We start from the raw sequence: 72,089 nt of genomic DNA, 5'->3' as shown, positions 1-72,089 counted from the left end.
TAATTTCTTCAAAATTAAAACCAATCAAAATAAAAACGTCTGCGAATTGGCGGACGTAACATATTGTATATATATTTTTTTCTTATTTTTTAGTCTTTTATTCTTGTTATATATTTTTTGTGTTCATGAGAAGTTTTAATTAAATTAATAATAAAAAAGCATTTTAAATTCCTTTATTTTTTAAAAATAACATATTAAATAATTAAAAACGGTTTAAAAATTATATATAACAATTAAAAAATATAAGATAAAAAAAATCCGCGGGGATCAAACTTGGGATCGCAAGCGTATCAGTCAACGTCTTAATGCTCTACACCACGTCGCTTGCTCGAGAATCGTTCTTCTGTAACGGTACTATAGGATGCTGGAAATATTTAATCGTCATTTTCTCGAGAATGTTTAAGTTGTGCAACAAATCGGTTTACTACAATAAAGGTGTGAGTAAATACTACACATAAAATTTTATTGAAATTGGCAAGATCATTGTGGAGTTCTCCCCTTGTAAGAATCGACTATGAATAGTGTCCACAAACATGGGTCTAAAAACGCTTAGAACGGTGTTCATAATCGATCATTGCGACGATACACCTCGTCATTAGTTGCACAAACTGCGTGCAACTCGGGGATTTCGCTTAGCCCGGCCAAGCGTTCGGCATCCAATCCTATCCCGAATTCTCTTCCATGACAAGACTTTTCCTTGACTGGGCGCTTCTAACCCTCCGTCGTACGGCTTGCGAGCGCTCTCGTAGGCAACCGGGTACTCCTGGTACGAATCGCCTTCTGGATATTTTCGGAAGGGATACCTATTTTTTGTCCTAGCTGGGTGCTCCTACCTATCTCCGTACAGTTTACGGGCGTTCCCGTGAGCAACTGGGTGCACCTATGGCCGCCTACGATCTGCCACTGTATGCGCAGCCGTACTGAAGTGTGACGCTGCTGTAGGCTATGCCGATAACGGCGCCGTATTACCTTACCAACCGACAAGGCCGTCAGACGAGTGAATTACGCCGAGCAACACACGTATAAGAGGCGTGCATTAGAGACCGTTAGAAACGGCTCAACCATTGTAAAGTATAGACACGAAATATAATAATCAATAGTTATTATCCTCTCGGTGCTCATTACATCCCCTCCGATTAGCGGGTGTTGTGGGGCATCCCGACGGAGCGGTCAAGTTATATCAACTTCCCACAACTGGTGACCCCGATTGCCACATGCCGCGAGCATACAGCCCCCCCCCCGGGACTGTCCCGATTGCGCACATAAACTATCGGACACAAGAGCATTTCCCAATCGGACACGGATCCTATTGCACACGGATCCGATCGGACACGGACTCGATTGGACACGGACCTGATCGGACACGGACCTGTTTGGACACAAACCCGATCGGACACAGTAATGATCGGACACACATCGTTTCAATCGGACACGGAACCGATTGCGCACATACTCGATTGTCCACAGACCCGATTGCACACGGACCCGATTACCCACAGACCCAATTGCACACGGACTCGATTGCACACAGACCCGATTGCGCACCGACCCGATCGCCCACCGATCCTATTGCTCACCGACCCGATTGCGCACGACCCGATTGCCCACCGACTCGATTGCGCACCGACCCGATTGCGCACGAACCCGATTGCGCACGGACCCGATTGCACACGGATCCGATTCTACACGAAAAAAAATATTTTAAGAACAGAAATATCGTCTGACGAAAATACAGTAAAGAAATAATATAAATATAAAATTTTGTGGTGTATGTACTTTAAGTATCCAAGATGATTTATGTGACGCTTTAGTGCGAATATCAGCTGTTTTGTTAATAAACGAAATATTTTTATCTCTTACAACAAAAGTAAGTTCAGAATGAATCGCAATGAAGCTTTGCACACATCATCCTGAATATTTAAAGTATATAAATGTTTACACAGAAAAATTGAAACCTTTATATGTTTTTAAACAACTTAATTTGTAATAACAAAGCAAAATAAATCGTAAAAAAGTATTATTAAAAAAAAATATTCGTCGTTTTTTACATAATGCAATATAATTTATTTAAAATATAAACGGATTAATTCATTCATTTTATCATGAAATACATGTTTCAAACAATAATTGTTCGAAACTACACATTGCATTGACGGGAAAGCCATTACAACAATGACTTAATGACAGTTCTGTTCGAGCGGCATACATTTTTCCTGAATAATGTGACATACGCCTTCGAGGATGAAAAAAAGATCACAATAGCTTTTATTATGTTTATTCGACCTAATTAGCTTTATTTTGTGATCATGTTCATTTGCAATTCATCAATCAAAATAGTTAGAAGATATGAAGAGTAGCATTTATATGTTGCAATGTATGTTATATTATTTACATCATTTACATGAAAGCAACAAATCGAATATAAATCAAATGTTTTCGTAAAATTCACATTTCTATTATGTGGTTCTAACATTTATTTCTTTAATAAAACCAAGGGACGTAACCTCATAACCTTACACCTCAAACTCCATGAAAAAGAGCGAGAGTGAATTATACATGAACATTAGGTGAAAGCTCTCAATGTTAATAACATTGTTATATTGCTTCTATCTAATGTTTATGTATAATTCACTCTCGCTCTTTTTCATGTAGTTTGACAGGTGTAAGGTTATGAAGTTATGTCCCTTGGTTTAATTAATGAAATAAATGTTAGAACCATATAAAAGAAATGTGAATTTAATGAAAACGTTTGATTCATATTCAATTTGTTGCTTTCATGATCCAGGTGTAAATGATGAAAATAAGATAACATACATTGCAACATATGAATGCTACTTTTCATATCTTCTAACTATTTTGATTGATGAATTGTAAATGAACATGATCACAAAATATAGCTAATTGGATTGAATAAACATAATAAAAGCTATTTTGATCTTTCTTTCATCCTCGAAGGCGTATGTCACATTATTCAAGAAAAATGTATATCGCTCGGACAGATCTGTCGTTAAGTCATTGTTGTAATGGCTTTCCTGTCAATGCAATGTGTAGTTTCAAGCAATTTACGTTCGAAACAGGTCTCATAATAAAATAAATGTATTCTAATGCCGGTATGATAGTTTTAAAAGCTGAATGTTAGAGGTCATAACCTCATAACTTTACACCTGTCAAACTGCATGAAAATGAATTATACATAAACATTAAGTGAAAGTTTTCAATGTTAATAACATTGTTATATTGCTTCTATCTAATGTTTATGTAGATATGACTCTGTAATTGTAATGATCATAACTTTGACTCTGTAGTTTGTAATCACGTGGGTTATACACACATATAATATGTCCGATTTATAAATATCTATCTTTATAAAAACCATTTACAATTTGATACATATTTCCAAAGAGTCCTTTACTCTTTTCATTAAAGAGAAGAAAGAGAATAGGCATTTATAAGCAGGATATCCTACACAAATATGCGAAATGCGATTCTTTTATTACTTGCATCTGTAATTAAAAAAAATACAATTCACTAGTACTTTCCATCGGTTTATTTTTATAAGATTGCAAATACATGAATTAAAGTTAATTTTAAAGGCAAGTTACAAAGTAATTACATCCTCTACATAGACTTATTTAGATTATATTTCATAAAATAGCTCAAAACAGCAGTATTACTGTTTACGATGATGTAGTACACTGTATGTGTTATAACATGTCAGTGATCAACGCTTTGCATTGTAATATTAATTGTATTATTTGTGCAATTTCACCTGTTTAATGTTTAATTTACTTTTAACTCTGACAATATTTTCATTTCTAATTTTTTGTATTGCACTTATATCACTTATAAAAATCTTTCTTAATCAATCAACAAAGCATATAAAGTACATTTTTATTGTACATTTCTATTGTATATACTTTAATTTTCAAAAAATATATACGTATGAATTTTTATAACAAGAAAATAAAAGAAAAAACTGAAAGGAGCATTTTTTGCTGTTATGTTATTTCTAATATCACACGTACAAACGATACACGTATGTGATCACAAAATTACTTGTCTTTGAACATAAGCGTCCAACGTAAATTCCTTTCACTCTAGTTCATATTTTAATATACATCGAGAAATTTGTGGGGCATGCGTCGATGTCTATGCGAGGTACGTGATGCAAAAAAATGATTCGATTAAAAATAGGTCTAAAACTTATAAGGTATATAATACAAGTTACGAAATTTACGGTTTTGCTCAAAATTTTCAATTAAGTTGAGAGGCTGTTGTCGGTTTTTCCAATTTGCAATTTCTTGGTCGGATAGTTGTCGTATTTTTATTTGAGGCTCTGATATATATTTATTAGTAGAGCTCTTTTGTCCTTTCTTTGTCGTTTTTCTCTTTTTTTCCTTCAGAACGTCTACTTCTTGATGATGTATCTATGTTCCGCTCTACAGGATGATATGGTATTGATTCTTCAGAAGCATTCATTCTACCTTTATATATGTATCCGTAATCATCTTCTGGGACTGCAAATACGTTTTCTGTAATATTGTGAAAATGTTATAATTCAAATTACTTTAAAATGTAACTATTGATTAAGTATATATTTTCAAATAAAACTTTGTTATAATATTTACCATCTGGGATTTCTGATAAGGTTTCTGTCATTTTTGGCGAGTCTGTATTTTCGGGCGTAAACATCTCATTGGAAGTAGTAACTTCAAGGCCAATATTTCCAGATGAAAAATGTGTTGTAATAGTTTGCTCATGTTGATCATGTTCATCTATGTTATTATTAGTACTGTTTTGATCTTCATGAAGTTCTGGTGATTAGAAATTGAATTTCAAGAGAATGAATATATTTTACTAATTATGTAGTTTACAAAATACCTCTACTTATTTACTTTACAGATAACTTTGATCATAACGTATGTCGAGATCATGAGCGCAACCTCACTCCCTCCCACACACATTCTTAACGGATTCGCGTAGAAATGACAAACGTGAAATCACATGGACTCCGGAGGCCGAAACTGCATTCGTCAGGTCCAAACAGGACCTAGCAGCATTATTAATTCACCCATCCGACACCGCCGAAACGCGCATTGTTACAGACGCGTCAGACACCGCGATAGGAGCCGTCCTCGAGCAAAAGCTATCCAATTCGTGGAAGCCTCTCGCGTTTTTCTCACGCAAGTTCACCTCAGTTCAACGGAAATACAGCGCATATGACCGCGAACTAACTGCAGTCTGCAAGACGATCAAATTTTTCAGACACTTTCTGGAAGACCGGTCATTCAAAATTTTAACAGTCCATAAACCTTTAATTTATGTATTCAATCAACGAGCGGACAAGGCCTCGCCTAGACAAATTAGGCAACTATCCTTCATCGCTCAATTTACTACAAATATAGGATATCTACCGGGCGTTGACAACGCGGTAGCAGATAGTTTGTCACGCGTAGAAGCTTTACAACTTCCCGTTGACATTGAACTAGTCGATTTAGCCAAACAACAATCACAAGATGACGAACTGAAACATTTGCTCAATTCTAAAAACTGTTCTCTTAAGTTTAAGAAGTTTATTTGGGGACCACCTCACACGGAATTGTATTGCGAAATGTCGGGTGAAACCATCCGTCCGTACATCCCGACTTCGCTCAGAAAACGAGTCTTTGACATGTTTCACAACCTTGCACATCCAAATACGAAAGTCACTGACCGCGTAATTCGCCAGCGTTATATTTGGCCCAATTTACATCGCGACGTTGCGGAGTGGGCTCGAGCGTGTATTCATTGCCAACAATGTAAAACTACACGGCATGTTAAACAAATCCCTGCGCATTTTACCACTCCTGACTCGCATTTTGATCACGTGCACATGGATATTATAGGCCCTCTACCTATTTGTCAAAACTATAAATATTGTTTAACTATTATAGATCGTTTTTCGCGCTGGCCGGAAGCCATTCCCCTCCGCGAAATTTCCGCAAAAACAGTGGCACAAGCGTTCTTTGATAACTGGATCGCGCGATTCGGCGCACCACGAATTCTCACGACAGATCAGGGCGCTCAATTCGAGTCGCAACTCTTTTCCGCACTATTATCTCTCGCAGGTTGTGAACGAATCCGTACTACGGCATACCACCCCGCCGCGAATGGCTTAATTGAAAGGTGACACCGCACGTTAAAAGCAGCCATAATGTGCCACGACAATCCAGACTGGGTTAGCGTACTTTCGACAGTTTTACTCGGGTTACGCACCCATGTACGCCTAGACACCGGCGCATCGCCTGCGGAATTCATTTACGGCACAACCTTGCGCGTGCCAGGTGAATTTTTCTTACACGACGATTTCACTCCTGACCCGCAAATCTTCGTCGAAGATTTCCGTCAATACATGCGTCAATTAAAACCCGTCCCGGCGACACACCACAATAAAAGACGCCCATTTTATTTTAAAGATTTATATTCATGTTCTCATGTGTTCTTGCGTTGCGAGGCGGTTAAAAAACCGCCTCGGTTAAAAAACCCCGCGAACGACCGTATACCGGTCCATTTAAAGTCCTCAAAAGAGACTCCGACCAAGTCTTTACACTCGAAATCCACGGCAAACCTCAAGCTGTTTCCGTCGAAAGACTCAAGCCTGCACACTTCTTACGTGATAGTATCAACGTACCTATTTTAGACGACACTCCGCAGCCTACCCTTTTGAGTAAAACGTCGCCGAAGACTTACTCGGATCCACAGAAACAAGTAACTTTTAAATTAACATAAGCGTTATGCACCGCAAATTTTATTTTTGTTCTCGAATATTTTTAGTTCACGCGACTAAAGTATTGTAAGCACTCAGCCCCTTTAGCGCATCTAATATAATCATATCAAATATTACAAGCGTACAATTATCGTAAGCGCGTCTAATATAAGCTTAGTTATAAGTATATTGTAAACACTGCACCTCATCTACCTTGGTAAATAGAGGTCGTACACATTTTTTTATGTACATAGCGTTGTCACTCAGGGGGGAGTACTGTAGGCTATGCCGATAACGGCGCTGTATTACCTTACCAACCGACAAGGCCGTCAGGCGAGTGAATTACGCCGAGCAACACACGTACAAGAGGCGTGCATTAGAGACCGTTAGAAACGGCTCAACCATTGTAAACTACAGACACGAAATATAATAATCATTAGTTATTATCCTTTCGGTGCTCATTACATCCCCTCCGATTAGCGGGTGTTGTGAGGCATCCTGACGGAGCGGTCAAGTTATATCAACTTCCCACACTGCCAACTGAGCAACCGACCTCTCTACCCAGTAAACACAGTTACATAACAGCAACGTTGACACAATAAACCTGAAAGTAACACGCAATATAACGTGTTTGTTACATGTAATGTCCCAAAAAACATTTTGCGGGTGAACGTCCAGCGAATCACGCGCAAAAGGGATTCCTACAACACAAGCAAAACCTTATCCAATTGCGTTGTCATAGCGCTAGCAAAACACTAGCACACTTTGTACGCAATTTCAATAAGCGATATGCACGCAAAACGCTAGCACACTGCGCGCGATTTCAATAAGCGATATGCATGCAAAACGCTAGCACACTTTGCGCGCGATCTTAATAAGCGATACCCTGCCAAAAATGTGCTATTAAAACCAATTTAAAATAAGGTAAATTTGAAATAAGGTAAATTCGAATCGTTCGGGGTTTCTGCACCGAAAATACGGTATCAAGACCGATTGAAAAATAAGATCCGAACTCAGATAGATTTATTAAAACAGAATACACTAATGTAAACGTAGTAAATGTTTAGTTTACAAAAAAGAATATTTCTTGTATCCTTTTCGTTAAAAAAGATTTCAAAAAAAATTAAATTTGAATTAAACATTTAATTTATGTACAAGATTAAATAACAATACAGATCAAGAGGCGCGGTCGCGTCTCGTGTCAATTTAAAAAAAAGATAAAAAACGCAAAGCAAGAAAGACCCGCGCCTCTTTTACGCGAGTCAGCGATTTCAAGCATTAACGAGTTATCAGATCTCAGTAACGGCTGAACCGATCAAGTCTGAGTAGTCTCAATCGATAGCTTGGTGACGAATTGCATAATAAAAGTGTTTTTATTTTTTCTCTCCGTGTCCTACGAGCGGAGATATCGCGACGCAAAGTCCAATACATGTTTTACATGTGTAAGATACGTCATTATCGTCGCCAAGCGAATCTTGTCCAGTACCTCTTTTCGACACGAGTAACGAGTGGCGCTCATTTATAGCCGTTCTATCACGTGATATAACATGGCCGTACCCATAAGCATCATGGCCGTCTACCACTATATATGTGTACATACATGTAGTGGTAAGTTAAGGTGACAGTTTTCCTAACCTGTTATTTTTAGATTCGCGAATCAGGCACGTCGCGTCGCGAAAAACGCGGTGCATTAGGTATACGGTCGTTAGTGCCGGGTGATTGTACGTCCTCGTGATCCCTCGACGAGGACAGCACACTTCAAGGACGCTTTCGAAAACAGCACGAGGTGTCAATAGTAGAAGTGGTGATAGTGACAGTGGACGACTGGAAATGACGTGCAGTAACGACGACGACGACGACGACGGCGACGGCGACGGCGACGAGGCGCGGTAACGACGACGACGACGGCGACGATGACGGCGACGACGCGCGGTAACGACGACGACGACGACGGCGACGACGCGCGGTAACAATGACGACGACAACGGCGACGACAACGACGCGCGATACGACGACGACGGCGACGGCGACGGCGATGACGGCGACGATGGCGACGACGACGACGACGACGACGACGACGATGGCGACAATGCAACAACGCGCGATAACGACGACGACGACGACGGCACGGCGACGGCGATGACGCGCGGTAACGACTACGTCGCCGTCGCCGTCGCCGTCGTTGTCGTCGCCGTCGCCGTCGTCGTTACCGCGCGTTGTTGTTGTCGTCGTCGTCGTCGCCGTCGTCGTCGTCGTCGTTACTGCGCGTCGTCGTCTTTGCCGTCGCCATCGTCGTCGTCGTCGCCATCGTCGTCGCCGTCGTCGTCGTCGTTACCGCGCGTCGTCGTCGTCGTTACCGCGTGTCGTCGTCGTCGTTACCGCGCGTCGTCGCCGTCGCCGTCGTCGTCGTTATCGCGCGTCGTTGTCGTCGTCATTGTTACCGCGCGTCGTCGCCGTCGTCGTCGTCGTCGTTACCGCGCGTCGTCGCCGTCGTCGTCGCCGTCATCGTCGCCGTCGTCGTCGTCGTTACCGCGCGTCATCGCCGTCGTCGTCGTCGTCGTTACTGCACGTCATTTCCAGTCGTCCACTGTCACTATCACCACTTCTACTATTGACACCTCGTGCTGTTTTCGAAAGCGTCCTTGAAGTGTGCTGTCCTCGTCGAGGGATCACGAGGACGTACAATCACCCGGCACTAACGACCGTATACCTAATGCACCGCGTTTTTCGCGACGCGACGTGCCTGATTCGCGAATCTAAAAATAACAGGTTAGGAAAACTGTCACCTTAACTTACCACTACATGTATGTACACCTATATAGTGGTAGACGGCCATGACGCTTATGGGTACGGCCATGTTATATCACGTGATAGAACGGCTATAAATGAGCGCCACTCGTTACTCGTGTCGAAAAGAGGTACTGGACAAGATTCGCTTGACGACGATAATGACGTATCTTACACATGTAAAACATGTATTGGACTTTGCGTCGCGATATCTCCGCTCGTAGGACACGGAGAGAAAAAATGAAAACACTTTTATTATGCAATTCATCACCAAGCTATCGATTGAGACTACTCAGACCTTGATCGGTTCAGCCGTTACTGACGGTTCTCGTTATTCTTCACGAGAGAAATAGAGCAGGGAAGATATAGAGCAAGATTTCTCATTGCCTTGTCAGCATTAAGAAAGATATGCAATCATCCAGACTTATTTTTATATATTAGAGAACAAGTAAGCTCATAAACTTACATAGCATTTAATTTATAAGATTTATAAATGTTATTTTTTCCTATTTAAGGATTCTGATGAAAATATCAATTTGTCCAAAGAAACTTTAGAGAACCACTTGGTTATCACTTTTGAAAATCTGGCAGAAACAAGGACACATGGTGCTACTTTCTACTCAGGGAAGACAGGCTGACCTGGAAATTTAATATAAGAGATAATATTGATAATTGCTACCTTTATGAAACAGACATTTGTAGAATAGATACAAAATAATAAGACTATAGTAATATGTGTAAAAATGTAAAAAATGGAAATTGAATAATTTTAATTCTTAACTCAATTTTTAATCAATTACCTTCAATTACCATAGTTGACATCCAATTCTCTCATAGTTTCGTAAAACTTTTCCTTGGAAAAGTCGCCATTGCTTGGCAAACTCTTGATATGTGCGTATTTTTCCATGTATTATTGTCTACTAAAATAGTATGATTTGCCATCGCAGTTGTCTGATACCCATAATTTCACCGAACGTTCTAAAAACAACATGAAATAATATAATATAATTAATATAATTAATAATATAATTGGTAATTGTTAAGAATACCCACTGCACCTCCGATTTTGACGAAATTAGGCTCATTCGACGCGTTTTCACTCAAAATGAAAGAATCTGGCAAGAAAAAGTGTCGCTCTGGCCCGCGAATCGAGATATCAAGTGTTAAAGTTGGCGATTGCACAGGTTAAGATACCTGTCATCTCGGCGTTATGTAGCAAACTGAGCATGCGCTTTGGGCACGTTTGCATGCTCCATAGGCACACACATACAAAAAGTGCGCGAATTTGAAACATAAATACAGAGCAATATAAGTGATTCAGTGATAAATGAATAAATTAATTAAGTTATCGTGCGGAAAGTAAATGCTTAAAAAGGGGAGGGGCTTCGCCCCTCCCCCGCCACCCTTTTTTTAACCCAACCCAACCTGAATCTTAGTTTTAAATAAAAAATTGTTTTGCATGAAAGTTGAAACTACCGATGTCTGTTTTACAGTGAAATTAACTTTTATCTTAATTTGCATGATACAAAGCACTTTCCACGTGAAGCGAGGTCCATCCCCATCCCACTTTCTCCACCCCCAGCGTACCCTCCCCCACAGATGTCTGCTTTGCAGCCAAATTAATTGTTATTTTAATTTACATGATACAGGGAGCTTTTTACGCGGAGCGAGGTCCACCCCCACCCCACCCTTTCCACCCTACCACCCCCCCGCGCGGGGTTTATGTTTCAAATTCGCGCACTTTTTGTATGTGTGTGCCCATGGAGCATGCAAACGTGCCCAAAGCGCATGCTCAGTTTGCTACATAACGCCGAGATGACAGGTATTTTAACCTGTGCAATCGCCAACTTTAACACTTGATATCTCGATTCGCGGGCCAGAGCGACACTTTTTGTTGCCAGATTCTTTCATTTTGAGTGAAAACGCGTCGAATGAGCCTAATTTCGTCAAAATCGGAGGTGCAGTGGGTATTCTTAACAATTACCATATAATTTTATCGTTTCCTAAAAGTTTTCTTTTAATTTTAAATTGCAAAATATTTTTTTTTTTTTTTTTTAATAAACTGCAACATATACTACACTATATATTTATACTATATATTATCTATTTAGATCTGTATTTTTAATTGAACATTTAAATTTATAATTCTAACTCAAAAATTCATGATAAACAAAAATTAGCAATGTTTACCTCGGGTGATTTTGGGTTACTTAACCCCATTTATGTCAAACGTGGTCGTAAGCGGCCGGATCGGCCGTAAGGCCGTTACGTTAATCATGGGCTGTGAGTATTGAGAAAGGTGATGACTTCTCAGTTTGGGAAATTTCCCCATGGACAGAATCAAATTCCGTGGGTGTACACCTCGCGACACCTACAACACCGCGATCGCCGTGTTTGGTTTTCCGAGTCCAGGTTCTTGACAGGGTGTTGCGCTTCCAGCCCTACCGGCAACGATCCCGTCGCTTCCGCCGTTGCACACGGGAAATCGTCCCGCCCGCGAAATATGCGGAATCGGACTAGCCCGCGAACCGTACAGTGGGTCACGCCGACCCCGTCTCGAACATAACGTCACGCGGATCATAGACCGCGCCCGCGATCACACTACCACGCTTGTATATACGCTGTAAAATAGTTTGTACATAATTATCCGTCCCGTCGCTCCGCGATTACGATAACGAACTGGCGCCTAGCAGCGCATGTTTCTGTATAACGCTAGACATTACTAAAAATATATGTACTCTTATTAAAGATCTACGCACGTAATATTTCATCCGTATTGACCGCCTTCCCTTCTCTCGCAACCAACCATTTTCGCGGCCTCGCACCGAGATTCGACGAGCTGATCCGTGCGCGGAAAGTCGGTAAATTACAAATTAATGAAATATAAATGTTAAATAAACGTTAAATAAATATTAAATTAATATTTTCTCAAAATCAATATTTAAAGTATTTAATGTTATATAAATATTTAATAAAAGTTTAATAAATATTATTGTTAAAAATAGGAAATGAGCTCAAGAGCCACGCAGGGTGCCAATAAATAAATCCAGCATAAATCCAAAAGAAAGCAAACGTTTCGACCTTTAATGACGGTTTTCTTCAGTACTGAACGCAACACTGCAGTCAAAATGACATGAGAAAAAAGAAAATTTCTCTGATACTTCTCGATGTAAGAGATTGTGAAATATCTTCTCATATGTTTATTCTCAACACAGAAGTCATTCTTATAAAAAAAGTGTTTAAGTCTGAAATGAATCATGGCAAAAATAAAGTTTAAAGAATAATTATTATCCAATAAAATATTGACTAAAATTATGAGGTTCTTCCGATGAAATTGCGGATGATAATAAAACTAACTTGTCAACTATACCAAAAATAACATCCTTTTTATGGCACAACGGATGATGCGAGAAAAAATTTAGGTATCTTCCCAAGAAAGTGGGTTTGCGACATTCTTATGTGGGACACACAAAATGCCAATTAAAAACAAGAGTCAGTAAACATAAAGCGGATATTAGAAAAGCCAGTTCTCCAATTATTTCGTTACATCGTATTGGAGAGAACCACGAATTTGATTGGGAAAATGTGGAAATTTTAGATAAAGAGCCACCTTATGTGAAAAGATCTATATCTGAAATGTTACACATTAAAAAACAATTGCATGGACAAGAAGAGTGATACCGAACTCCTCTCAGATGCGTATCTTCTGATTCTCGATCGTATTTCCCCTCCTTAAGTGCTTCATCCCTCCTTCTTCTATTCCTTTCGATCGGTCCGCCGAGTTCGGTCCTCATTATTTGTATCTAAACTTCCCAAGATGTAACATCCTATCTTACAAGATTAAACATGTCAATAGTCAAAACGGAAGTCGGAAGTTAGTCACACCGCAGGGGCAAAACTGAAATGGTATTAGTAGTAGCTCGTAAAACTTTAAACCGACATAACTTGTATAAGTCGTAAAATAATTTTGATATATTATACATTATTGTACTTATTAGCAAAAACGCTACAACTTTTGTCGTATAGAAATATTCACTTTACCATGCAAAAGTTACGCATGTCTCTCTGTTCTTTAACATAGATAATTTTTTTAATTAACCACTGTGCTCACAATAAAGTTCAGATCAAGTCATTTAACTTGATATAACACTTATTGGGTCTATCTCTGTTAGTTTACGAGATAAAGGGGGTGGCCACTTAATACGGGGACATCCTGTATATAAGTCTGTGGTTCGTGCTCTTATTGTCAATATTAATTCGTGCGTGTTCAGAAATATTACAGGGCTCATAGCACATTTATATTCTTGTTTATTGTAATTATAACCTGGCATTCATAAAGAAAGGCATTATTGTGTTACGTTTCGAAGGTCGAATCAATTTCAACTAATCAACAGCACAATCATTACCAGTATCATTGAAATCTGACATCCGACGAGCCATTCCGAGATTGATACCCGTTTGGACATGTAATATTGGACACGTAACGATTGGACACAGCACGATTGGCTATCGCATGATTGAAAACGCATATTGTATGATTGGACACCGTACGATTGGAAATGCATACTGCACGTTTGGACACTGTACGATTGAAAACCGCACTAGCATGCGCGCGCGCATACACACCCACACACGCACATATACGGATGCAAGGTGGGCTTACGCCATAGAACCATCTCCTTTCACACCCACTCTGTCTCAGTTGGTCTCCTATCAACCAATCGTGCGGTGTCCAATCGTTACGTGTTCAAACAGGACCCCCAATCTGGTCCTATCCCGCCTCCCGAATCGATCCCCATTACAAATACGGAATAAATTGTGAATGTTACATTGTTACCAATATTTGCATATATGTTAAAAAGTAATGAATTCCCGCACGCTAAGGGAAATAATGTGCGCAAAAATAAGACGCAATAATTATGGCGGTGGTATCTATAAAATAAAAAAAACAAAAATAAAAAATTCTCTAAAGCGCCGGGCACACATACCGTTAACACATAAAAAGAATAAATAAAGTTTAAATATTAAATAGAAAAAAATGATTTTTACAATAAATACGCCGTTTCTATATTTTTTCCATTTTTCCACAAAAAATTCGCGAAGTTAAGACTCGTTTTGACCTATCTAGGCCTATTTATTGCCTTAAAACAACGTACATTAAAAATAATACAATATGATACAGTAAAATAAAATAGTATACAGTAATAATACAATAAAATTTAAAAAAAATCGATTTTTATATAGTCCTTCAAAGAATCAGTTTTCCTGTGTATATTTATATATATTTATGAATACATAATTAACCATACATCATAATCTAAACTTATGTATTGAATTAATTTACAAAGATTTATTTGTCGGTATCTGTAAATTTGGATTCGATGGATTCAATGGATTCAAAGCGCGAGCTAGATGTCTTGATTTAGCAATCGATCCTCCTGACGATGCAGAGTCCCTGTCAAATTTTCTTTTTCTTCTTCCGATTCCTATGATTTTCTTCAAGGTGGATGGTACTATATATTCTGGTACATCTTTCAGATGCGGTTGCAGTTTCACAATATGCAATGTCTTGTCTTGACGTAATGACTTCAAATCACGTGGATTATCCTCAAAATAACTTTTTAGCTTCTCGCAACTCATGACTTCCTGTTTAATTTCTTTCAATCGCGCTTCTCGGACAGCAATTCTTGTAACGGCTTTCCAAGCGTCTTTCGCACGATATCTAAAATTATAACAATTTTTGAAAATCAAATCAGCACTGAAAGTAATATAATAAATTAAAAATGAAACAATGATTATATTATTTTTCATAAAATTGTTAGAAAAGTATTACACAATTTTTGAATAATAAAAGAATTTACAAAAATTTATTCAGATTATTTTACATTGTAATTGAAAATAATATAAAAAAATTAGCTGAGAGCATTTTTTATATATCTGGAGACTTTTTTTATATACCTTTTATATAATCTATTAAAAATAATTTTTATAAGAAATAGAAAGTGCCCTAACAAAAAAGTGTAAGATGAGTTTTTTAAATTCATTGATTATCTTAAATCGTATAAAGCTATAGAGCAAAGTTGTATTTACGCATAATACGATTGATGAATCAATGAATCAAAACACCTATAACAATAAAAATTAACAAAATTTGTTTATTTATTTACGGAATTATTAGGTATAAAACCGCAATAAAACTTTGCCTTTTGAATACTTAACCTTTAAATATATTCAATTCAGAAAATTACGTTAACACATTTCTCGTCTGGTTAAACCCATTCAAATTTGAGAAACTATAACTTTGATTCCACTCAATATTTTTCAATAATCTTTTTTTAAATAAAAATTCAGAATCTCAGAAATGTGACTGCATAGTCGGTATTACTAAAAAATGATTTATTATGTAGTTATAAATAAAAAAATTTTGCATTAAGCAAAAATAAAAAATTGTCCAAAAATTCACTTCTTTAAAAAATATCTTTGCGACAAAAAACTTTCAATAACTTTACAATACATTATTTTAAAGCTAAAGAGTCATACTTAAAAAAAATTATGTTATTGTCATTTCTTTTAAAAAGTATAATTATGTAACAAGCAGAATGAAGTATTTTTGATTAACTCAAGGTGCCTGAAATTAATGCATTTTATGATATATTTCAGATCCGGCGCAGAAGTTCCTTACTGAGCATTATACATACATATAGTATTCTAATTTTAGACAGAGTATATGCGAGTAACATGCGCGAACAAATTTGTTTGAATGTGTTTTGTTCAGTTTTATAATATAAGATTACTTACAAAAAAATTACACTCATACATTATAGAGGTCCCATTGACCCCTACAAACTTTACTATGCTGTTATAACTGTAGTTGACAAAAAAAGTTGAAAAACCATATCAATTAAAAAAGGAGATTTCAAATATTTTTGGCCTTGGCACCTTCTATCTCATTCCGTCTTCACACAGCAAGCGTTTAAAATTTTATAGGGAATATGTCAGACACTCTAATGTGTTCAAGGGTTATACACGTATATAAAAAATACTTATACAATGAAATTGAGGTATTTTTGTCATTACTTTTTAAATAATTAAATCTAATAATAAAATAAATTATTAAAATGTGTGATTAAGTCAAACACTTTCTTCTCAACAAAATTAAAGAATCAAAATTAAAATCAATTAAATTAGTGATAAAAAAAGGAATTCGAAATCAGATATGTATATTTGCAAAAAATGATTGAGCGATGTTTAAATAAAACATTTTAAAATCTAGTCTTTCGAATGCTTCTAGGCACAATACTCTGCAAAAATTTACAAATGACAATAATTAAAACAGAACCTTGCAAAATTGAAAAACTTTAACTTTGATGAGCGTGCATATAAAGAAATTTTTTTTCTAAATTTTTGTAATTATATCATAAAATTAAATTTTCTCTTTTCAAAAAATAAAATGCTATTTTAATTACGCAACGATTTTTTTTTAATGAGTTATAATGATTTAAGAAGATATTTTAAATTAACAGGTAAAAAAATTGTATTTTTTTTAAATCAGTTTTCCAACTTTTGCACTATTAAGAATGGGATTGTAAAACAATTTAATGAAACTTGGACGGTTCATCTTTTACAGAATCGTTTTACAGAACGCAGCCAAAAAACGATGTATGCGCAATTTCACGCAGCGTAGCGACGTATGTGCCCAAGGTTTTCATTAATCTCTGGAGGAGCGGCAAGTTTTTGGACGTTTTTTCGCGTTCAATCATCAATCATATATAATTTTGTAGATAATAATGGCAGCATGAAAAAGAGATAGGTTTAGATCTGCAAACTCTCGCTGAAAGTAGTTCTGACCTCCTAATAGTGTCATTTTATTCGTTCGACGGATTATCATAAGAACTATCCAATACGACAAATATTACGTTCTGCTACAATATAGATATGATATCGTACTCTATTAACATGCCTGGACTGTATTCAAGCTTTAGGAAATATTGGATGTATATGGGATGTCCCATTTTAACTTTTGCATCAAACTATCTCGTACATGAATTTTTATAAATTATAACTTTTATTGCAAATATATTTTTTGTGTTCATGAGAAATTTTAATTAAATTAATAGTAAAGAGCATTTTTTAATTCCTTGATTTAAAAAAAAACATTTTATATTAAATAATTAAAAACTATTAAAAAATTATATAAAAATTATATAAAATTATAAAACAAAAATTATATAAAACAATTTAAAAATAAGATTTAAATAAAAAACAAAATCTCATCCGCGGGTATCGAACCTGGGATTCCAAGCGTAGCAGTCCTAACGCCGCACGCTACGCAGTTGATTTGATAATTGTTCTTCTGTAACGGTACTATAGGTGCTAAATATTTAAACGTCATTTTCTTGAAAATGCCTAATTTTTATAACTTACGGCTTTACTACAGTAAAGATTTAAGTAAATACTACACACCAATAAAATTTTATTAAAATCGGTGATCCACTACTGGTGGGTTTCTCTTGTAAGATAAACAAAATTATTTTATCTATTTAAAACAGTATCTTTGAAAACGACTGTATTATATTTCAAATATATGTAATTTGTTGAAATAAACACAAGCTTTCTTTATTACTTTATTATTGTTAATTACAAAACAATATATTATAAAAATCGCTGTATCATTTAATAGAAGATATTTTTCAATTTATATTCACATTTACAAAGTTTTACTTTTAACTTTTATTTTAAAAAATATTGCCCGAAAACAAAGTGTTAGTTTGATGGATTTTCTTCTAATAAAATTATAAAAATCAGATTATACGTACCGAAATCCTTCTACTTCCTCCAATTTAAACTGATAAGTTTTAAACAGATTTTCACAATTGTAAGTGTGCTTTAATTCCTGTTCCACTTCTTCCATCAACGGCCTTTCTCTAATGGCTACAAAACTAAGAGCAGTTCCTTGATTCTTTCCACGAGCAGTGCGTCCCGCTCTGTGTACGTAAGAGTTTAAATCCAAGGGGAAGTCAAAGTTGATCACATTGGATACAAACTGAAAGTCGATACCGCGTGCTACACCCGATTCCTTGTCTTTCTTACGTTTACTTTTTTTCATTTTTATCATATGCGGCTGCAAGAAATAAATGTATAAATAAAAGGATAAAAAAAGAGTATGAGTCAGTGTTGGGCAAAATTTAATCAATTTATTGATTAATAATTATAATAAAAATTTAATTCTTAATTATAATAAAAATACTTAATAAAATTTAGTTCTTGATTATAATAAAGGATTAAAATTCTTTAGTTGCCTACACATAAATCTAAGACATTAATCAAATAAATTTTTTTAGTCAACCAAATGATTTGATTATAATACATTATTGTACAATAAGAACCAAAAAGCTTGCAACACATTTTTTCGGTGAGTTTCGGAATGCAGTCTGATCACCGAGCGATTGATTCTTATTTATGGATTTAACTAGATACATCCCAAACGTGATAACTCAATCTAAAAATCATTGTACAGATTAAATTGCTTGTTAATTGCTATTAAGTTGCCTTTTATTTAATACAACGTGTTGTAATTGTTATACTTCCGTGGAGCCCGAGGAGGGGTTCAGTAATAGGCACAGCGTATTGATTCTTATCAAAATCTCGAATGTATTTTCTCGCCTTCTGTACACCCATGGAATTTGATTCTGTCTATGGGGAAATTTTCTAAACTGAGAAGTCACCACTTTCTACATACTCGCAGTTTATGATTAATGTAACGACTAGAGCTTATTGGTCGTTACGTTAATCATGAACTGTAAGTATGTAGAAAGATAGCGATTTCTTAGTTTGGAAAATTTCATTTCCCCATGGATAGAATCAAATTCCATGGGTGTACATGTGCGATTCTTCGCGACACGCGTAACGGAAGTCGTCCCACCGCGGAGACAAAGCCGCCCGTAGCGCTTTAGCGAGCTTCGGTCAAGCCTCTAGCGTTCCTATTCCTATTTACTAACGGCGCGCAATACCGAATATCCTAACACAACAAAAATTTTAATCAATTTAGTATCAATATGCTGAGTCTTATTGTCGAGCAAATGTAGAAAAATTATTGAAGTCAATCTGTGATAGTGCCGTAAGTTGTGTTTAGAACTTGTCATTACTATATTTTAAAAATTATTTATAGCAATCTGTAAGCAACATGACATCAACATGTAAGCAACAATTCTCATTTATAACTTATAATAAGTATAATGCTGATAAGTTGTTGGAAACTTGCCGGTATTATATTTTAAAACCTATTACTGGCAAGAACGTAATGATAAGAGGATATCCCCTTCTGTTGTTTTGCTAACAACTAATGAGAATATTTATGACAAGTTATCGACAACTTGCAATTATTTGGTTATCTGGGATTCATCTGCTCTATGAGCAAGATTAAGTTCAAAAATTCATTGAAACAAAAGTGTTGCAAGCTTTTTGCTTCTCATTGTACACACAATAATTTATAGATTAAAAATTCTAAATAATTTTTAATTAATTTATTAAAAACAATTATAACTACTATAATTAAAAAATCAATTGTTAATTTTAATCAGCAAGTAGACAATTTTTTTCTGCATATATCAACAAATACATGCAGAAGAGATCGCCTATGTGCTGACAAGGATACGAGGTGTGTTCAAAAAGTATCGCGAATTTTGAATTTTCGCGGGTTACGTATATTCGAATTTCGATCTTTTTGTGGCGTTATGTTGGTACTCATGTCTCTCACTTATGCCGACAAGCTCGGCCATTTTGAATGTTCACTTAATTGTTGACAGCTGCTTTGCTTGCACGTGTTTTGGATCGTCTTCGATTTTTACCTATTCAAAAAAATGGATCAAAGAACCTGTATCAAATTTTGTGTGAAAAACGAAATTAAGTGCGCGGATGCATTCCGAATGTTGACTGTGGCATACGGAGAAGCTACCTTGGACCGAAGCAACGTTTATCGGTGGTACAAAATGTTCTCAGAAGGCCGAGAAGATGTGAACGACGAAGAGCGTGCCGGACGCCCGAGCACTTCAACAACAGACGAAAAAATTAATGAAGTGGAGAAAATGGTATTGGCCAATCGTCGAATCACCGTTAGAGAAGTTGCTGAGGACCTAAACATATCGATTGGCTCGTGCCATTCGATTTTTATCAATGATTTGGGCATGAGACGGGTCGCCGCGAAATTCGTACCAAAATTGCTCAATTGCGACCAAAAACAGCATCGCATGAACATTGCTAATGAGATGTTGGACTCTGTCCGCGACGACCCAAATTTGCTCCAGAGGGTCATAACTGGTGACGAATCGTGGGTTTATGGTTATGACGTGGAAACCAAAGCTCAATCATCTCAATGGAAGCTGCCGCACGAACCAAGACCGAAAAAAGCGCGCCAAGTTCGGTCGAATGTGAAAGTTTTGCTGACAGTTTTCTTCGATTGCAGGGGCGTGGTGCATCATGAGTTCTTGCCACAGGGTAGAACGGTCAATAAGGAATATTACCTGCAAGTTATGCGCAATTTGCGCGAAGCAATCCGCCAGAAACGCCCGGATTTGTGGAAGAACAAAAATTGGCTTTTGCACCACGATAACGCCCCTGCTCACACATCGTTGCTTGTGCGCGACTTTTTGGCCAAAAACAACACACTAATGATGCCGCAGCCACCGTATTCCCCAGATCTGGCCCCCTGTGACTTTTTCTTGTTCCCTAAACTGAAGAGGCCCATGAAAGGACGACGTTACGCTACGCTTGACGAGATAAAGACGGCATCGAAGGAGGAGCTGAACAAGATAAAAAAAAATGATTTTTTGAAGTGCTTCGAAGATTGGAAAAACCGTTGGCACAAGTGTATAATATCTCATGGGGATTACTTTGAAGGGGACAAAATAGATATTCATGAATAAATAAATAATTTTTGAAAAAACACAAAATTCGCGATACTTTTTGAACACACCTCGTATAGCACGCGAAGAAGTTTTAGTCACTGATTTATAGCACTTATTGATACTTGAATAATATTAATGTAATATGTAAAACACTTTATCGACTAATATCTATTGGAACATATTTTTGATATACAAAATATTTTTAAGTTTGTGATTGTTTATAAAAATTATAAATATAATTTTTAAAACATGACCATTAATGATTACAGAGGTCTACAAAATTTAGGGAAGGATCTTATATTTTGATCTTTAAAGAATATTTCTGTAGGACTTCGATACGCTGAAAACGATTACAATGTCTGTTTTTTTCCATCACTCTCTATTTTTTAAATAATCACAAAAACAGTTTTTTTTTCAAATTTGATAACTTATTTTTGGCTAAAGAAAAAATGATAGCGAGGGTAGCTTTACAGCATTTTACACAGAAATGTTCCCACAATACTGAATATATTTTTTCGTAATTTATAAAAATGTTTTATGCAAATTGCAAACAAAAACTTTAATAAACTTTTTAACAAATGATCGAAAATTAATTTTTCAAGAAAAGATTTAAACTAGAAACATACAGCTATAAGCCTAAATGGTCAAATATGTTTTAAGATTTTTTCTTTCAAGTTATTTGAATTTATATTTCAAAATTTATCATTTTGTTATCATCTTTTCATGATTTTATCAAAGTTTTTTGTTTGCGGTTTGCAAAATATTTTTATAAATTGCAAAAAAATATTTTCAGTATTGTGGAAACATTTCTGTGTAAAATGCTGTAAAGCTGATCTCGCATTCATTCATTCACTTTTTCTTTAGAAAAAAATCATGAAAAAAACTAACAATTAATCGAAAAGGCCAGTAAGACGAGCAAAAAGGTCTAGATGTTCGTATAACTTATAATACATATTTATTAGTATATCGAGAACACAAACGTTTCGACTCTACGGAGTCTTCTTCAGTGTGTGTGTATTCTTATATTACAGACGCAGAGCGCAAACAAATCTTCAAAACAGCCTTTTAAATACAATAGTCCGGGATTTAAAGCCCATGGTCCGAAATTTCTATTCTTGCTTCGTCGATTTCCAGTCCGCGAAACAAATCGTATCAACAATTCGGTCTACATATTGCTTCTTGTTGTACGACTCGTGCAATTTAATCGATTTCCGACCAATGATACTTTAAAAAATATAACAAAATAAAATAATAAAACTCACTAATAGCTGTTTTTTACAAGTTCTGTGTCAGTTGAATCACATATTTAGTGTAAATAGTTAAACTTACGGTTCGTCGTTAAAGTCGTTGTAAGGCATGTTCAACGCTGATCGCTTATAATGTTAACGCGTAACGATCGATCTGTATTGATCGGCGTGACAAGGGAGACTGAACATTTCTGATGTTGCGAAGCGTGCGCAACCCGCGTATGAGTCAGATGTTTCTCTGTTTACAATTCTATTTCCTATACTTTCTTTGTTACATATCGATCAGTTTATTCAAAATAGTATTGTAACCGTCGTCTAACAGTTCCGTATCCGTTTTTTGATTAAGACCATTTTTTTGTTCGTTAATGTGTATCATCTCGAAAATTAAGCGTTTATGATAATTTGGTTCAAAATCAAGGATTTTTACATTTTCCCAATCAATCGAATGACTTTGTTGGAATCTGTGTTCGCTAATAACGGATATTTTCGCTATTTCGCGGACTGGAAATCGACGAAGCAAGAATAGAAATTTCGAACCATGGGCTTTAAATCCCGGACTACTGTATTTAAAAGGCTGTTTTGAAGATTTGTTTGCGCTCTGCGTCTGTAATGTAAGAATACACACACACTGAAGAAGACTCCGTAGAGTCGAAATGTTTGTGTTCTCGATATACTAATAAATATGTATTATAAGTTATACGAACATCTATACCTTTTTGCTCGTCTTATTGGCCTTTTCGATTAATTGTTAAATTGCATACGAGCTTACCAGAATAGTTGTTATGAAGAAACTAAATTCGAAAAAAAAAAACTGTTTCTGCGATTATTTAAAAAATAAAGGGTGATTTAAAAAAATGGACAACGTAGTCATTTTCAGCGCTTTGAAATCTTATAAAATCATCCTCCAAAGTTCAAAGCACAAAACTCTCCCTAAATTTTGTAGACCTGTGTTATTAATAATTATTGCTTTTTTAATTAATAGTATTTGAGTAACTTCAATAATCAATCAAGACTGTTTTGGCTCTACAATATCAGATTAAAATTATGGAAATGTAAAACTGCAAATATATTTCTTTTTTTCCTAATCAAATACAATGAATTTCGTCGTAAATACCCGAATTTTAACCATGAAATCACCTACAAAACAAAACAAATGAAAAATTTGCCTTATAATAGCTTATGTAACAAAAGGAATATAAAATTTATTGTGCGATTTATAATCGCATTTCATTTCTTTCAAAAAAAAAATAACAATTAATTTTCATTACATGTCAAAAATGCAAAAAACCTTGTTTTTTAACGTAATAAAACTATTTAAAATAAAACTATTAGATTTAATCATTCCAATAATAATAATTATTAATTCTATTAATGAGTAGTATAGTAAAAATCAATATTAAAAGGAACCTAAAGATGTCCTGTTTTATCAATAAAACGCAATAATTTTGAGACAAATTTTCGTACGTATTTTCACAGAATTTGAAATCCTTTTCCAGAATTAAAATATATGCGGTAATTCATGTCTATAGTATACAGGGTGATCCATAATGGTTGAAACAACTATATGGTTTGTCCATAATGAGATTGGCTGTCGCGCAACGCTCCAGTCGCTAGCAGCGCATTTCCTGCAGGCGGAATTTGTGATGGGGGATCTAAACTAAGCAACGCACCAGGCAGCAGCCGCGTCCGAGCTTTCACGTAGTGAGGATCACGCGTGATGCAAAAGCTGTTTTTGAATTTTTGTCATGGCAGAAAAATGGAGCGCTGCAGCAGCGCTACGCGATTAAATTTTGCTTTCACCTGGACAAAACCGCTTCCGATTGCCTTGGTTAATGTGGCTTACAAAGACAATTGCTTTGGTCAATGTGGCTTACAAAGACAATGCCTTGTCAAGGGCTCAGGTTTTCCCGATGGTTCAGTGAGTTCAAGAACGGACGGGAGACCGTTGAAGACATGGAGCGCTCTGGACGCCTTTCAACGAGTGGTTTGGACGAAAATGTACCTATACTTTGGTCACATTCTTGAACTCACTGAACCATCGGAAAACCTGAGCTCTTAACAAGGCATCGTCTTTGTAAGCCACATTGGCCAAAGCAATTGTGTTTGTAAGCCACATTAACCAAGGCAATCGGAAGTAGTTTTGCCTAGGAGGAAGCAAAATTTAATCGCGTAGCGCTGCTGCAGCAAATGCTCCATTTTTCTGCCGTAACAAAAATTTAAAAATAACTTTTGCGCCACGCATGATTTTCACTACATCAAAGCTCGGATGCGGCTGCCGCCTGGTGCGTTGCTTAGTATAGACCCCTCCCCCCTCCCCCATCACAAATCCCGCCTGCAGGAAACGCGCTGCTGGCGACTGAAGCGTCGCGCAACGGCTAGTCTCATTACTTTACGGACAAACCATGTATGTACCATGAGTGATGAGTTACCGACTGCACTTCATGTAATTTATATGGAGTAAAGGCAGTATGTCATCTCTCATGGTAAAAGTTGTTCCAACCATTATGGATCCCTGTAGATTGTATGCCAAAAACGGAAAAATTTTTTAACTCGAATCTTTTTTACCATTTCTTAAAACAATATAGCGATTAAAGCTGTCGGGTCGAGATAATATTTATTTAATGTAAAAACCTTACAGTCTGTATTTTTTTTAATGGAAGTCTTCAAACATGTAGATTACATGAAAAAATAAAACGTCGAGTTCTTAGAATTAGACATACATAGATATCGAATTTAATACAAAAATTTATCTGATATGTGCGTGCTATATTGACGTAGTAGCATATAGTAATGTATTTATGTCTCGTAAATTGTATGCATATAATTGTAAATAGTATTAGGTGCGCAACTAAGTTTCCGCTGTTTGTCAATAGATGGCTCCAGCAGTAAGTGCTGGTCGATTTAGACATATCCAAAACGTCATGAACCAAGCTTAGACATATGGTAAACAAACCGCGTTGACACGTTAGTAATTTTGTTTTGGCGTCATATACTTTTGAATGTGTAAAAATGTCTGATTTTGTACCAAATAATCGTTATTTGCGGGAAGTGTTGATTTTCTTATTCCATTCGAAGAAAACGGCTACAGCGCATCAAGAGCTTCAAAAAGTTTATGGAGATGCTGCTCTAAGTGAAACAACGTGCCGTGATTGGTTCCGTTGCTTCAAAGACGGTGATTTCGATGTTGATTACCGTCCGCGTGAAAGAAGGTCAAAAACATTCGAAGACGTTGAATTGGAGGCATTGCTCGATGAGAATTCGTGCCAAACGCAAAAACAGCTTGCTTCAGCATTAGGAATTACCCGCCAAGCCATTTCCAAGTGATTGCATGCGTTGGGAATGATTCAAAAGCAAGGTACTTGGGTTCCTTATGATTTGAAGCCAAGGGACGTTGAACGTCGTTTATTCACCTGTGAACAACTGCTCCAACGGCAAAAAAAGTTTTCTTCATCGCATTGTGACGGGTGATAAAAAAATGGATTCATTACAGCAACCCAAAGAAAAGAAAGTTATGGGGACTGCCTGGCCATGCTTCTACGTCGTCGGCTTGGCCGAATATCCACGCTGCGAAGGTTATGCTGTGTATTTGGTAGGACCAGGTCGGTGTTATTCATTATGAGCTGTTGAAACCAAACGAAACCATCACTAGAGAACCATCGACTTCAATTGATGCAACTGAGCCGAGCCCTGCGCGAAAAACGACCACAATATGAGCAGAGGCACGACAAAGTGATTCTACTGCATAACAACGTTCGGCCTCATGTTGCCAAATCCGTTAAAACCTACGTGGAAACACTCAAATGGGAAGTCCTACCCCCACCCGCCATATTCCCCAAACATTGCGCCGTCCGATTATTACTTGTTCCGTTCGAGAGCACATGGTCTGGCTGATCAGCAGTTCTGCTCATAAAGACATCAAAAAATGGTTTGATTCTGATAGCCTCAAAAAACGAACACTTTTATCGTAACGGTATTCGAGCTCTGCCAGAAAGATGGTCAAATTTGTAGCTAGCGATGAGCAATACTTTGAATAATTCATTTGTAACCATTTTTTCCAAATAAAGTTGCATTTTCATTATTAAAAAAAAAAAAAAAAAAAAACAGCGAGAACTTAGTTGCGCACCTAATATGTATGTTAGTCATTGTTCAATCGGTAAAACTGATGACTTTAGCATCCCCTTAACTGTAAAAATCACTTAACAAGTGACAAATTGATGTGCGTTGTGTAAATACTGACAAGAGTGTGCAAATTCTAAGCAATTAGTCTTATCTAAAAAAGTCCATGTTAAATCGATAGTCGAAGTTTATTGTTGATGCTTTTCCGTAATGCTGATTGGCTCTCACGCTGTGCTTACTGCGTGATCTACTGTCATCGTAGAGATCGCGTTTTGAAAGTTATCAAAAATTATGTATCGAGTAAATTTGTAATTTATAATATCAAAAGCTGTGTATCACGTGCTTGTTTTGCTAGTTATTATTATTGGTGACCAATTATAATTCAAAAGTTATTGCGATCTCTACATTCTCATATGAAAATTTTTATTCTACCTCTACAATAGTTAGAATATTATATAGTGGCTGCCAGACGCAGTGTATCATTAATTATTACCCCTTGCCGTACTTTGACGAGTCTGACTCGTGATACAAATTTTGTACCAAACGTGAATATCACTCTGGCCTATTTAGCGGGCGTCGTTTCCTACCGCTTGGGCCTGAATTTCGTCGCGCTAAATGGTACGACAAGGGATTAATCAATTATTTCAGTTAAACTTTATCGATTAATTGTACAAAATCGTTCGACAATTAATTTCATTAATTGATTATATTGTTACGTCCGAAAGAGAGCTCGCGCACACGTATTCGCAAAACTTAATTAGCACTCGCGCACTCTCATACGCGGCTTACGCGCTTGTCAAGAAAAAGTGTAAACTCTTTTAAAAAGTAAGCATTTTATTAGCGCAATAAGTAACAGAAAATCATAACAAAACAAAATAACAGTTGACAATAACGCTTGTCAATAAAGTATTAATTTTCTCCAACGCCAGGTGTTTGCAAGCCCGACCATCCATACCGATTGTAACAATATTGATCATGATTATATTTATTTTGAATTTTTAATTGACTATTTTAGTAATCAAAGAAATAAATTGAAAAATGCCCAAGACTGACTTCATTGTAATACTCATATTTCTACCTCTTCTAACACTTTTTCATCTGATGCTATTATAATGTCGTAAGTGCCAGTGTTAAAATAGGAAACCGCTCTACATCTCGAGGTTGCTGGAAGCTCGGAATTTAAAACACAAGTTGGAATACCAAACTGCTCTAGGAACAATTTCAGCTTGTAACATCTGTCTACAGTGTGTACAAAAATTATAGACTTTCCCCTAATTGAAAACAAAAAACACAATATATCTGCAATAATTAATGAATAGTACATTGTTACTCCGAAGCCGAGCTTTGCCGTTCTCGACTGAAAACAGCATCCGAAGTTGAGAACGCGCTCGACTCTACGGTGCATATGGTATTTTATGCAAAGAAAGTACGCTTTTTCGCGTCACACCGCAAAAGAGTATTGCAACATTTCCAACTATGTTGCATGGCAAGGGGGGGGGGGGCAGAGGCCCCCAGCAGGGGTCCAGGAGGCGGAACCCTCAGGCCAGGAATGCAGGAGGCAAAGCCCTCTGTTGGGGGTTCAGGGGGCAAAGCCCCCTGGTTAGGGGGGCGAAGCCCCTCCCAATTCAAACAAAACTATTTCTAATAAAATCACTATTTCTGATTAAACCACTATTTCTGATGTTACTGAACTCTGAAACGGTACACTCTACCGCACGCCAACACTCCGGTCCGAACACCCAACCATCGTGCGTAAGCCGAGCACGTGCGTGCGCCCGGCTAACCTCTCCGCGATCACGCGCTACCACACACGCTACGCGCCGCGTTCGCGAAACGTTTCCACTCCTTTACTTACGACTATTACTCAACTCTTTGAAATATACGCACAACACATTTTGCGTTGTCGCCGTCGTTTTATGCTACTTTTTATACTCGGTAAACGCCGAGTACGCCGTGTCGTATTTGTTGCGTGAGACTTTTGGCAAAGTGTCGACGCGTGCACTGTTGGCCAATTCAGCAAGCTCCGGCGGCCTGCACTGCACCAATTCCTCTTTTTCTTCGTTCTCCATTCTTCAACTGCTTGAAAACGCACAAGACGTTACTGAACACTTCGACGTGTGGCGTTTTCCTGTGACTGTTCCGACTTATGATAGTTCAGTGTACTACCTTCGCTCATGGATCCGACTCTACGCTCAGCGCATACTTTAGGAAATGTGCGGAGTCACGTGACAAAAGTGCGTATGCGGAACCGTACGAAAATATTCATTTTGCCCATTTTGTCGTCCACGGATGGCAATATCCCTCACCCCAAAGATTGCCCATTCACGGCCATGTTACCAACTGTCTCGTAATGTCGCGAAAAACGTGCTTCCTTTGCATAAAACTATTTTCTATTAAAAAATATTATATGCCCTACATGGCACATATATGTCAGTAATATCACAGAAATTACAACAAAATATCACGGAAATCTTACTGAAGTATTACATTGTACGATATGTCACAATGTAATATTTCTGTAATATCTATATTATGTTTCAATGTTACATAATTTTGAAATATTATTGCAATATCATAATCACAACATGGTATATCACACTGTAATCCCAACAAAAAGATTGTAGTAACATAAAACAATGGTAAAATGTCTACATTCAGAAATATTGAAACAAAAATATTACATTATAATTCTGATAATGTTTCAGGTATTATTATAGTGACACACTTTGACATATACAACTTACAAAAATGTCATATGTTTTTAAATTGTTATATAGAATCAAAAATTTTACTGTCAAAATATTTGAGGTTTCAAAATATATTTTACTTTTGTCTTCGAGATAAATTTTGAGGACTCTTTCCTCAAAAGAATCATTTTATTAAAATGCAAAAAATTTGATAGTACTGTATCTTTCATTCTATTTTTTGAGTTTTTTAACTATGAAAAATAAAATTTTGCTAAGTCTATCTGCAATAATAGCGCATGTTGATGACGGATGAAATATGAAACATTAGTTCTCACAATATTTTTGAAACGTGATTGCAACATTGCTGAATATTGCTAAAAATTCTTAGGAATGTCTCCTACAAAAAAAACTTGCAACAATGTTGCTGCAAGTTTTTCTTTTATATAGGATACTACTAAAATATTACAAAAATAATATGACAAAACAGTATGCAGCACAATGATGCAGTGACATTCTATTTCCAGTAATTAAAAAGACTACATAGAATATAATAACGATCATATTTATAGTTCTTCCTTGAAAAACCATTCTTTGTCATTCTCTGTCTTTGTCTCGCGTACTACGTTTTATCCTATGCAAAACAAAGACAGACAGAAAGAAGGAATCTTCATTTCTTAAAGAAGGACTATGAATACGGATATAAAAGAGTATTACAAAATTTCTCAGTTATGTTCTAATGAAATAATGATAAAATGTTGCCTTCAAAATTGAACTTTACAACAATAAAAAAGTAATAAAAGAAATAATATTAACTTGTCAAAAGATCAATAGAGAGCAATCAAACATGAGTGTTAATAGACATATAATTATTACTTAATGTGTACAATAAACACATGAACGTTTCGGGCTTACTTGCCACTTTTCAACACGCAAATGAAATAAAAAATTACATATTTAGAAATTCATAAGCAGAAACAGACAAATAGCTATCATCAATGTTTAAAGTCATCCAATGAAAAATAAATTTGTACATCAAAACGTTAACGCAGACGCATTAATATGGACCAAGGTTTTTCCTAACATCTTAAGGTGCAGTTACATGAAAGCGTCGTGCGTCGAGCATTGAGTTGCACAGAAGGTTATTGCATAGCTTCTTGACGCTGGAATCTGGACTTGCAAATTCCAGCTTCTTGATGCTAGAAGGGCAAATAAGTGAGGTTACGTTGTAAATAAAGGAGGTTATGTTTGATGTATAACATTTTTTAACATACATATAATAACTGAAAATTTATAAAACATATTTCAATATTCTATATATGTAACATTAACTATAGATTTTCAGTATTAACAATAAATATCGAAACATTGCTTCAATGAAATTGTCCTTGACGCTCAATGCTCGACGCTCCCATGTAAAAGCACCTTTAGAGATTACATCTTCTCCTTTGTTAATATGTGGGTAAAAATGCAATAGAATTATTTTTGAGCAGAAATCAATTACATTTTTCAGTTGGAAATGATAACTTCATAATACAGTGATAACATTTATATATAAAGTTATTACTGTATTACAAAGTTGCCATCTCAAACTGAATAATGTAACTGATTTCTGCTCAACAATAATTCTATTGGATCTTCACACTATCAAGGGGAAAGATGTAATTTCTAAGATGTCAGAAAAAACCTCGGTCCATATTATTGCGTCTGCGTTAGTGTTGATGTACAAATTTACTTTTCATTGAATAACTTTAAACATTGATGAGCTGTTCATCTATTTCCGCTCATGAATCTCTAAATATGTAATTTTTTATTTTATTTGCATGTTGTAAAAGGAGAAGTAAGCCCAAAACGCTTATGTTTTTATTGTACACATTAAGTAATAATTATATATCTATTAACACCCATACATGATTGTTCTTTATCAACCTTTTAACTTAATATTGTTTTTGCATAAATAGAGCTAAACTATATTTTGCTAAAAGTAAATAAATTATGTACAATAATACAACTGTAAACAAATTATATGCAATAAACTTGTAACATAAAAATATTAAAATAATTTAATTCCTCGCAATGTCACATAAATATTACATAAATATTAAGTGTTTTCTAGTAATAACACAGGTCATATAGTATTTTTCAACTGATATAAGTCAACATAGCTAAAATGCTGTATTCGACTGTATCATCGTTTTAGATTACTCCTTAGATAGAACAGTCATATACTACGTTTACACAACTCGATTTACGCCGAAGTTATAACTTCAGTGTTATGCTATTGGTCAATCATAAGTACTTTAAAGAATGGAAAAATTGTGATTGGCCAGTTTTATAACATTGATGTTATAATTTCGGCGTAAATCAAACCGTGTGTACATAAACGTAGTCATAATAACATCATAACTTTATTTATCACTCAAATACATACAAACCTTTATGATATCATCGAGTGATAAATTATAACCTTATATTATTATGACTTCTATATACTGGGTCCATAAATACTAACATATTTTTGGCAGTATACGTAATATCAAAATGTAATGTTGAAATAAAAAACTAAAATAGAAAAGCAGTATTTCAGTTTACAAGTTTGTCACTATGTTACAAGATGATTGTGTTTTGTTGCAGGAAAAAAATTATAATAATAGAATTGTAATATGTCACATTGTAATATTGTCATATTGTGATACATTTTAATATTATTTTATGTGCTTAAAATACTCTAGCAATATCCATGCTACATCTCATTAAAATATTACTGTGATATTGCTGCAATTACATGCTATATGGTACTCTAGGTAATATACTTATGCACATGTAAAATTACCTAATTAAATGTAACTTCAATAAGGCGTATAAAATAGCAGCTTTATCGTTTTCCTCTGCAGCTAAAGTGTAATGAGCTAATTGTGTAGGAGGAGCTAGAGGTGGCTCTTTCAGTTTTAAAATTGCAGGATTATGTAGAATTAACTTTTTCAAAGTTTGAACATCCTCCGACAATGTGGCAGATGCCAAAACTGCTTGATATGCTGTTGGTAGATATGTCAATACAGCTTTTAAGTCCTTTTCGTAACCAAATGAAAACAGCTGCAACAATCGATGTCATAATTATACATTAAATTAAATCACATAATTTGATTACAGTTAGTTCGCAACATTTACAAATTTTATGATATAAATACGTACTAAGTCAGCTTCGTCAATTATTAATGTATCAAGACTACGTTTCAGCATTAAATTTTTTGTTTTTAAATGCTGTAATAATCGACTCGGAGTAACCACAACGATGTCCGGCATTTCGCTCAGTAAAAGTTTCTGAGCATTAAAATCCGTTTGTGAACTAAGATCAACTGTTCTGACTTCTCTGCAGCATTTTATTGTCAGGCTCAAGATAACATGGTAAATTTGCTTGCATAGCTCCTTACTAGGTGCAATAATTAAACCCTTAATCTCCTGCTTTTCTTGTGTTCGTTTATTTGATAATATTTTCTGAATAAGTGGTATTGCAAAGGCAGCAGTTTTGCCCGAACCTGTACGGGCCCTAATTAAAAGATCCTTTCCTTCCAGTAACAGAGGAATCGCTTTTTCTTGAATTAATGTAGGCTCCATCCAGCCTAATTTCGTGATAGCCTATAAAATTCATAATATTATATATATATATATATATATATATATATATATATACACACGCACGCACGCACGCACGCATGCACGCGCGCACACACGCAAGATATCAAAAAACAATCGTTTTTGCTCTCGTGGGATGTTAGAGCAAATCAAACTGAGAAGAAAAGTCCTTTACCATTTTTCATTATTCGCAATAGTTACTGAGATAAAAATTAGTATAGCTAGAGATAGTCGCGGGTGGCGGTGCGGTAAAGAGAGAGAAGCATTGTTGTCTACCGAAGAGCGCGCTAGTGCTCGGCTGCCACATGCGAAACCGCGCACGTATGTGTCTTAAAATTTACTAATTTTTATTTCAATAAATATTGCAAATAATGAAAAATGGTAACAAACTTTTCTTCTCAGTTTGACTTGCTATATCAACCCACGAGAGCAAAAACGATTGTTTTCTGACACCCTGTATATGTATCATAAAAATATTAAGATATTATAATTATATTATTTTTAAAATATCATTTCTAAAATATACATACACACTAGGCAACAAGAATACAAAGTATACAAAGTTTGCCGGGCGCTTACCCGTGTCGGACGGTGAGTTGCGCCGCCTTTGTCTACCATGTGTACACGGCCCGTGATTCGCTAAGTTTATCGTCTTATTATTCAAAAAGAGTCGGATAAAATTTTCGTACAGGAAAAATCGTCTCAGAATTTATCCAAGAACACATCTTTACAGAGACACATGGGTCGTTCTGAATCAGCCTGTGTGTATATGTATACAGGGTGTACAAAACAAAGGGACCTGGAGTATACAATGAGTTAGAGGACACAAACCCAAGTCAAAAAGTCCTGAGTCATTTTTTGATCTAAGCCTTCTGTTCCATGCTATATTATGTTAAAGTTAGCGAATGAGCGCCCGTCTAGAGAAAGAAAGCAGTGACGGACAATAGACGGGCGGAGCAGAGCTGACAAACTACGCGGCGGGAGAACAACGATGAGCAGCGAAACGGTTGTAATCAAAAACACACACACACACACACACACACACTCTCTCTTTCTCTCTCTCTCTCTCTCTCTTTCTCTCCAGCTTGTTTAAAAAAAACCTTAAAGATTCAAAAAGTGCATAACTAAAATAAATGTTTCGGTGTTATTATAATTTATTAATTCAACGTGAATTAATTATTTATTTCCTTATAATTATAATAAATAACTCGATAACTCCGTGACCTGCTCAATCTCCGAATTACAATCCGTGTGATTTTTTTCTTTGGGGAGCAATAAAAGAAAAAATATTTATACACCAACATCGAGACACCTGACGAGATGACGGAATTAGTATTCCGCACTATTGAGAGAATTAGTAATGTTCAAGTTCGAAGAGCTACGCAAAATGTACAGAAAAGAGCAAGAACGTGTATCGAAGTAGGAGGAGCACACTTCGAACATTTATTATAATTATAAAGAAATAAATAATTACTTCACGTTGAATTGATAAATTACAATAACACCAAAACGTTTATTTTAGTTACGCACCTTAGGATCTTTAAGGTTTTTTTTAAACAAAGTGGAGAGAGAAAGAGAGAGAGAGAGAGAAAAAGAGAGAGAGTGTGTGTTTTTGATTACAACCATTTTGCTGCTCATCGTTGTTCTCCCGCCGCATAGTTTGTCAGCTCCGCTCCGCCCGTCTATTGTCCGTCACTGCTTTCTTTCCATTCTCCGTCAAAAAGGCCACCTCCACTGCCCATTTTAATTTTTGAGGTAAAATGTTCCACAAGAGCTTAAAATTTTCGTTGAAATGTCTAGTTCTCGATGCCGTTGGGAAAATTCAAAATGACGGATCTAATATTACGACTAGAATAAAAAAAGCCTTTGAAAAAATGCATAATAACGTGAATAAATGTGCAAGATGTGACGTAGCGGAGGTCTTATCCCTATGTATAAGTGTGCGTGTGTGTGTGTGGGGGGAGGGGGGTGCGCTAGAGTGCTCACTCGTGTGCGTGTATAAATGAATCATCTAAAAATCAATTCTTGCTCAACATGGTTTGGTTATCAAGACATTTGCATACAAAATTTTGGATTATTTCATCATCCTTGTTCTGAAAAAGTACGTCATAAAAAACCTACAGGGGGTACAGAAAATATTGTTCTTTAAAAAACATTTTCTCCGCAAAATAATAGTAAGATTACTTAAAATTACTTTGAAACTTATATTATCTCTTATAACATTTTTTGCAATCGCAAACGTTGGCAACAAATTACTTAATAGAAAAATGTTTCCCGCAAATGGGAAACATATTTTATTATAGTCAATTTCGTTAGCATATTTTTCGTAGAAGAGGTGTGATTCCTGTATGTATGCACGCTCCTTTTTTAAGGTAATTGATTTATATTAGTCACTTTGACTCTTTGAAATGCTTGATTTACGCGAATCCTCTGGCCTCTCACATTCGGGGTGCTTGATTTACGTGAGTCCCCTTACCTCTCACATTCGAGATTCTTGATTTACGTGAGTTCCCTTGTCTCTCATATTTGGGGTTCTTGAGTTACATGAATTCCCTTGCCTCTCACATTTGGGGTACTTAATTTAAGTGAGAACCATTGCCTCTCACATTCGGGGTGCTTAATTTACGTGAGTTCCCTTGCCTCTCACGTGTGTACAAGTGCATGTATATACCAGGTGTATGCATAAGTTTTTTCCGGTTTCACTAAGAGATGGCGCCAGCGAAAAGTACGCATCGTATTAATTTGACACACACGTCATTTTGTTCGTTTGACATAAAACTACAAACACACACAAGTTGAGTCCGCCAAAAACTAGCGTCTTTGTTTTATTGTTCAGTGATCATCTCGAGTTTTGTGCCTGAAAAACAACATTTGCGGCACGCATTGCTTTTTTTATTTAATTAAAAGAAAAAGGCTGTTGAAAGTCATCGTTTGCTGGTAGAAACATATGGTGAACACGCTCCATCGATTAGAGCATGTGAGACATGGTTTCGACAATTTAAAAGTGGTGATTTCAATGTGAAAGACAGTGAGCGCTCTGGTAGACCACAAAAATGCGAAGACAAGCAATTGCAAGAATTATTGGATGATGACCCAACTCAAACTCAACGGCAATTAGCAGAAGCATTACATGTATCACAAGAAACAATTAGCAGACGTTTACGAGCAATGGGAAAGATCAACTTGGTAAATGGATCCCACACAATTTGAATGAACGTCAAATGGAAAATCGCAAAGTCACTTGTGAAATGCTGCTTCAACGCAACGAAAGAAAATCATTTTTGTATCGAATTGTGACGGGTGACGAAAAATGGATTTATTTTGAAAACCCAAAGTGGAAAAAATCGCGGCTTTCACCTGGCGAAGCCGATCCATCAACACCAAGGCCAAATCGCTTCGGCAAGAAGACCATGCTCTGTGTCTGGTGGGACCAAAGCGGTATTGTGTATTATGAACTCTTGAAGCCCGGCGAAACTGTTAATACACAACACTATCGCCAACAAATGATTAATTTAAACCACGCATTAATCGAAAGACGACCGGAATGGGCCAGAAGATATGGCAAAGTGATTTTGTTACACGACAATGCGCCGTCTCACACAGCAAAACCAGTGAAAGACACCTTAAAATCTCTTGGATGGGACATCCTTCCGCACCCGCCGTACTCCCCAGACCTGGCGCCATCTGACTATCACCTCTTCGCATCATGGGGCACGCGCTCGCAGAGCAGCACTTCAGCAATTTCGAGGAAGTTGGAAAATGGCTCGACAAATGGTTTGCCGTAAAAGACAAGCAGTTTTTCTGGCATGGTATTCATAAATTACCTGAAAAATGGGCGAAATGTGTAGAAACCGATGGCCAATATTTTGAATAAAAAAAATTAATTTCCCTTGAAAATTACGTATTTTTTTTTTACCAAAAAACCGGAAAAAACTTATGCATACACCTGGTAGATGGATGTTTCATAAAATATTTTTTTATTCTATATCTCTTACTTTTGTTTCTTACAACTGCCATAGTGTTCCATTTGTATCATTAAAATACCTTTTGATTAACACTTTATTCTCGTCCACAACTATAAACCCATGATTCTTAAGAATTTGCGGTGCATGAACCAAGCTTAGACATATGGTAAACAAACCGCGTTGACACGTTAGTGATTTTGTTTTGGTGTCATATACTTTTGATTGTGTGAAAATGTCTAATTTTGTGCCAAATAATCGTCATTTGCAAGAAGTGTCGATTTTCTTATTTCATTCAAAGAAAATGGCGGCTGAAGCGCATCGAGAGCTCCAAAAAGTTTACAGAGATGCTGCTCTAAGTAAAACAACGCGCCGTGATTCATTCCGTCGCTTCAAAGACAGTCATTTCGATGTTGACGACCCTCCACGTGAAGGAAGGCCAAAAACATTTAAAGACGCTGAATGAGCTGTTGAAACCGAACGAAACCATCACTGGAGAACGTATTGACTTCAATTGATGCGACTGAGCGGAGCACTGCGTGAAAAACGACCATAATACGAGCAGAGGCACGACAAAGTGATTCTACTGCATGACAACGCTCGGCCTCATGTTGCCAAAACCTACGTGGAAACGCTCAAATGGGAAGTCCTACCCCACTCGCCATATTCCCCAGATATTGCGCCGTCCAATTATTACTTGTTCCGTTCGATGGCACATGGTCTGGCTGATCAGCAATTCCGCTCATATTAAGACATCAAAAAATGGCTTGATCGTAGATAGCCTCAAAAGACGAACACTTTTATCGTAACGGTATTCGAGCTCTGCCAGAAAGATGAGCAAAAGTTGTAGCTAGCAATAGGCAATACTTTAAATGATTCATTTGTAACCATTTTTTCACAATAAAGTTGCATTTTCATTAAAAAAAAAAAAAACAGCGAGAACTTAGTTGCGCACCTAATATCTTCTCATGATCAGATTTTTTTTAATAAAAAATCTGTATGTTCTTGAAATGTTTTTTAGCCCAATTAAAAAGAACTTGAGATGTTAGTATTGCATCCTGTGGTTTAGCAACAAGACTTGCTTTGTATACCTCTCTTTTAAAAGTAGTACCAATGCCATCATAAACACTTTTACCGTGAACAGTCTCACTGTAATGCCACTCTGCTTGAATATTGAAATCATGTTTATGATGCACTGAATTAGCAATTTCACATTTATTTTTAAAATGCTGTTTCGCCCCATCAGTCACGTATAATATTCTTTTATAATTTTTGATATTTTTTAAAATCTCTGGAATTAATAATGTTTAAACAGTGTAAACGGCAGCGGTATCGTGTTTCAAACTCTTTAATAAAAATACATTACTCTTGTGCTTCAATTCAGAATTTTCTTTATAATAGTAAATAACAGGAAACACAGTACACTGATCATTGTTGAAGTGAAATGCTTGTGAAGTATTTTGACAAACAGCATTTTGACAAAACTATAAATAGTTTTCAGAAAACTCAAACATCACAATTACTTCATCTTCACAAAAATTCTCTTTTTTTTCTGAAATAAACATATGTTATTTAGTGATAAATGAATAAAATTTCAAAATTTGTAATTTGTTGCATAACTCGTTTACAAACTCATCAATTTTTGACTGTTGCGTTAATAGAGTTGATCGATCAGTCCGGTCCATAAAGAACATTAAACATGAGAAATACATGAATTGTCTAATAATTTAGAAAGCTTTGTAGAAAGTTCGGTAGTACCTGGGCATTGATCATATTTATCAAGGTAGCAATCAGGATTCGATTCCTTACACATAATTTCATTCAAACAATCTTTATAATTGAAGTGGCTTGTCTATATTTTCTGTTAGTTTCCGTACATAAATGAATCAATCATTAACTTGACATTTTCATGAATTGTGCAAACAAAAACGGAATATGTTCCAAAAGCCCCAGGAAGTATGCAATTTCTAGATCTAAGTTTAGCAAATGTATTAAAGCTAACATCATATTTTAGGTTGGATTCTTTAAATAAGCATGCAGTTCTTTTAAATTTAATAGCAAAAGACATTTTTGCACTGTCCATTTTGCATTATCCATTTTTTATCAATTATTAAGAAAATGGCATTTTTCATTCCAGGCATTATCTTGCTGTTTATATCACTATTATAAAACTCAATTACTTTTTCAACAATAGTTTGCGGTAAAACTTTTCCAATTCTTGCAGTAATATCAGCTAATACGGCATGGCTGGATTTCAATTCCTTAGATTTTTTTTACTAAATATCGTGATGCATCAAATTCTTTTACTATTTTTCTCACACTCCATGACGACGGAGCTATAGTGAAAATTCGCATTCTTAAAAGATCATTGTGTTTCAAAGTGAAACATTTTTGTTTAAGAACATCAAGCATTTCTTCCAGTTTAATTTCTCTAGATAATCGAATGTTATCTTCATCATAAAAAATCTCTGAGTTATCAATATCCATTGTTAATGTACTTCCATCACATTCCATATTTGTGGAATCATTAGATTTATCTAAAGACATATCAACATATTCAGTCTTACTTTTTTTCTTACATGCACAACAAATTTTAGAATTGGTCGGTATCTCAGAAAATTTATTCCTAATAAATTTTGGTATTTTTCGTAAATCTTTACCACAATGTCCTTTTTCATCAAGTTTCTTGAATAGATTCACACATCTATCTGTACAAGATTTAGCGGACATTTTTTATTTTGGATATGGTACAAGAGATAATTGAAATAATTGTAGAAAATAATAAAAGTCGATAAAAAAGAGACAAAAACGTAAATTAAATATTCTATTTAACATAAACAAAACTTATTAATTGAATGAATTGCAAACTATAATTAACTTGATGAATTCTGTAATTACTAAGTGTATTGTAAGGTTCTCTAATTCAAAACAAGACGAGAAAATTTGAAAAATAAAAGAATATTGCTGTGCCTTTTATCCTATATGTGTAGTTTTTTTATTTACGAGATATAAACTCTGCCACGTCCATCTAGCAGCAATACTGCGCAAGTGTACGACTTTAAAAACAGATCTTTTGGGTTCATGCAGTCAATATGTCGTCAATATATTCGATCAACTTGTACGCTATCGACTGTCAACCTTATGTATTTTGATCAACTAATGCTGCTGCATTTTTACAAGATATTTGCTATTTGCAATAACAAAACTGCTTGGTGTTTGTTATCAGTCTGTCATCAATATGTTCAACATTTGCTTACTATTAACCACTGTCATATTTTACCAAGAAAGATTATTAAATATTATCTAAAGTGTGCTAACATAATTAACTATAACAAAGTATGTTTCCGGTTTTTCTACTAAGTAATCTGTTGCCAACGTTTGCAATTGCAAAAAAATGTTATAAAGGATAATATAAGTTTCAAAGTAATTTTAAGTAATTTTACTATTATTCTGTGGAGAAAATGCTTTTTAAAAAACAATATTTTCTGTACTCTCCGTAGGTTATTTGTGACGTACTTTTTCTGAACAAAGATAATAAAATAATCCAAAATTTTGTATGCAAACGTCTTGAGCCAGAACATGTTAAGCAAGAATTGATTTTTAGATGATTTATTTATACACGCACACGGGTGAGCGCGCTAGCGCACCCCCCCTCCCCCACCCCACCCCACACACACACACACACACACACACGCGCGCGCGCGCGCACGCAAGCACGAACACACACAAACACAGAAATCAGACCTCCGCTACGTCACATCTTTCACATTTACTCACGTTATTAGGCATTTTTTCAAAAGGTTTTTCCATTCTAGTCGTGATATTGGATCCGCCATTTTGAATTTTTCCAAAGGTCCAACGGCATCAAGAACTAGACATTTCAAGTAAAATTTTAAGCTCTTGTGGAAGATTTTATCTCAAAAATTGAAATGGGCAGTGGGGATAGACTTTTTAGCGAAGAATACCCTATATACATATATATATATATATATATATATATATATACAGGGTGAATCAAAATAACCTATTGGTCCCGAAGCTGGCACATTCGTAATCGAATTCTGAGACGATTTTTCCTTTTGCAAAAATTTGTCCGGAGCTTAGTTTTTAAGTTACAATAAGTTAGCGTATGACTAGGGTCAGGTACAAGTGATAAACAGGGGCGGCGCGACTCACTGTTACACACGGGTGTTTCCGTGGGGCACCTCCTGCGCTCAAATGACAAAAGTACATGGACAGCACATTCCTATTTAACCCCCCCCCCTCTCTCTGTCACTTTAATTATGCTACATGTAACTTGATAAATTTCGATCTCTGTCATCCGGTCGTCAAATATCGGGATAACCGTGAAATCTTCAAGTAAGTTTACATTATTATAATAAATGTACGTCCGCAAATAATAAAATTTAATGTAAATTAGATTATTTAAATGTGCACTTGCAAGTTAAAAATAGCACTTTTAAAACGCACAAAACGGAAAGAAAGGAGAGAGAGAGAGAGAGAGAGAGAGAGAGAGAGAGAGAGAGTGATGGAGGGGGGCCTTTGAACAAGTTTAAGCACGTTCACTTACGCACACAGCAACCAGCTTATTGTTTCCACGATGCGACAGTTCAATTTAAATTTATCCTTTATCCAGATCTAGCTCTCGAAGTTGTTTCATATTTCACCACATTTACACTATTTACTCTACACTTGATCGATAAACGCGGAACTACGCGACAAACCGATTGATCGACTTTATTAATTACTATTAATCACTACTCTAATCACTACAAACATTCGATGCGTTAAAATTACTCGAAGAAACACGTATTTACGTTACGATTACACAACACGTGTTCACTCGACGATATCAAGTAGTCGACTGAATGTTATTGGTTATGTCGTTATAAAAGTATCGAACGATTAGTTAAAGCCATAAGTCAAAAGGCGGCAATTTAAAATGAAAATATTGGTTAATACAATTTACATCAATGCAATTTATTAGAAAAATGTTGCAAATACATGTTTATCATTATTTGTTAAAAGTTTTACGATAGTGACTTTATCAAAATAATTATTATTAATTCTAAATATTCAAGAAATAATTTTATTAAAATCAATTTCTTCTAAATATATTTTTTTTATTTCTTATTTTTGAATATTTGCGAAAACTGTGAAAATATTCCTCAAAATAAAATATTTGGTTGCCCTGAAAAGGGCAGATTATCCGTTGCTGCAAAGAGATTTCAAGAATTATATCCTTGAAGTTTTTTTTATAATAAATATTCTAAATAATTATCTTGATAAAGTCACTTATGGATCATACAATTTTTAACAAATAATAATAAACATGCATTTGCCACATTTTTCTAATAAATTGTATCGACATAAATCGTATTAATCAATATTTTTATTTTGAATTGCCGCGTTTGGACTTATGGCTTTAACCAATCGTTCGACACTCTTATAACGACATAACCAATAACTTTCAGTCGACTGCTTGATATCGTCGAGTGAACACGTGTAGTGTAATCGTAACGTAAATACGTGTTTCTTCGAGTAATTTTAACGCATCGAATGATTGTAGTGATTAGAGTAGTGATTAATAGTAATTAATAAAGTCGATCAATCGGTTCGTCGCGTAGTTCCGCGTTTATCGATCAAGTGCAGAGTAAGTAGTGTAAATGTGGTGAAATATGAAACAACTTCGAGAGATAAGGACAAATTTAAATTGAACTGTCGCACTGTGGAAACAATAAGCTGATCGCCGTGTGCATAAGTAAACGTGCTTAAACTTGTTCAAAGGCCCCCCTCCATCTCCCCCCTCTCTCTCTCTCTCCCCCTCTTCCTCTCTCTCTCTCAAGGAGAAGACGTGTCAAGAGTCGCTCCGTAAATGTAATAACTTTTGAGTGGTTTAAAGTGAGAAAAGACATAAAATAAGTTGATTGACTTGTGCCGCCATAGACCGGAGATAGCTGTGAAAGTTATCTAGCCGGGATATGGCGATCTGTGAATGTGAGCAGTGAATTTATTGTTCAGGACATCGAAGTCTCACAAGACAGTAGACATTATACGTGGACACAATAGTGCTGACGTGTGTAAGTGGATCACAGGATCGCTTATGCTGATATTAACGGTTTCGGTCGGTAATTATCAGCACGGACGAAGAATATGCAGAATACCGATGCTCGGCATGTAGGAAGGCAATTAAGAGCAAAGTTGTTAAATGTAAAACTTGCCCAAAGCTTTTTTACCATCCAAGATGTGTAAATAAGCATAAAATTCTCGACAGAAACCAAGAGTACGTGCCGTGTAAAGGCCCATTTGAGGAATTTCTCATTGATATTGAGAAAGTACCGACACCGACAGGAAGAGATAGGACATCATCGACAGGATCTGTAGGGTCTACAGGAGCGGTCACAATGAGCAGTGGAAGTAAAAGGTCAGGCATTGACTTAAAAATAGATTGGATTATAAAAGCTGTAAAAAAAATAAAAGATGAGGCGGTACGTAAAAATAAAATTAAAATAATGATTAAAGAAGTAGTTCAAGAAGAATAAGGAAATGTCAAGCAAGAACTGGAAAACTTGAAGAAAATGATACAGGGAACAGCATATGGATCAAAGGAAGAACCACAGAGAAGCTACAGTGAAGCGGTTAAAGAAAAGAAGAAAGAAAATGTTATTATAGTTAAACCAAAATTGCAACAGGAGAGTGAAGACACGAAAAAAGTAATAAAAGAGAAGGTAGATATAAAAAAGATGGTAATGGGAGTAACGAAATTAAAGGAAGCAAAGGAGTAGTAATTATGGGTTGTGAAACTGGAGAAGTGAAAAAATTGAAAGAGACAGTACAAGCTAAGCTGGGAGAGAATTATAAAGTGCTCGAGTCGTCTCAATCAAAACCAAAATTAAAAATTGTTAACATAAATTTAGAAGAGACGAACTTAGATGATAATGAACTTATAAATACAATTAAGAAGCAGAATAAAATAGATACAGTAAATATGCGAATTGTGAAGAGAATGGTTAAAGAAAAAAGTAACAATCAAAAAAGAGAAAATAAAGAAGGATCAATAATAATGGAAGTAGATAAAGAGACGCACGAGCTGATATTTAAAAAATCAAAACTAAATATAGGATGGAAGAAATGTCCTGTATTTAATCACATCAGCGTCAAAAGATGTTTTAAATGCTGGGGGTACTTCCACATTCCTAAAAATTGTACGAGAAAAGAAACATGCTGCAAATGCGCAAGGAAACATAACTCGCGTGTTTGCACAGCGACGGAGAGCAAATGTGTGAATTGTATGTTCAAAAATAGAACATACAATCTAAAAATAAATGACGAACATGAAGCCATCAGTCGAGAATGTCCAACTTTTAAGAAGGCGTTACAGGAAGAGGAGAGCAGGTTAGGAAGATACAAAATAGCAACTACCGAAGAAAGAAGAAATAATTATGTATACAAATGCGCAGAGCTTACCAGCGCACATAGACGAACTACAGCATCAGGTTATGAAGAGGATAAATCCTGTGGTGTCGGAGACCAGGCTGATTAGTGACATAGAAGACAGTGAAATAAATGTGCCGGGTTACACTGTAGTTAGATGTGATGCCAAAAATAGGAACACAGGGGGAGTTATTATGTATATAAGAGACGATATTAGATATGAAGTAGTATTAACAAAAAAGTTAGAATCAAATTGCTGGTGTGCTGCGATAGAAATGAAAGAAAAACTTTATAAAGGAGTGATAATGGTAACATATCACTCACTAAGCGCATCGCACGGGGATTTCATGAGATTTTTTGAGGATATAGTAGAGGAGTTAGTAATAAAGGGAGAATGCATGGTAATAGGAGATTTTAATATAGATCTTATGACGGACTCGTTTTATGCAAAGAAATTACAAGAGACAATGTTAAGCTTGGGCATGAAACAGTATGTGAACGAACCGACAAGAGTTACAAAAGACAGTCAGACAATTATAGATCTAATTTTCTCTAATAATAATAAAATAGTACAAGTAATTCATGAACCTAAGATTACGGACCATGCGTGGCTAAAAGTAGAGTTAAGTGTGAGTAAAAATGAAAGTAAATACAGAGAATTTAGCGCTAGAAATTACAAAGAGTTCGATGAAGATGAATTTGTTATTTTAGTAAAAAAACAAATTACAGGAATGTCAGGGATGGCAGTGTGAATGTATGGGTGTGAGAGCGAAAAAATTTGTTAACAGTATAGTAAATGCGTTAGATATAATGGCACCGAAGAAAAAATTTAGAATTCCAAAAGTATGGGAGGGAAAAAAATGGTTCTCAGATGAGATAAGAGAGGCTGCGGATAGGAGGAATAAGGCATATAGGAAAGCATTGTATGACAATACCGAACAAAATTGGTCACAGTATAAAATTGAAAGAAATGGAGTAGTAAAATTAATCAGGGAAAAAAAGAAAGAATATTACGAAAGTATGATAAATCTTAATAAAGAAAATCCTACGACTATGTGGAAAACCTTGAAAGAAGTAGAGGCGAACCAGTAGGTATAAAGGAAATAGGAAATATAGATTTTGAGATCTTAGGCAATACCGAAGAGTGCAATATAGCCGACAAATTTAATTTATATTATATACAAAGTATTAATAGTATAGTAAACTCTATAAAGGTAGATAGATCCGGCAGTGATATAATTGAATTTCGGATGAATATAAATAAGAAAACTATTTATACTATGTCTGTAAGGCAACGGCTATGTTATAACGTTAATGTATTTATCTTTAAAATATTAAATGGCATGGCTTCGGAGGCGTTAAATAATAAAATAGAGACAGTGGGAAGAGAATGCGATAGGCAAACAAGGCAAACAGGAAACTTAGTAGTAACTTTCCGTAGAACTAGATGTGCTCAAAAAAGCCTTTTTTATGAAGGTATAAAAATGTATAATTCGTCACCCACTGTGATTAAGCAATGTAGAGAATTAGTAGCGTTTAAGAGGCTGTTAAAAGAATATATATCAGTTAATATTAATATATAGTTAATGTATATATAATATATTATTGTGTACAATAGCTGTGAAAGCTAAATAAAGATCAATCAATCAATCAATCTCTCCCTCTCTCCCTCCCTCACCCCTCTCTCTCTCACCTTTCTTTCCGTTTTGTGCGTTTTAAAAGTGCTATTTTTAACTTGCAAGTGCACATTTAAGTAATCTAATTTGCATTAAATTTTATTATTTGCGAACGTACATATATTATAATAATGTAAACTTACTTGAATATTTCACGGTCATCCCGATATTTGACGGCCGGATGACAGAGATCGAAATTTGACAAGTTAAATGTAGCATAATTAAAGGACAGAGAGAGAGAAAGAGAGAGAGGGGCGGGGAGAGAGAGAGAGAGAAAGTTTAAATAGGAATGTGCTGTTCCTGTACTTTTGTCAGTCATTTGAGCGCAGGAGGCACCTCACGGAAACACCCGCGTGTAACAGTGAGTTGCGCCGCCCCTGTCTACCATTTGTATCCGACCCGTCATACGCTAATTAATTCTTATTGTAATTTGAAAACTAAACTCCGGACAAATTTTTGCAAAAGGAAAAATCGACTCAGAATTCGATTACGAATATGCCAGCTTTGGGACCAATAGGTTATTTTGAATCACCCTGTATACACACAGGGTGTTCCAGAAAGCTCAAATCTTCTTTTAAAAACGGATTTCTTGGAACATTTTAAGAAAAAAAATCTTAATACAAAAATGTCGAAGGTATAATGGTTTTCAAATTATTCGCGATTAAAGTTTACAAATTACACAGCTGACATTTCGCACGCTCAGGCATGGTGACATAACAAGGTACCACAAGTACCTTTTGACATTGAGATTGTTATATAAATACGCAGTGACATTTATATTAAGAAATTATTACTGTATGAAACATATTTGTACATTACATATGCATAATTAACGTTTTCAACAAAATATCAATTCAATAACAAAATATTTCAATAGCCGTTGGATCCGCTGTCCAAAATAAATTCATTACCATTTTCATATAATAAAAAATTTTTTTGGTAATATATCGATAATATTGATAATTTATGCGATGATATGAAAAAGATTGAATAAAATATATTGATAAAGTAGGATTCAGACATATCAAATTATATCTATTTGACATTACTGCGTTTACATCTAATTAACGATTTACATTTTTAATAGTTATTTTAACCCTTAAACACACCGATCCTGTAAAATACGAAAACACATTTTCGGGTCTGGGAAACGTTTTCAACTTTAAGAAGCTATAACTTTGATTACAATCAATATTTTTCTACAATTTTTTTTTAATGAAAGTTCAGAATCTCAGGAGTGTAACTGCACAATTGGTATTGCCAAAAAATAATTTATTGTAAAGTTATAAAAAAAAAACATTAAGCAAAAATGAGAAATTGGTCAAAAATCTACTTTTCCTTCAAAAAAATCATATCTCCGCAACAAAAAACTTTTAAAGACTTTCAAATACAGCGTTTTAAAGCTAAAGAGTCACATTTTCAAAATAAAATTTGGCAAGGTCATTCCTTTGAAAAAGTATAATTATGTAACATGGAGAATATAAGGTATTTTTGGGCATCTAAAAATCCACTTAAAAAAAAATCATATCTTTGCAACAAAAAACTTTTAAAGATTTTACAATACGGCATTTTAAAGCTTAAGATTCATACTTTCAAAAAAAAATTATATCATTGTCATTTCTATTAAAAAATACTTATGTAACAAGGCGAATATTTTTGATTAAATCGTATCTAAAGTTGAAAATTGATGTGTTTCATGATATATTTCTGAAAAACCCCCTTTTCTTCAACATTTTATAATATTCTAACTTTAGACAGTATATATGCAAGTAACATCTTCGATCCAACCTGTTCAAACGTATTTTGTCCAGCTTTTTTATGTAAAATACTCACAGAAAAAGTTTCACTTACACACTATATGGGTCGCATTGACCCTAACAAAACTTTGCTGACGTGCCGTTCGAATTCTAGTTGACCAAAAAAGTTAATCACTCATAGCAATTGAAAGAGAAGATTTCAAACTTTTTTTACGTCTTGATCCGAATCCTATCCCATTCAGTCTTCACACAGGAAGCGTTCAAAACTTCATATGGGGTCTCTCAGACCCACTTACGTTTAAGGGTTAATACAATATTGAAAATATTGATAAATTGCCGTAAAAGTTCTTATCATATGAACATGGTAATGATTTTATTTTGACCAATAATCTAACGGCTATCGTAATATTTTGTTACTAAATTGATATTTTGTTAAAAACGTTAATTATGCATATGTAATGTACAAATATGTTTGCTACAGTAATAATTTCTTAATATAAATGTTACTGCGTATTTATATAACAACCTCAATGTCAAGAAGTACCCTTGTGGTACCATGACATGTCATCATACCTGAGCGCGCGAAATGTCAGCTTTAATCGCGCATAATTTGAAAACCATTAAACCCTCAACATTTTTGTATTAGAATTTTTTTCTTAGAATGTTCCAAGGAATCCGCTCTTAAAAGGGGATCCAAGCTTTCTGGGACACCTTATATACGCACGCATGCAAAATTTAGGGTTGTGTTGGGTTAGATAAGTCGGAAGGAACGGAGAAATAAGTCCCTCCCCCGCCCAAGCATCTACTTTTCACGCAGAACTACTAATAATTAAAAAAAACTTATTTAAAAACAGTTTTTCTAATATAACGACTAAAATATTGAAGTTAAGTAAAATATGTATATGACCTTTTCTATACAGCTTATTATGAGCTTCATTTTTTGTTTGACGTATTTTTTTGTAAAATGAAATAATTAAAAGTTTTTTCCACCAAGTATATCGCAAAAACTGTACAAGAGCGCTAATTAATTTATAAAAAAAAGTGGTTCAGTATCCTTGCCTCTATAACATTGCCTCAAGCTCAAGATCGTCAGAGACTGCTCTCCTAATATACACTTTTACCACAAAACGTTCGACGCGTTTTAACGTAATGTATACCGTCAAAAATGTCAAACTTTACGATGGATATGTCAGATGGTGCTTAGCAACACCAGTGTTGCCAGTTCCGGATACATAAATAACAACCTATGTACTATTGTTAGCAAAATAATCATGCGTGCGCGCGCGCGTGCGTTTGTGTGTGTGTGCGTGTGTGCGTGCGTATGTGTGTGTGTGTGTGTGTGTGTGTGTGTGTGTGTGTGCGCGTGCGTGCGTGTTTTTTTTTTCTAGATAATTATAATATTGAAATAAAAATATATTTAAATAATTTCAAATTTGGTCAATTTATTAAAATTTATTTATAACATCTTGACCATGTAATATTATATAACCGATTTACTTGAAACTTAAATCAAAACGTTATTAAAAAATTTCAATAAATATTGGCTAGTTTGTCGACCAAATTTGGAATTATTTAAATATATTTCTATTTCAATATAATAGCCATCTGAAAACGCACAAACATAATAATTGTTTTGATAACAATAGTATTAAAAAATTCGAATTCTTAGTTTAAAGATATTATTTTCTGTTCAATACTTTTTCCTTTCAATTCATGAAAATTATATTATTATTGAATAAGAACATATATTTTTTAAATGAGATAATTTTCTTTAATGTCTAAGATTAACTTCACACGAGCATTTTTTATTGAGGCTGGGTCGAAACTGGCTTCCCTAGAACGAGAAGTTTTATAAAAAAATTTATTCGTTATTAACATTAAATTTCAATTAAGAATACAGTCTTTTATTCTATTCAATCGTAAAAATGTGGACATTTTTTTTATTAAGACTGTCGTATAGTATCCATCAAATCAAAAGACGCGGTAGCGGCTCGCGCCATATATATCTTTTTTAGTCCTTCCATATAAAAGACGCTACCGTATACCATTTGCAGAAACGGACAAAGTTCTTTTTACAAATAAATAGTTGTTTTTCTTAAACAAATTAATTGTATTAAAAAACAAATATAGTAAGGAAAAGTATTGATTTTTTCGAGTACAATGACACAAGAAAAAAAAACAAATATAGTGGGGCAAAGTATTGATTTTTTTCGAGTACAATGACACAAGAATGATGTCCGTAAGTGCATTCGATGCCGAGATATGAATTATGCATATATGTTTCAGTCCGATTTATGGTCATTTATGGACATACGTCGTCGTCGTCCTGTCTTCCTCTTCGCAAAATTTTGGTTTATCCCCCTTGGTCCAAATAAACACAACCCGAATGGGGAACTGTATAAATCCAACGGAGGTGAATAGTGTTCCTCGAGTACTATAATACTGATCTTCGGTACCAACTTTATAACCAATCCCTATAAAGTTATTTGATATCTTCGTAAAATTTTAAATTTGTCCTCTTTCGCGGTAATTTTAAAAAGATATACGAATATATTAGGTGTACAACTTAATTCGGTCCGTTTTTTGTTTGAAAAATGCATTTATTTAAATGATAAAATAAATTAATATCTTATTCAAAGTATTGTTCATCGCTAGCCACTACTTTTATCCACTTTTTCCCATTCTGGCAATTTATGGATTCCGTCGCGGAAGAAGCGTTCATCTTTTTAAGCCAAAAATAAATCGAGCCAATTTTTGATACCCTATTCTGAAATAAAGCGTATTCCAGTCAAAGCGTTCTGCATCGATCAAAACAAATGGTCGGAAGGCACAAGGTCTGGGCTATAAGGTGAGTGAGCCAGAACTTCCCATCCGCTATTTTCCAAATAGTTTTTAACCGGAACAGCAACATGAGGCCGAGCGTTGTCATGGTGAAAGATTATAGACTCGTGTCTGGTCGCATACTCTGGATGTTTTTCGGCTATAGCTCGCTTTAAACGGATCAATTGTTGTCTGTAGAAATCTCCCGTGATAATTTAACCAAGTTTTAACAGCTCATACTGGATCACATCCTTCTGATCCAACCAAATATAGAGCATTACCTTGGCACCATGGATATTCGGCTTCGACGTTGATGTTCCCAGTTAACCGAGCTTTACATACAATTTTTTGCGTTTCGTGTTGTCGTAGTAAATCTATTTTTCGTCTCCGCTAATGATTCGATACAAAAAAAACTTCTTTTTGTACCGTTCAAGCAACATTTCAGACATGCAAAATCGTCGTTCGATATCTCTCGGTTTCAATTCGTATGGGACCCAATTTCTTTGCTTTTGAATGTATCCCGCGGCTTTAAGTCGTTTCGAAATAGCTTATTGAGTAACTTCCAATGTTTTTGCGAGCTCTTCTTTCGTTTGACACAAATCTTGATCGAGTAATGTTTGTAATTCTTCATTTTCAAACTTTTTCGGTTGACCCAAACGCTTTGTCTTCAACTAAAATCACCACTTTTAAATCGTCGAAACCATTCTCTGCAAGATTTATCCAATGGTACAGATTCACCATGCATTTCCACAAGCATTCGATGCGCTTCAGTTGCACTTTTCTTCCAATTAAAACAGAAAATCAAAACTTCCCGCAAGTGGTGCTTAATTGGAACAAAACTCGACATTTTCAACGCAGTAAAAATTAAATTCGTTATGCAAAACTCAAAGACTTATAAACAATATTTGGTTGAAAGATGTTGACACTTCACAATACAGCAAAAATCAGTTGTCGCCGTCAACCATTTATAGCACCTAGAACTATCTTTTGAAAACGGACCGAACTAAGTTGTACACCCAATATATCATCAAAAAGAAGTAAAATCAAAAATATTACAAGTATATTTATTACCGATGTGTTGGGACTCTTTTGACCACGTTGCAATTGATCACCAGCCACTTACAGTGTTAAACAGTGGAAAAACTACGCACCGCTCACTCTAAAATGGATGTGGTCAATTGCAACGTGGTCAAACTGGACATTCCTGTATCGATGAGGAGCAAATTATGTGACAGATAAAATCAAAGATGGGCAAAATCTCTAGCAGCAGCGTATTTGGCGCACATTTTTATATATATTTCTTATAACACGCAGTTCTTATATTGTTCATACTTCTACTTAAATCACTGACAAATTTCAAAATATTCTATTCACCTACTTATAAGTTTACAAATGTATTTATAAGTATTTAAAAAAAGAGAGAGAGAGAGAGAGAGAGAGAAGACGCTAAGTACGCTGCTGCTAGAGATTTTGCCCATCTTTGATTTTATCTGTTACATAATTTGCTGCTCATCAGTATGGAAGTGTCTCGTTTGACCACGTTGCAATTGACTACAGCCATACAGAGTGACCGGTACGTAGAGTTTTTCCACTGTTTAACACTGTAAGTGGCTGGTGGTCAATTGCAACGTGGTCAAAAGACTCCCAACACATCGGTAATAAATATACTTGTAATATTTTTGATTTTACTTCTTTTTGATGATGTATTTAATTTTATCTATTACAGTTTTGGTTTAATTTGGTTAAATTTGGTTTTATCCATTGCTTTAGCATATTACAAAAAAATATATACTTGGCGCTTTTTTTACATTTTTAATGTATTTTTAGGCGGATACATTTAAGAACAGAAGTAATTCTACAGATGAAAAATGACACATTGTTATTAAGATACTGATTATCAAAAACTTGAACCAAAGCATATGTGTAATTTTGAATAAATGAATTATATTCCTCAAATTTGAACTGTTTATTTATTTTACAACGCCAGCTTCCAATTGTCCATTTATCTTTTCAATTTAAACATGTAACAAAGCGCTTAACACGGCGCTCTGTACGCCCGAACTAGCGTTGGCCAGTACAGGCGTACTCGGCCGATTCCGATATACCGACACGCTTGCACGCTTGCCGGTGTAGCGTGAAACAAAGGCAAGCTCCGCCCTGTAGACCTAATCTCGAGTGGCAGAGATGCTGGCTGCCGACAGAAGCCGACGTCTCCTCAAACGTCCCCGACCGCTGAAGATACGGGTAGGGGAGAGGGGAGGGAAGGGGGGGTAAGATGACAACTTTGAGGTTTGTTGATTTTTGTTAATTTCTGTGATAATGTAATTAGAAGTTGTTAAGTAAACTAAAATTCTTAAAAATTAAAATTATTTTAGAACATGTCAATTTCGTCATCTTGCCCCCCCCCCTCCCCCGATATATATGCGGCTAAGATAACTTTTAATACGGAATAAGATAAAAAACAATTAAATAAAGTTAAAAATGTATTCTCATAAATAAATAAAATTTATAACATAACAATCTTATACTATTTTGATATTACAACATAGTTAAAGAAAAACGTAAATAAAACAAAAAATATTTATATAATCTCTAAAATTATTAAAATTGTGATATACATTACGATACATATTGCGATATACATTACGATATACATTACGATACATATTGCGATTAAAATTACGTTATATATAGTCAGAATGCTATTAAAACCAAAAAAAAATAAAGCATTACCTTGCACAACTTTCGTCATATTTTACCTCCAGTCGCCGTGTTTATTTGTTTATAAAATATAAAATATTGCAATACAAAAATTGAAAAATATAAATACATTATTGTCTACGTTTGTAACTATTAGGAGTACAAATTGAAAACCGCCGTTTTCCAGTAGATGGCGCCAGCGGTAAATGCTGGCGCCAAACGTTAGATCAAAATTTTTAAATGTAATGTTGGGCATCTGGCAACAATTCCCATTGCAGTTGTGAATTTTTATCGGCGTTATATATCTTTTGTGATCGAAAATCTCGAAATTTGTGCCCAATAAGCGTCATTTGCGGGAAGTTTTGCTTTTTGCCTTCAATTCGAAAAAATCTGCGGCTGAGGCGCGTCGAATGATTGTAAAAACTTATGGTGAGGCTTCCATTAGTGAAAGAACGTGTCGAGAATGGTTCCAACGCTTCAAAAGTGGTGATTTCGGCGTAGAAGACAAGGAGCGTCCCGGACAGGTGAAAAAGTTTGAAGACGCACAATTGGAAACATTACTGAATGAAGATTCATCTCAAACGCAACAGGAGCTTGCAGATTCATTGGGCGTGACTCAGCAAGCTATTTCACATCGTTTGAAAACCATGGGAATGATCCAAAAGCATGGACACTGGGTGCCATACGAATTAAAGCCGAGAGACGTCGAACGGCGTTTTTTCGCGTGCGAACAGCTGCTCCAACGGCAAAAACGGAAAGGTTTTCTGCATTGTATTGTAAGCGGCGATGAAAAGTGGATCCATTATGATAATCCAAAGCGAAAAAAATCGTGGGGCTACCGCGGCCATGCATCAACATCGACGGCCAACTTTCGCCAAGCCAAACATCCATGGCTCGAAGTTCATGCTGTGTATTTGGTGGGACCAGCTCGGCGTGATTTATTATGAGCTGTTGCAACCGGGTGAAACCATCACAGGAGCTCGCTACCGAACACAACTAATGCGTTTGAGCCGAGCATTGCAGGAAAAACGGCCACAATACGAGCAAAGACACGAAAAAGTGACACGACAACGCTCGGCCACATGTTGCTCAGGTCGTTAAAACCTATCTGGAAACATTGAAATGGGATGTCTTACCTCATCCGTCGTATTCTCCTGACATCGCCCCTTCAGATTACCACTTGTTCCGATCAATGGCGCATGGCCTGGCTGAGCAGCACTTCCATTATTACGAAGAGGCCAAAAACTGGGTCGATTCGTGGATCGCCGCAAAAGACGAGCAGTTTTTTCGACGCGGGATTCGTATGCTGCCCGAAAGGTGGGAGAAAGTAGTGGCCAGCGATGGACAATACTTTCAAGAATAAGTATGTAACCATTTTTCAACAATCAATCCTCAAATTTGGACAAAAAACGGCGGTTTTCAATTTGTACTCCTAATATATAATATTGTGATTTTATAGAGAAAATAAAAATATTTATTATAATTGTTATTCCTTATGAACAAACACTAAAAAGTTACGGATAGGTGCTTCCAAAACACATTTCTTATTATATTATCTCTTCTTATAAGCAAATTAAAATCAAACTACCACAGATTATTTATTACCATCTAAAGTCTCTAATAAATTAAGCATCGATTTGTTATTTGTTATTAACTCGGAAAAATTAACAATTCATGATCTTACCTATAATACTTTGTCATCTTACCCCTATCATCTTCCCTATATAAGCCGACCAATTCCACGAAACAAGGCTCACCGATCTCGGTCGCCTCTCCAAAGTAGGGTGACCAACTCCAAAATTGAAAAGGGAGAGAATTATTTGTCAAAAGTGAGGAAAATGGGGAAACATCAATTTTACTAGGTAATAACCAAAGGAAGACACAAAAACATTCTTTACACGTTATTATTATATTTAACAATTAAAGTGAAAATAACATTTAATTACACATTTAATGTACTTTTTCGCAATCTTTTAAACAAAAAAATTAACTAAAAAAAATAAAACATTTTAAAAATAACTTTTAAAATAAAATAAAGTCTTTTCAATATTCGTTTTCTTTGTTTTTATATTTAGCTTTCGTCTTGCAAAAGTCTAAGAATTTTTTATTATTTCCAACATTGTTGTAAAAGTCCTGACATTGCACATCCTTAAAATTGTATTACTATCAACACAGCCTTTATAGTATCAAGAAATTTTAATATTTCTTCGTCCTAATTGGTAACTCTACTCGACAAGTAGAATTTTCGAACGTAACCCATCTAGGTAAAAGAAAAAGCAAGTATAATCGCAATAGAACTCATAATATAAAGTACTCTATAATATAAAGAGTAGCGCGACCAACCGCTTCTTAAACCTAATGCTGATTGGCTGAAAAGTGTGGAGACAAAAATCACTGAATGTGTGCTCATTGGATGAAAGACCATTAGGTCTATCATGACGGTTAATGTCGGCATCGCTTAAGATAAAAGGATTGCGTTACTCTTGTAATATAGAGCTATAAATCGCAAGGCACCTATCTCTGTCACAATGTTTTTAATTGGCTAGCAATGATTATCTGTATTACAAAGCTAAACTAAAAAGATTTTCTCTATTCTCTATTTTCAATTCATTGTTTTTATTTAACAATTTTGAAAAGGGAAAAATTTTTACGATTTTTATGGCAAAAGGGAGGAAGGGAGGAATATGATTGAAATGGAATTTCCTCCCTTTTTCCCTTAGTTGGTCACCCTACTCCAAGGAACGCTCATCCAGGTCTCGACCGGAATCAAGCGCATTGGTTCCCGTTGAGCAACTCGACCAGAAGACCGACCCGATCCTGCTCACGGTTCCGCATGGGGCTCAAGTCAGCTTGGGCTCCACCAAGAATACTTGGTCGGAGGTTAACTTTCCTCGCCGCATCCCAAACCTGACACTGCCACGCGTAAAGGAGTACAGGGTTCCGTGCCTCCACTAGGCGCATTTAGCGCATGGTAGTATCCCCGGCGACGAGAGCGGTGTTAACCGCTTCGCAGCGACAAACCGCGCACCAAAGCCACGGATCCGTGCTCCGAGTCGTGTTTCCACCGTGCCCACGCCGCACCAGACCACGCGTCTATTGTTCGGCCGTAGCCATGCGTACTGTCTTTAGCCCAACCAAATTCGCGGTAAAAAAGATCCGATTCCAGAAAAACCATTTCGTAAAGCCGTATCGTGTAAGCTCGCGTTTATCTTACCGTTTGCCGTTCACGCCCGTCATTATTGTAGCAACTATTGCTTCCGTCCGCGTGTAAGTCCCGTATTCCGTATCACCATCCATACTGTAATAATTCTGTATTTCTGTAACAGCGTTTTTCTGTCTGCATCGCTGTCCGCGCTTACCGTCTCGATTGTCGTGTCTGTCGAATCACCGTAGCTATCTTTCGTATTGTTATTGTTGTAGTCTTGTATGTTCATCATTATCACCGATAATCTTATCCGGTTCATTACAATTATTCTTATGTACAATATCCATTCAACTCTTTCTTATCTTTCAATTTAATACAATACGTATTTTCCTTTCAAACATCAAAACGTTGTCTAATTCTTCCGGCGATCCTTCGCGTCCTCGTTCACCGGCCGACCATTGTTCGTGCGCAAAGCGAGGTTGTTTCACATTTCAAAATAGTTGCCACAATAACTAATCTAATTTTAAACCAACTTGAAATTTTGGTAAATCTTTACAAAAGGGGAGCAGCCTCTGACGACCTTGACCTTGACATATGTTATCAATGAGAAGGTACTGAGTAACATACAAAAAGTTTTAAGTAATGCTCACGTCTTATTAAAAAAATATTATCAGAGAAAGAAAAAATAGTTCTTCTTAATTATTTCACTAAATATTTATTTTACGAAAAAATGTGTTAAATAAAAAATGAAGCTAGTAATAAGCTCTATAAAAAAGGTCATATACATTTTTTATCTAACTTCAATACTTTAGTCGTTATAGTAGAAACTGTTTTAAAATAATTTTTTTTTATTTTTAATAGTTTTGTGTGAAAAGTAGAAGCTTGGGCGGGGGAGGGCTCCGCCCCTCTCCCGCACCCCCTCACCGGATTTTTTCTAACCCAACCCACCTCATCTCAGTCGATTTACTAATGGATGGATATGGGAGGGGATGGACCGTTAGATGTATGTGTGTACAGTGAATGTTGACATCATGGACATATTATTTCACTACGTACAACATTTTTATCACACAAAAAATTCCACAAGCGGTCAATGAGTTAAATAAATAAACTCATGGAAATGCATGATTTACAGAAGTCAAACACGAAGTTATTTGACTGACTGTCTGACATACACTAAACCGTAAACGAAATCAAAACAACGCATATTTTTCTATTTATAGACTTTTCATGCTTGTACTAAATAGCTACACAAAGCAAGGTCCACCACCTCTCCCCCTGTCTCGGGAGCGAAACAAGTACACACACACGCGCACGCGCACGCGCACGCGCACGCACGCACGCACGCACACACGCACGCACACACACACACACACACACACACACACACACACACACACACATGTAACGGTCCACCCCCTCCCGCACCCATTCCGACGTTAGTGGACCGACTGACGAGGTAGGTTGGGTTAGAAAAAATACGGGGAGGGGGTGCGGGGAAGAGGCGGAGCTCCTCTCCCGCCCAAGCATCAACTTTTCACGCAAAACTATTGAGAATTTAAAAAACTTATTTAAAAACAGTTTTTCTAATATAACGACTAAAATATTTAAGTTAAGTAAAATATGTATATGACCTTTTTATTAGAGCTTATCACGAGCTTCATTTTTTGTTTGACACATTTTTTTGTAAAATGAATATTTTCTGAAATAAGTTAAAAAAACTGTTTTTTCTTTCTTCAATATTTTTTTAATAAGACGTGAGCATTATTCAAAACCTTTTGTATGTTACTCAGGTACCTTCCCATTGATATGTCAAGGTCAAGGTCGTCAGAGACTACTCTCCTTTTGTAAAGGTTTACCGAAATTTTTAACGAATATTCACATTGACTACGTTTACACGGTTTGATTTACGCCAAAGTTATAACATCAATGTTATGAAACTGGCCAATCACAATCTTTCCATTTTTCAGAGAAATATAAAATTTTTTTGTTGTTTTGCACAAAGACTAAATTTTTTGGTAATTGTGCACTATAGAGGACCCAGCTCCAACCATATTGACCTTGACATATATTATAAAGGCAAGGATACTGAACTTTTTTTTATAAATTAATTGGCGCTCTTGTCTAGTTTTCAAAATATACTTAGAGAAAAAAAAACAGTTTTTCTTAATTATTTCAGAAAATATTTATTTTACAAATAAATGAATCAAACAAAAAATAGAGCTCGTGATAAGCTTTATGAAAAAGTTATATACAAACTTTACCTAACTTCAATACTGTAGTTGGTATAGTAGAAAAACTGTTTTAAAATATTTTTTTATTTTGAGTATTTTTGCGTAGATGCTTGGACGGGAGAGGAGCGAAGCCCCACATCCGCACCCCCTCGCCGTATCTTTTCTAACCTAACCTAACCTAACCTAACCTAACCTAATCCTATTTTAGTTATAATTTGGCCAAAGGTATTTAATTGACCAAGTTGTGGTATTAAATTTGAAATTATGGCCCATCCTCTCCCGCACCCACCACGTCATTAGTGAACCAACTGAGACAGAATGGGTTAAGTTAGAAAAAATACAGAAAAGGGGTGCAGGGGGAGGGGCGGGCCCCTCCCCCGCCTACGCGTTCTCTGTACATATAAAAATTTGAAATTGGGAGTTTTTTCAAAATGGTTTTTTGATTATAACTCCTAAAATATTGAAGTTAGGTAAAATATGTATAGAACCTTATTTGTAGAGTTTATCACAAGCTTCAATTTTTATTTAACACATTTTTTTGTAAAATAAATATTTTCTGAAATAATTAAGAAAAAATGTTTTTTCTTTCTCTAAGTATATCTCGAAATCTATAGGAAAGCGTTAATTAATTTATAAGGAAAAGTTGGTCAGTATCCTTGCTTCTATAACATATGTCAAGGTCAACATGATTGGAGCTGGATTCCTTATAGTGCACAATTACTTTTTTTTTTTAATTTAGTTGTAATTCGGATAAAAATTACCACCAAATTTAAAAAATTAGTTTTTGTGCCAAAATGGCAAAACATCTACTTTTTTGTTTTTTTCAAAGTTTTTTTATTTCTATCTAAAAAATTAAAAAGTTGGAATATTTATTTGATTGTAAGTTAAACAAAAAAAATTTTAATATTTGCAAAAAATTGAGTTAGTCGTACTATAGAAATATAGTAAAGAATTGTTGGATTGAGAAGGAAATATGAATGGATAGATTTATATGGAAAAGAGAGGAAAAAATATTACAACAGAAATGGGTAAAGTATAGGAGCAATAGAAATAAAATAAAACAGAAAAAAGTTTAAAGTAAGAGTTAATTAACAGAGCGATATCCAGAGGCAAGGAAAGGAGAGTAGAATTTTAGAATCAAGGTATAATGAAAAATACAGAGAAATAAGAATAAAAAGGAGAGGTCCATCCTAGTTATGTCAGAGTTTAAAAACATTTCTTTTTTGTTTATTTAAAAATGTTTTATGTAAAAGATAATTTTATTTTGGCAAGTGGTTGATATAAACATTTTAGTCTCATTAGTTTATTTCAATATCTTTGTAAATAGAATTTATAAAAAATAAAATAAGTTAGGTGGGCCTTATTCGGCTCGGGTACCTTAATTTTAAATTATAAATTAACTGTGGCGACATTACAATAATTTAAGTCAGATCAAAAATTTAAAAAAAGCGAATAAAACAAAATACAATAATAAATAATTAAACATAAATAACAAAATAAACATTATAAAAGTCAAAAAATATAAAATAATAGTAAAAGTCAATCATATAAAATGTCTGAAGATGTTCTTCGTTTGTGAAAAAATAATATTTCAAAAAAGTTGCAAATTTTTTTTTAATAACTTTTCAATAACTTTTCTCCAAAGTGTCAAGTACAAAAATCATGGATATTCCAAAGCTATCTCAAAAATGATACAGATATACACGATCTGTCACAAAAGTAAGACTATTTTTAGTGGGCCAGTCGAAAGGATCAAGGGATGGATCTATTGGGCGACGCAGTTGGCAGATGTCAGGTATACAGTTTGATGCAACACAGTTATCTCCGAGCTTTCCAGCATTTGGATCGCCAGCAAAATGAGAAGCTGTTTTAGTGTCGTGCCTCGGTCAAAAATGCAATGCAGTTTGGAGCAACAGTACACAATAAAATTTTGTGTCAAACTCGGTAAATCCGTTACCGATACGTTTGAAAGAGTCGCGCGCGTCTGTCCTAAGATCGCAGACACCTGGTTTCTCCATCACAACAATGCGTCACTCATTAGTGAAAGTAAGAAAATTTCTGGTCAAAAAAATATAGTAACGCCACGCACCGTACGATTCGAACCTAATTCTGATCAACTTCTTTTTCCTGAACATCGTTTTGAGACAATTGGAAAAATCCAAGCAACCGCGACGACTGCTCTGAAAGGCATCTCAAGTCAAGACTTAGTGTGCTGCTATGACAAATGGCAGCAACGTTGGAATCGCTGTGTTGATGCTCAAGGATTCTACTTTGTAAAACATTAAGTGTATTTAAATCTATTTTCAATAAAACGATTTTTCCAGAATTAGTCTCGTATTACTTTTGGGACAGTCGTGTATTTCGCAATTATTATTAAAAATTTTACTTTTTTATTTGAAATATTTTTGAGTTATCTTTGAAAAATTCCGTTTGCTGCAGCAACCAATTTAACTATTTAGCACATTTTATTTTTGTTTTCTAGCTAGTTTAAGTTATTACAAACTTTTGTTTATTTTCAAAAGAAATGTTCATGTATAAATGTTCTTCATTGATTAACCCCTAAACATATAAGTGGGTCTGAGAAACACCATATAAAGTTTCAAACGCTTGTTGTGTGAAGACAGAATAAGATAGGAGGTTCGGACCAGAACGTAAAAATAAGTTTGAAATCTCCTCTTTCGATTGATATGGTTGATTAACTTTTTTTGTCAACTAGAATTCGAATGGCACGGCAGCAAAGTTTTGTTGCTGAGATTTAACATTCTCAATAAGCTTCCAAAAAATATTGCCATTTTTCATATTTAAAACGCTTCCAATTTCTAATGCTACAAAAGTTCTATGACTTTACAACTTGAATAAAAAAACCATTAAAAAAATAAAACAATTCTACATTGGCCTTTATAGGCAAATAAAGGAGGAAAAGTAATACAAATCAAAGAGACAGTTTTTAGTTGTCAGCATATAATCAGAAGCAAATACAGATTTGCGAGTAGTTAGTTGGGTTTTATTAACAAACGCTGAGTTTTGAAATTCACTGCAATTAAAAATCTATAGTAACATGAACTACAGATTTTTAGCACTCACAGTATATCAAAACACGCCAAAATTAGAAGCAGACAAAATTTATTTTTAAGAAATTTAACTGCCAAAATATTTTGTCAACTTAAAAGTGCCCATCAATTCAATTCCTTCAAATAGACATATCACAGCATTTAATGAATAATGTATGCAGCATCGTTTTCTTTAATAGAATATGACTGCATTCCGAAATTCACTGCCAGTACTAAAAATTTATAGTATACGTAATGTAAACTATAGATTTTCAATACTGACAGGATATATCGAAATGATCGGAATGCTTATCAAGAAACGCGATCGAAGTTATTGATTTTGCAATAAAATGTCTAAACTAGATAACCTATTAGCTTTATTAGAATCCAATAATTCGAATTTACCTTCAATACTCTGTCGTCCAGCTCTAATTCTTGGAAATTTTTCAATTTTGGTTCAATTTCTTTATTTGATTCCATCTTGTTCATATAGACACACTTATATTTTAATCAAACTTTATTATTTTATTACTTTATTATACATGTATGTCAAACGCATCCAAGTGCAGTATTTTTTTACATCGATGATAACCACGTGTAGCAGTATTACCAGATCCACTGCAAAAGTCTGGGCTTTTAGGTGTGCCTACTGATGGACGCGGCAAATTCCACACGCGGCAACACGACAGTTCAGAAAGAACTAGATCTAGGGGCTTCTAATTCTGGGGGTCTATTATGGTTTTCAAAACGAGGTGAAAATTACCAAAGTAAGCAAATTTACTAGAATTTTAGGGCCACTTGCACCAACGCCGATTAATAGCGTTTTCGATTGGGAAAAAGTGCGCACCAGTGCGCACTCAGGCTAAAGTCCCATGGACTGAGGGTGCCGTCACATGGGGCGTAACTTGCGTAGCGTAATTTGCGTATTCTAGTAACTTCTAAAATACGTTACGTCATTTTAAAAGCCTTCTTTCACATGAAGCGTATTTCGCGGAATTTCAAGAAATGCGTATCTAATGCAACCAATTGCTGATTAGAGTTTCTCTTGTACTCTCTAACAGAAATGCTAAACAAATTTACGATTGGTTTTTGTAATTTACGCGTCTCGGAAAGTACGGCTCAATGCACATAGGACGCGTCAACGCGTTACGCGTGGCGAATAGCCAATCATTTTTTCGTTTTTATGACAAGAAATAAGAAAGCAAAAGAATGATTGGCTATTCGCCACGCGTAACGCGTTGACGCGTCCTGTGTGCATTGAGCCTACGCCTCATGTGGAACTGATAAGGGCCTCGCACATGAAATGCATAACAGAGCATAAGCGTAGCATAAGGCCTCTGGACCAATGAGAATCTTATGTAAATCAATATGGCGACTTTATGCTGGATGCTCATTGGTCCATTGGTCTTATGTTGTGCTTATGTCATGTTATGCATTTTATGTGCGAAGCCCTATACTCTGCACACTAGTATGTGTGAATCATCAATGTGCGAATCTAACCTGTGCGGGCATACATTCCTGTTACTTGTAATTTTTTAAAATTTATATATTTAAAACAAAATAAATATATGTTAGGCATTTAAGAAAAAAAAGCATTTTACATGCAAGAAATTCAAGCAACACGGACATATCTATTAATGTACACCCAAGGACTTTGATTCTGTTCATGGGGAAATTTTCCAAACTGAGAAGTCGCTATTTTTCTACATACTTACAGTTCATGATTAACGTAACGACCAATAAGCTCTAGTCGTTTCATTAATCATGAACTGCGAGTATGTAGAAAGTGGTGATTTCTCAGTTTGGAAAATTTCCCCATGGACAGAATCAAAGTCCTTGGGTGTACAACAATAACCTTAAAATTTTGTATCAACATATTGCAAGAAGGTTGGATATGACAGAATGTTGTTACAGAATAGCTATTATAAATAATAAATTTGATATAAAACTGTTTCTTAATTTACCCTAATATCATTATCTATCTTTCAATTTTGTTCTGCTTATTTAAGTAATACATGTATTACCAATACATGTATTACTACATGTATACAGCGTTTCTTACGCAGAAATTAGATTCGACGTAACGATAATAACGTAAAAAGCGTAAAGTAACTAGGCGGAAGCTAATGTTCCAATAAAACGATATCATTGGTCGGCGCAAGTTACGCTTACGCAAGTTACGCCCCATGTGACGGCACCCTGATATTTTCCGCGTAGCGTGTAATGCGTAACCAATCAGAAGCGTTCTGCGTCTTTTGTTGAGCCTTTTTATAAAGTTGATTGGTTACGCGATACGCGTTACGCAAAAAATAGCAATTCATGGGACTTCAGCCTCAGTTCACGTCAACACTGGACAAGTTCCATAAGTTGCACTGAATATTGCAAATGCAAAAGAACACGCCCAAATTTTCAGTGCAAGTGTCACTTAAGTTAATTATAATAGATTACGCAAAAAAGAAAAAAGTAACCTTGAAAAAGTAATTTTGTGCTCAGTAAGTAATGATTTTTATGGGAGGAACCTAGATGCGCACAGACCCAATTGGACACCACCAATTATAGCGGCCGATGCCTAGAGTATTTCCGTTGGTTGGGTTAGATTAGATTACGTGATTGGTGTCCGATCGGGTCTGTGCGCATCTAGGACCCTCCCATTTTTACTATGGCTGTGTTCCGATATAACTGCCAGTACTGGCAGTGATGAAAAATCCGTTCCGTTATTGGTACGCAGCGCACTGCGACAGCATCTAGTAACATCAATGACGTCATGAATGGTAGCCATATTGCCACTGTGACTACTGCAGCTTCCAAGGTGAGGTAGCTACAGTGCAATATGGCTACTATGCTGTTCCGAAATACGATGCTATAGCAGTGCTGGCAGTAATGCAGTAATATTGGAACAGTTGTGACAGTGTCATGACGTCACATTTACTGCACTGCCAGTAAAAACGGAACACAGCCTATATGTAATTAAATAGTATATAATCATTTAAAAAATGCTATTATATTACATCAAGTAATTAATTATATTTTAAAAAAAGTATAAAATTGATGTACACTTGTATAAAAGATATAACACTTATGGCTATGGCAGACCAGCGCGATTTGCGATACGCGACGCGCGTTTATCCAATGGGCGTACGTCTTTCTCAAAAAATTGTACGCCTATTGGATAATCGCGCGTCGCGTGTCGCGTCATCGCGCTGGTGTGCAGGAGCCATTACGGTTTCATTATCCATTTTTTTCACACATGCTACATAATTTACAGTTTTTGGAATTATTCTTCTAGTTCGGAAGATTGCAATTATTTTTTCTTCCTTGCTTGAATTAGAAGAAAATTCTAAAAATGTCTCCAAAATATTAAAAAGATCCAAATTTAGATTGCTCATTTTTTCAAATTTGAAACTTCGTTATTGCTTACAATAATGCACTGATGCTTGCATGCATCCAGTGCACTGAACTGGCACGGTCAAAATATCTCGTGCCACTTAGTGGGCACTAAAGTCCTATATAAAGAGAGAAGCGACATTGATGTCTAAAGCTCTGATTGATAATCTGATTGATACTTGATTGGCTAAGCGAGCAGCTATATTGTGACCACAGCTTTGCAGAATGATACAAATGGTGTTTGATGACGTTGGAGCGGTCCCAAATTGGCGGTGGAGGACTCAATTGGATACTGAAGGTTGTGGTGGGGGTTCGATGTCGCTTCTCTCTTTATATAGGACTCTAGTGCGCACTGAGTGCGCACTATGCGAGTGTCGTGCGTTCAAACAAACACGTGACACTAGCCAAGTTCGCATTGGCACTGCCAATCGAACACGCGCCTGACACTGAGTGCAGCCAGTGCAAAGTTACTAGAGAAATCCCATTTATTAATAAATGAATTATTACAATATTTATAAATATAATTAAAAAAATACGGGGTGCGCACGATTGGACACCGCACGATTGGACACCACCACTCACAGCGGCCGATGCCTAGAGTTTTTCCGTTGGTTTGGTTAGATAAGTCAAGATAATTGGTTGGTGTCCAATCGTGCTGTGTCCAAAAGAGTGTCACCCAAATAATACTTATATATTTGAAACTAGCAAACGACTAGCAAACGATTCGACACTGAATTATTCAGGAAATCATGAGGTAAAGGCTAAAACGGCTTTTTACCTGTCCAAATTTGTACAAATTTTAATTTTAATTTTTTGTTTAAACTAAATAATATGCAAACAAAACAAAAAAACATGCAAACACTAGCAAACAACTAGCAAACGAATGGCACCTTCAAAATTGTTATATTTGTTAGTCCGACAACTGGCGGCGCGGAGGTGGGTGACACTCTTTTGGACACAGCACGATTGGACACCAACCAATCATCTTGACTTATCTAACCAAACCAATGGAAAAACTCTAGGCATCGGCCGCTGTGAGTGGTGGTGTCCAATCGTGCGGTGTCGAATCGTGCGCACCTCCGCGGAGGTGCTAGCCGTATGAACGCGGCGTTATTGCATTTGCCGCGTTGAAGTGAAATAACATAACTTCAATTTTTTAGTTATAGTGAGACAGTAACTGTAATAAAAAATATCTTATTAATAAATATCTCATTGTCGGGACTATAATTAATTTATCAGCAATCATGTCTGTGAAAATGAAAGACCGATTGGACAATGCGATGATGCAAAAAGAAAATTAACTAATTGCATTTCTGCTTACATTTCTATTTTTTTATTGTTCATTTTTATTATTTATTACGTGAAAGAAAAGTAGAATGATTTTTGCGTGTAATGATTTATAGAATCATTCGACATCGATTTGAACAATAATATATTTTATTAGTTATCTGAAACTATTTTTAGAATTTTTATATATAAATTAAAACACTTTAGAAATATTGAGAAATCCATATTTTTTTCTTCAAATTTTTTATATATATGTGTATTTTTACATATTCTGAAATTTACATTAAAAAATCTGAAAACTATTCTAAAACATATGTTATACAGAAAATCAGGAAAATTTCAAAAAAAGTTTTCATCAGAGTATATAAATTTGTCTCAAATTTTTAAATATAATTTTCAAAATTTTTAAATATTTTTTAGTCATTTTCAGAATTTTTCGAAATTTCTGTAATATTTTATAATTTTTAGAAAATTTCTTAGTTTTTTTAATAGAATATTAGAATATTTCAGAATTTATGCAAACATGAAAAATTTAAAAAAAAAACTTAATTACTTAATATTTTTGAAAAATGTTCTGTAATTTGTATAAAAAGTATATCTCAGAAAAATTTTTATCAGCAATAGAGCTAATGATGTTTTTCTTCTCAAATCGATTTTTCTACTTTTATTTTCTTTGTATACCAAAATTCGGCGGGTCCCGATAGCACACAAACCACTCACAATGGCAGATGCCTACAAATTTTCCGTAGATTGGGTTAGATAAGTGAAGATGATTGGTTGGTGGGCTATCAGAATGTGCGCTATCGGAACCCTCCCACCAAAATTATTACATACGTTTATAAACTATAAAAAAAAAGAAATTTGAAAAAAAAGAAAATTGTAGCAACATTGCAGCAATGTTGAAATGTTGCAGATTGCAATGCAATATTACGGAGACATTGCAAAAACATAAATTAACAATATGTCTGCAACATCGCATGGCATATGCCAGTAATATTTCGGAAACATTGCAATATCATAATTTTTTAATAAAGTAGTGGCAATAAAAAACCAAAACAAAATTAAAAAATTAAAAAGTAAAAATAAAAAATTAAAATCAAAGTTAAAATTATTAATCAATTATTAATTTTATTAATTATCCATCAAAATTAATAAAAATTTTGAAAATTTTTGACTTGCATTTTTGACATCAAAACAACATCGTTTCAAAAAACTATTTCTGACTGGATATATTTAATTTCTAATCTTGATAATCATAAACAATCATATGTATATATATTACTTTCCTAATTGCTATCTTAGCTAACATTTTAGTATAAAACTCCATATTACACACAAATATAGAACAAATATAAACATCTATTAACCTTTTAAATCTCCATATCCACTTCGGCTATCGTTACAACCTTTCAAATTTTGCTCTTGAAATCACTTTTGCGATGCCGCAAGTGAAGTTGGATTTAAGCCTGCCGCAGACAATACGTTTTTTCTTACGGGATTGCTTACGTGCTCCTATACTGGCAGTCTTAAGGGCCTCGCACATGAAATGCATAACCGAGCATAAGCGTAGCATAAGGCCTCTGGACCAATAGAAATCTTATATAAATCAATATGGCGACTTTATGCTGGATGTTCATTGGTCCATTGGTCTTATGTTGTGCTTATGTTATGTTATGTATTTCATGTGCGAGGCCCTTTACGTGTTCTCGTACTGGAAATAGGTAGCTTACGGGCTACACTACTGGCTCGCGTACTGGATTTTCGTAATAGATTATGTCCCATTTTTCTTACGTGATTCTGTATTGGTTTATTGTGAAAGCCAATCAGGACGCAGTCTGTATAAGTTATACTGGGTTATATCAGGTTATACTGTTGAAGTGTTGTCAAAGATCAAACGTGAATTCACATCTCAAGCATGACGTCGTGCAGAAATGAAAAGACTTCAAAATAATCCAAAGAAAGTATTTTATGTTTAATAGAGGCCTACTAATAGGAACCATGTTTATATGCGATAAACACACTAAATTACCATAATAAACACAGTAAAAGTGAGGCATTAAAGAATATATTGACTGTCGACTTCATAAATGTCGGCGATATTTATTTTGTTGTTGCAATTTTTCAATAATTAAAAATAATGCAATAGCAATTTTACGACAACGTACAATTGTTGCAATAATTTCATCCATCTCATCTATCTCGTCCATATTTAAGCGTGCCGCTTCTATGAAACAAATTTCAGTTGCTCAGCCTGTACAAAAATTTGCACCGTGTAAAACCACGGCCAGTAGCACTGCCAGTACACCCAAGGACTTTGATTCTGTCCATGGGGAAATTTTCCAAACTGAGAAGTCACCATTTTCTACATACTCGCAGTTCATGATTAATGAAACGACTAGAGCTTATTGGTCGTTACGTTAATCATGAACTGTAAGTATGTAGAAAGTCGAGTAGTTCCGCGTTTATCAATCAAATGAAGAGTAAATAGTGTAAATGTGGTGAAATATGAAACAACTTCGAGGGATAGATCTGGATAAAGCACAAATTTAAATTAAATTGTCGCATCGTGGAAACAATAAGCTGATCGCCATGTGTGTAAGTAAACGTGCTTAAACTTGTTCAAAGCCCCCCCCCGTCACTCTCTCACTCTCCTTTCTATCCCTTTTGTGCGTTTTAAAAGTTCTACTTTTAACTTGCAAGTGCACATTTAAGTAATCTAATTTGCATTAAATTTTATTATTCGCGGGCGTACATTTATTATAATAATGTAAACTTACTTGAAGATTTCACGGTCATCCCGATATATATTTGACGGCTGGATGACAGATCGAAATTTGGTAAGTTAAATGTAACATAATTAAAGTGACAGAGAGAGAGAAAGAGAGAGAAAGAGAGAGAAAGTTTAAATAGGAATGTGCTGTCCATGTACTTTTGTCAGTCATTTGAGCGCTGGAGGTGCCCCACGGAAACACCCGCGTGTAACAGTGAGTCTCGCCGCCCCTGTCTTCCACTTGTACCTGACCCGTAATACGCTAACTAATTCTTATTGTAACTTGAAAACTAAGCTTCGGACAAATTTTTGCAAAAGGAAAAATCGTCTCAGAATTCGATTACGAATATGCCAGCTTCGGGACCAATAGGTTATTTTGAATCACCCTGTATATATATATATATATATATATATATATATATATATATATATACGAGGTGTGATCAAAAAGTAAGGTGACTTTTTGAATTTTGCGCGCTCTGTACACTCTAATTTCAAAATTTTTTTTGTGTGTTGGTACACTTGTCACGATCATATGTTCACAGTTTTGACTATATAGCATGTATTGTTTTTATGTGAGAGGCATAAAGGTTAGACTCGTGTTTACGTGCTCGTCGATTTTTTGCTGTTGAAAATAATGGAGCAGAGAGTTTGTATTAATTTTTGTGTAAAAAATGGTATTAAGTGTTCAAAAACTATTGAAATGTTGACAGTGGCGTACGGTGAGTCAACTTTGAGCAAAAAAAATGTTTTTAAATGGTATAAGTTATTCCAAGAGGGCTGAGAAAATGTTAACGATGATCCTCGCTCTGGACGCCCCAGCACGTCAAAAACCGACGAAAATGTTCAGGAAGTGAAAGAAATTGTGTTGAAAAATCGTCGAATCACGATTAGAGAAATAGCTGATGATCTTAACATATCGTTTGGCTCATGCCAATCAATTTTAACGGATGTTTTGGGTATGACACGTGTGTCAGCAAAATTCGTTCCAAAACTGCTTAATTTTGATCAAAAGCAGCGTCGCATGAACATCGCCCAAGACATGTTGAACGACGTCAATGATGATCCTGATCTGCTCAAAAGGGTTATAACTGGTGACGAAACATGGATATATGGTTATGACGTCGAAACCAAAGCCCAATCATCCCAGTGGAAGAGCCCAGGAGAGCCAAGACCGAAAAAGGCACGCCAAGTTCGTTCGAAGGTTTTGCTTACAGTTTTCTTTGATTACCATGGCGTTGTGCATCAAGAATTCTTACCACAAGGTCATACGGTAAACAAGGAGTATTACCTTGAGGTTATGCGGCGTTTGCGTGAATCAATAAGAAAAAAACGTCCGGAAGTGTGGAAAGAAAATTCATGGATTCTGCACCATGATAATGCACCTGCGCACACGTCGTTACTAGTGAGTACTTTTTTGGCCAAAAACAATACTATCATCATGCCTCAGCCACCGTATTCACCAGACTTGGCCCCCTGCGACTTTTGCCTCTTCCCAAAATTAAAAAGGCCTATGAAAGGACAAAGATTTGCGACGATTGAGGAGATTAAGGCTGCATCGCTGGAGGAGCTCAAGGCAATACCCAAAAGTGCATTTCAGAAATGTTTTGACGACTGGAAAAAGCGCTGGCACAAATGCATTGTATCAGAGGGGGATTATTTTGAAGGGGATAACATAATTTTGGATGAATAAATGAATATTTTTTTACAAAAATGAAAAGTCACCTTACTTTGTGATCACACCTCGTATATATATATATATATATATACGTATATATATATATATATGTGTGTGTGTGTGTGTATGTGTGTGTGTGTGTGTGTATGTGTGTGTGTGTGTGTGTGTAATAAAATATATAAAGCAAAAAATGGAAAGTAAGTAATTAAAAATAAAAACAAATAAGTGATGTCATATAAATAAAAGGAAGCCTCATTAGAGAAAAGTCATTTTTGGGTAATAAAGTGTACAGTATAAATTATTGCCCGCTAAAAATAACAGTTTTAATTAAATTACGTCTTATAAAGTCTTTGTGTTCATTTAACGTAATTATTTTACCTTTATAAGCTAATTTAGCCTCTTATGAATGTCGTTGTTTTAATCTATTGAGCTTTTAGATCACTTAACTATACATTATTATATATTTAAGATAATAACAACATTAATATTCAAAGCTAATAATAAATATGTAAAAGTTGAGGTTACAATGCAATTAACTAATAACTTATCCAAAAAATGGTACAGGAATGTGTTTCTCCTTTACACTTTTATATTTGGTTGATTTACAACCATTTATAAAACAATATACTACCGTTGTATTATATCACTCAATCGCACAAAGGTTTATTACTGTCGCGTATAAAAGCACACGTGCCGAGTCATTGCAAATAATAATTATATGCGCATAATTATTAAAAATAAATATAAACAATTATTTCCAGATGATAAATACAAATGATATTCATTTCGATGATTTAAATAACCATAAGTGGAGAAATTTTGAGAAAAGTAGGAAGGAAACGGTGCTTTTACTCGCTCTTTTCCTTTTCTTCTTGTGATTCTTGCTTTTTTTCGGCATTAACTTGTGGCTTTTCGTTGACAGTGTGAAGATACTTCGTGAGTCGAAGGAACTCGACTAAACTGTTGACGTAAGCTTTCAATAAACCATCCTTCTTAATTATATCCAGATGGTTTATTATGTTTAGATACACGCATCGAGCAGCTTTATTGGACAGGTGACCGACGGTTTGTAAAGTA

At 35.3% G+C, this 72,089-nt stretch overlaps 2 protein-coding genes and 2 long non-coding RNA genes across 8 annotated transcripts in view; 2 read left to right on the top strand and 2 right to left on the bottom strand.

The window, feature by feature from the left end:
* The first annotated feature begins 9,720 nt into the window (after positions 1–9,720).
* LOC120357993 lies at positions 9,721–10,312 on the top strand. Its single transcript, XR_005574963.1, has 2 exons — positions 9,721–9,980; positions 10,048–10,312. It is a non-coding gene; the product is annotated as an uncharacterized LOC120357993 (long non-coding RNA).
* Positions 10,313–14,635: 4,323 nt separating this feature from the next.
* Positions 14,636–62,558, bottom strand: LOC105201293 (probable ATP-dependent RNA helicase DDX56). 5 transcript variants are annotated; one of them, XM_039450222.1, is made up of 7 exons: positions 62,299–62,531; positions 40,855–40,948; positions 32,675–33,118; positions 32,316–32,575; positions 27,877–28,069; positions 18,349–18,653; positions 14,636–15,254 (listed from the first exon to the last, which is right to left on the bottom strand). In XM_039450222.1, exons 2-7 carry the CDS (start codon positions 40,885–40,887, stop codon positions 14,873–14,875), a joined length of 1,617 nt encoding a protein of 538 aa, XP_039306156.1. In that variant the 5' UTR covers positions 40,888–40,948; positions 62,299–62,531; the 3' UTR covers positions 14,636–14,872. The 5 variants fall into 5 exon arrangements, with proteins under 5 accessions (XP_039306156.1, XP_039306154.1, XP_039306158.1 ...); XM_039450220.1 differs by lacking the exon at positions 40,855–40,948 and having other exon boundaries at positions 62,299–62,558; XM_039450224.1 differs by lacking the exons at positions 40,855–40,948; positions 62,299–62,531 and adding an exon at positions 50,259–50,385.
* On the top strand, positions 49,622–52,720 carry LOC120357992. Its single transcript, XR_005574962.1, has 2 exons — positions 49,622–50,357; positions 52,592–52,720. It is a non-coding gene; the product is annotated as an uncharacterized LOC120357992 (long non-coding RNA).
* A 9,154-nt stretch (positions 62,559–71,712) lies between the features above and the next one.
* Positions 71,713–72,089, bottom strand: part of LOC105206194 (lipid storage droplets surface-binding protein 2) — a 1,086-nt gene continuing 709 nt past the window's right edge. Inside the window, exon 1 of the mRNA XM_011175704.3 lies at positions 71,713–72,089. This exon is cut by the window's right edge and continues 709 nt beyond it. Within this exon, the coding sequence (XP_011174006.1) occupies positions 71,861–72,089 (229 nt within the window). The 3' untranslated portion in view covers positions 71,713–71,860.

Source organism: Solenopsis invicta, chromosome 6 (genome assembly GCF_016802725.1).
Source record: "Solenopsis invicta isolate M01_SB chromosome 6, UNIL_Sinv_3.0, whole genome shotgun sequence".
Taxonomy (NCBI): Eukaryota; Metazoa; Arthropoda; class Insecta; order Hymenoptera; family Formicidae; genus Solenopsis; species Solenopsis invicta.
This window is presented reverse-complemented; position numbering and strand designations above follow the sequence as displayed.

What these genes read in the sequence shown, in the direction of transcription:
- LOC105201293 (XM_039450220.1), bottom strand. Translation starts at nt 62,382, where the DNA reads ATGAACAAGATGGAATCAAATAAAGAAATTGAACCAAAATTGAAAAAT. An exon ending in TGGACGACAGAGTATTGAAG is followed by an intron (nt 33,119 to 62,298) that starts GTAAATTCGAAT and finishes TGAATTTTATAG; the next exon opens with GCTATCACGAAATTAGGCTG. An exon ending in TAATTGACGAAGCTGACTTA is followed by an intron (nt 32,576 to 32,674) that starts GTACGTATTTAT and finishes CGATTGTTGCAG; the next exon opens with CTGTTTTCATTTGGTTACGA.